General features: G+C 35.5%; 5 protein-coding genes across 6 annotated transcripts; 3 read left to right on the top strand and 2 right to left on the bottom strand.

The window, feature by feature from the left end:
- LOC109227427 lies at window positions 33,113-34,707 on the top strand. Its single transcript, XM_019392589.1, has 3 exons — window positions 33,113-33,255; window positions 33,343-33,402; window positions 34,215-34,707. Exons 1-3 carry the CDS (start codon window positions 33,193-33,195, stop codon window positions 34,479-34,481), a joined length of 390 nt encoding a protein of 129 aa, XP_019248134.1. The 5' UTR covers window positions 33,113-33,192; the 3' UTR covers window positions 34,482-34,707.
- On the bottom strand, window positions 35,915-45,991 carry LOC109227426. Its single transcript, XM_019392588.1, has 10 exons — window positions 45,661-45,991; window positions 44,105-44,230; window positions 43,285-43,372; window positions 41,550-41,635; window positions 41,209-41,421; window positions 40,186-40,352; window positions 37,764-37,922; window positions 37,592-37,672; window positions 37,439-37,493; window positions 35,915-36,323 (listed from the first exon to the last, which is right to left on the bottom strand). Exons 1-10 carry the CDS (start codon window positions 45,769-45,771, stop codon window positions 36,144-36,146), a joined length of 1,266 nt encoding a protein of 421 aa, XP_019248133.1. The 5' UTR covers window positions 45,772-45,991; the 3' UTR covers window positions 35,915-36,143.
- Window positions 49,556-55,029, top strand: LOC109227425 (biotin carboxyl carrier protein of acetyl-CoA carboxylase-like). Its single transcript, XM_019392587.1, has 9 exons — window positions 49,556-49,720; window positions 50,385-50,561; window positions 51,244-51,338; window positions 53,172-53,231; window positions 53,383-53,616; window positions 53,712-53,774; window positions 54,432-54,500; window positions 54,633-54,678; window positions 54,769-55,029. The coding sequence occupies exons 1-9, from the start codon at window positions 49,711-49,713 to the stop codon at window positions 54,837-54,839; spliced, it is 825 nt and encodes a 274-aa protein (XP_019248132.1). The 5' UTR covers window positions 49,556-49,710; the 3' UTR covers window positions 54,840-55,029.
- On the top strand, window positions 56,468-56,827 carry LOC109228092 (uncharacterized protein At1g15400-like). Its single transcript, XM_019393269.1, has one exon. The coding sequence runs from the start codon at window positions 56,468-56,470 to the stop codon at window positions 56,825-56,827; it is 360 nt and encodes a 119-aa protein (XP_019248814.1).
- Window positions 57,419-60,769, bottom strand: LOC109227424 (trafficking protein particle complex subunit 2). Of its 2 annotated transcripts, none has more exons than XM_019392585.1 (6): window positions 60,628-60,769; window positions 60,335-60,447; window positions 59,633-59,718; window positions 59,461-59,522; window positions 58,765-58,850; window positions 57,419-57,919 (listed from the first exon to the last, which is right to left on the bottom strand). In XM_019392585.1, exons 2-6 carry the CDS (start codon window positions 60,413-60,415, stop codon window positions 57,827-57,829), a joined length of 408 nt encoding a protein of 135 aa, XP_019248130.1. In that variant the 5' UTR covers window positions 60,416-60,447; window positions 60,628-60,769; the 3' UTR covers window positions 57,419-57,826. The 2 variants fall into 2 exon arrangements, with proteins under 2 accessions (XP_019248130.1, XP_019248131.1); XM_019392586.1 differs by having other exon boundaries at window positions 60,335-60,439; window positions 60,628-60,750.

Below are 72,089 nucleotides of genomic sequence, written 5' to 3'. Positions count from 1 at the left end.
CTGACCATAACCGTGAATACCGGATGTCCTCAACCATCGGAGTTGCTTTTGCCTTTGTATATCCAGCTTTACATGCATTGAGTTACCTGGCGTGTTTTAAATTAATAAAAATGTTATGGGAAAAACAAAGGAAGAAACTAACTAATATTTTCAGCTTCAGTTGTCAATTATGCATTATTGCTTTCCAAGCCTAAGGCATGCTGAAATTTCTCATATTGAACCAACTTCGATTCATCATCCATACAGTTGAGCGAACTTATATCCGGGCAATCCTTTCTCAGCTTTACTAGCCAAAATGCTAAAGCTTATACCAAACTGTGTGTTTTAATTAATCAATATGTGAGCTTCTGAATTCGGCTATTATACTCCTTGCTTTTGCCATGTACTTGCTTAATTTCAACTTTGCTTTTGAATATTCATCTATATATATCCAAAAGAAGCTGTCAATTCATGCTGATCTTGACCTTATCATCTGATCAACTGCAACATTAAACTGATTATTCTCATTAAATTGTTGAAGTCCTTTTAGGTGCTATATGTGTTATATATGGACTTGTGAGAATCATCAAAACTTAAGACCTCTTAGGGTGGAAATAAGGTGGTGCCTTTAAGCTATTCTTGGCTATGAGATCATCGACTTGTGCTAATTTTATATGCTTATGTTGGGTTGCTTCAACAGTTGTTATTGTATGCATAGCATTCGACAAAGTGGAACGGGTAAGCAACTTGAAGATGTTAGCTATATGAAGTGAATAATTTTCCATTAGGAAAGTTTAATATTGGAAGACATGTGTACAATAGTTGTCTGAATTTAGAGTGCTTCTTTTCTCTAGTCAAGTTTCTCTTCATTGTTGGTTGCATGGAAAATCAGATATGCTTTTAGAGATGAGTCAACCTAAGAACAGTCCGGAGGCAGATCCTTGTCGCCAGAAGAAGGCGAGTGAATGACTAGATTTCCACGTCAGCACTTCAGACGGTGTATCAAGAAGAGTAAGGATTAGAGAGGAAGATCTCTCTTTCTTTCTGTTTACTTGTTTAATATTTGTTCCTTTGAGCAAAGACTGTTTAAAAATCTTTAGGTTAACTATTTTTGTAAACATCATGATCATCTATCTTTCTTTCATACAAGCTGGTACTTTGTTTGAAAATTTCACACCAGAATTTGAATATTGAAACTTGAAAGTTAAAGTTTTTGCTTAGTATTTGGTCAGTTCACCTGATTGAAAAAAGCTACTTTGAGCAAACTGTAAGCAAGGGGGGTTGTCGGCATCATGGATTGCATATCATAGCTGAAAAGATTTTTCAACGAATTTCAACTGAATTCTGGCTCTACTTTGCTGCCTGTAACGTTGACTAGTATTTATGGAGGTATGCTGTTTTTTTTCTTCATGTCATCTCACACATTAATTTTTCATACATACACTGCTGATATAGGACATTACTAAGTTTTAATCCAGTATATCTCTTACCTCAATTTTGCACTCTAAAATTTTGTCTGAGAAGACAACTGTTATAAATACAGTTTCTGTAGATTTTAAAGAATACCTGAAATTCATGACGTACAGGTTGACTTACTGGTTCCATTGGTTATTTAACGAATTCTGGTATCGGTAACCTCTATGAAATGATTGTTAGTTTTATAATTATGCTGAAATAGGATCCTTTAATCATCACTTAATTCCTTTCTTGTGGCTGACTTCTGGACAATCTTAACATGGCATTGTTCGTATCGTACCTACATGTAAATATTCCAATCTACTGGACATGTTTATGATTATTCATTAACATCTTTAATGTGCAATAGTACCAGGGGATGGTGAAAAAGGTGAAGAGATGCAAAATACAGAAGGTACGTCACTGCTGCATATGGGTTGTATGATTTATTTGGTATCCTATTCTAGTTATCGTTATAAAGTTTTGCCGCTTTTCGGAATCGTCAATCATAACTTTGCTACAGTATGGTTGTGTTTATTAGATTTTATCTTGAAACAAAAATTTCTTCAAAACTAACTTCTTGACCTTGCAGGACAAAAGATGTGTATTGTACAAGTGAAGAGAAGTTGGGAAGGGCCAAAAAGAGGAAAAGGAATTAAAAAGCCGATTTTTCTGGAGGTGAAATAGTACTGCTCATGTTAATTTGCCATAGGTACTTATTGATGGGAGGGACAAGAGGAATGTGCTGATAATTGCTAACTACTAATAGACTGCTCAACCAACTGGAGGAATAACCCTTTTTCACTCGTATTGTATGCTATGGTTTTTGATTTCATAGTTCAAATGTTGACATGTTCCTGTTTTAAAAAGGGTGAAGCAGAATGATGATTATCAACAGGAAATCACTCTTTTTCTACGAGAATCTACACACTTTTAATGCTCCCCCCATTATTACCATTTTCTTTTTACTCTATATCTGCTCCAAAGGGAGCAGTTGTCTCCATTTGACGCATACGTTGCGGTTTCGAGCCGTGGAAGCAGCCACGAATGCTTGCATTAGGGTAGGTTAGCTACATCATACCTTTAGGGGTGCACCAAGCTGCCTTTTTATTTAAAAAAAATAAAAAATCTCTACATCAAGGGGAGCCTTGGCGTAACTAGTAAAGTTGTTGTCATGTTACCAGGAGGTCATGGATTCTCGAGCCGTGGAAACAACCTGTTGCAAAAAAAATTACAGGGTATGGCTGCGTACGATAGACCCTTGTGGTTTGACTCTTTCCGATATCTCGCGCATAGCAGTAGCTTAGTGCACGGGGCTGCCTTTTTTTATTTATTTAAAATCTCTACATCTGCCCACTTCACAATAATCTTGATAACATCTGAATTATTATTGAAAGCTAGAATTACATGTACTTCTTTTGGTGTAATTTCCATTGCTTCGAAATGCTTCTTCTGTCTTCTCTTTACACCTTGTTTTATTGGATTTGAGTTATCCTACTAATAGTACTTGGATAGAGTTCCAATAGTTTGTAAACATTCACTAAAAATAGAAATGTTCTACTTGTATATTAGCTTAGTGTAATTTTATACTGATAACCTTGTGGCATAGCATAGAGTTACACGTACTGGTAAGAGGTAGCAGGTCGTGCAATTAGTCGAAGCGTGCGCAAGTTGGCCCGACACTACAGTTATAAAAAAGATTGTGGCATACGATGGAATCTACTCTACGATATGTTCTTCCTTGTGATTCAACCACAGTGGAGATAAATCGTTTAAAATGGAGAGTGGTGGATGTGAATGATATCTTGTTTTTCTTATTTTAGAAGCAGCTTTTCTCCTGTTGCATTCTAATTGGTGTACAACCTCTTTCATAGCGTTACGAATTTCTTTATATAGTTAAGGAGTTGCCTTTCGCACCTAATGTGAAGACTTTTGGCACTGGCCCTCCTTGTGTCTGTTTAAATTATGTAAAAATTTCCATGTGATGACCCTCTTAAACAAATTGTGCCCATGTATTTGAAATGTCTGTACCAAAAGTTTCAGGGCGAAATTAAAAAATAGCCAGATTTGTAAATAGTAATTAGTAAATAATAGCCACAGTTTTAAAAGTAATAGAAATTTAGCCACTTTTCATGCAAAGATAAATCTGAAAACACTGTTAAAAATCCGAAAAATATTCTAGCATAATATACTGGAGTTTGAATTTTTTACATGTGAACTTCCGGCATAATATACTGGAGTTCCAATATAATATACTGTAGTTCCAGCATAATATGCTCGAAGCTCATACGCAGGTGCACCAATCTCCAGTATATTATGCTGGAACTTCTCGTGTTGCAGCAAAATATTGGTTATTTTTCAACGACTTTGCAAATGCTGGCTATTTTTTAATTATCAGTCCGAAAACTGGCTAGCCCGTGCTATTTTCACAAAGTTTCATTCGTTCCGGCGAGACAGTTCAATGACTAAGAGCCCGCAATCAGGATCAGAGCTAGAAGCTTGACTACGTGTTTGGCTATACCCATAATTAGGGACGGAGGTAGAAGCCCAGCTACGTGTTTGGCTGAATCCAATCTTTTGCTTAATATTAAATGTCAAACCCAATTATTAGTATGTGAAATCGCCGTTTTTAAAATCCAGAACCCATAAATTTAAATTTCTAGCCCCACTTCTACCCACAATTAAAAATCGTGATGTCACAAGTCCATTTTTCACCGAGTCAATTATACTAAGATGTTAATTCTATGAAAAACCAAAAAAGAATTCGAAAATATCATCTATGATTTCATAATTAATGTGACAGAGGGTTACGCTTAGACACCCCTAATTATTGTAAGACCAAAAAATGAATACGTAGAGAAGAGGTACACAATGCCTTTCCTCCTCATATCTAATCATATCATAATTGATAATACCAACAGAAAAAAAAAAGAAATTTATAAGAAGAATACAGATGTTGTAACTGTAGAAAAATATCTCAATCACTTTTCTCTCATTGTATCATCAATAATAAATGTGGTCCTAGACAAGCTATCTCATCGTCGTTATTTTGTGGTCCTTACTCCTTAACTTGTTACAAACACAGAGTTAAAGTTATTGATGTTTTTTTCTAGATTATATTATGGTTTGGTCGTCTTAATCTGCTACAGTGAAAAATACACGTTTGAGTAGACTTTTTTTAAAGCATTTGAGTAATGATACCCACTTGAGTTAAACCATTTGAAGGTAAACAGAAACAGCCAACCACAAATATATCTGATTAGACATAATTGGTAGGTTACTGCTGGCACTGACACTAAATTTGTGAATTTTAAATTACACCCTCTATTTCAAACGTCAAGAATTTTATACCATGCCTTTTGGTATGATGGATAAACAAAAATAATCATGAATAAAAGTTTAGTACTTTCTTATCCCTTTGTTTGGTTATTAATATGAAATAAGTTATCCCAGGATTAAACATAGTACTGAGATAACTTATATCTGTCATAAGGTGAAATATAATTGACAATCTCAAGATTAATACAACATACCAAATAGTATATTTGTTAAAACTGAATAACATCACCGGAAAAGGAGGAGAAAACAGTAATTATATTCGAAATCTATGTCGGAATTGGCAAGTACAAAGATACAAATATTGAAAATACTTCTTTAACTTTTTGAAGATTGATGTTTCTGCTTTAACATTTGTACAAGTTGTAATGCAGGTGGTAGTTTTTGGAGAAGAAAATATAAAGTTCAAATTTTCTTAGGAAGCAGTTTTTATGTAATTCAGTACAATTTTACATTAGTAAAATCATTGTCTGCCAATAGAGGAATAAATGATTACTGCCATCAAATCTTTACTTTGGTTATATATGGTTATTATTACGGTTCACTGTAATTATAACCAACCTCTAATTATTACATTATTTTGGTTATATTCCTGTGCTTCTATTATTACATATCTTGTACGGTGAAATAAAGTGACCACATACCTAAAACATATCATTTCTATTACAGTCTAAAAAAGTAACCCATTATCTACCAAATGGTCCATATATCACTTTTTGGGTCCACAATTTTTTATTACTACATACTTTCTACGTCTAGCTTTTGTTTGTAACTGATCCACCATTTTCGCAATCTGTAAATGCTTTGCACCTTTTTCTTTTCTTTTTCCTTCTTTTCTCCTTTTAGTATAGTCTACATATGGAAATAATCAATTTCTTTCTCAATAACAATTTGGGTTAATAATCATTACTCCCTCCTGTCCCAAATATTACTGTGGTTATTTAGCATTCTGAACTTTTTCAAACTATTTGATGTTTTAGAAAAAACATGAAGTTGTTTATTAAGTACTACTTTTTCTCAAATATATAACTTACTCTTCTAATGAATGGAGTGTTAATTTAATGAGGCATTCAAAAATTGAGAAAGGATAGTTTAGAGAGATCTTTTTTATGGTTGAGGTTAGTAGATATTTTATTAATTAGTGTGTAAAACCCTTAGAAATCAGATCATATGGTACAAAAGTTATGCAAACTTGGTACAAACTGTTCATAAATTTCGACCATATAGGTAAAACTTGTTTTATTTACAAGACTGAGGAACTAAAGTGAGAACAGGATGTTCATAAGTTACGCATGTTCAATAATAAAATGGTAGAATACTAGAAATTTATTCGAATAATGATTACTAAATTCACGTTACCTTTTATATTTTATCATTTTTTTCTCTATACTAAAAAATATTCTAGATTCCAGTTAATATCACATTTTTCCAGTTGTATTAAATTGAGCCAAAGATGTTTATTTGGAAAGTCACGAAACTTTGTAACTTATTCTTTATTGTTCCACTGGTTTTAGTTTTGACTTGTTTAAATCTATTTTGGAGAAACAATCCATTAATTAGCGCTGGCAGGTTGGCCGGGCCCGGGCCTAAACGGATCTTGTGGACCGGTCCTAAGTGGGCCCGAGCTTCGTGGGCCGGGCTTTAACGGTCCCCGCCTTCGTGGGCTCTTGGTAGGAACCGGACCGGGACCACAAACTAATGGTCCCGGGCTAAGTGGGCCGGTCCCAGGCCTAAGAGGGCCCAACAGTTCAAATTTTTTTTTTTAAAAAAAATTGTTATCTAAGGCAACTCCTTGTAAAAACTATATTAAAGGAATAGTGAATTCAAATTTAAACACAAAAATATTGTAAAGAGATATTCAAAGCAATACATTATAATTTTATTATAGCATTAACAAAACATGGCAATATCTTTCTTAGTCTTCCTCCCCCATGGAATGAGCACAACAAGGTGCTAATACCACCGTTGAGAAGAAAAAGAAACTAATCAAGATGTGCCAAAATACAAGTTACATATTAATTTTACATGGTATCTCTTACAAATTTCATAAATCCTTCAAGGTTCGGAGGAATTTCTGTTGGTGGTGGCGGAAAAGAAGCTTGTTCATCACCGCTTCTGGGCATCTCCGCAAGTTCAGCTAGCATTTCTTCGTAAGCTTCGTCTACCTCTGGTTGTGATTCAGCAAGTCCAAAATTTCTTCGTTCCGAACGGATCGAATCTCTGAAAAGTATTGATTTTTCCAAGCTCTCCCTCATAGACGCTCTATAATCACCGAGTTGAAGTCTTGCTTGACTGAAAGCGCTCTCTGATGCCACTGTTGAAGCTTGAATGGTTAAAATATCTCGGGTCATCCTTGAAAGAATCGGAAAGTATTTTTCTTTGTCCTTCCACTATTCCAAAAGATTAAATGAGTCGTCAGGATTCACTTCCTCAATGCCCCGTGACAAATAAACTTCAAGCTCATTTAGTTGTGAACAATCACTTGTGCTAGAACCTTGAGAATCCCTGAACCCGGCCTAAGCAGTAAGTGCTCTTACTCCCGTAGTTCTTTTAGATGATTGAGAACTAGAAGAGGAAGGAGTTGGAACATTTGGTCTAGCATTATCTATTGCAATTTGATAAGCACTATAAATAGTTTGAGCATTTCTTTTAATTGAGGCTTGTGCGTCCGAAAGTATAGACAACTCCTCATCTTCAAGTGCTAAACCATTATAAACAGATTGATACCAATATTGAGGACCTCCCAATTTCATAGTAGGATTTAACAAGGCAGCAACACCATAAATATGGGGAATAGGAAAAAAATATTTTTTAAATTTCTTTCTCATAGAATCAATAGCTTGTTCATAAATTTCCCCACCCTCTGAAAAATAAGCAAACAATTTGCAAGTTCTGCAAGATAAACTAAACAGTTAGAAATAGTAGGATAATATTGCCTAGAAAATTCATTTGTAGCAATATGAAATCTTTCTAAAAAATCTACAAGCATTTTAACATTAGCCCAATCCGCATTTGTATGGTGCTCGTCATCATCACTTACATGAGCATTAAACGTTGAGTTTATGGGGTTTCTATATTCATATGCAACAACTAAACTTTTATACACGTAATTCCATCTAGTTGGACAAGGTTTAGTGTCACGACCCCAAACCACCCCGGTCGTGATGCCGCCTATCACAGTACTAAGCAAGCCGATTCAACACTAATAACATAAAGGTCTTTTATAAATTCATTTCCGAATCAGCTAAGAACACAAGTCTTACATTAAATATAACAAAATACGCGGAAGAAAACAAATACGCAAAAACATCCACACTGCCCGATCCTGGTGTCACTAGTCATGAGCCACTAAGATACTGTCCAGTACTGTCTACTCAATACAAGACTGAAATAAATAACACTAAGGATAGGAAGGAGAAAGGCAGGGCTGCGAACGCCGTGCAGCTACCTTGCTATCTCTGGAAATAATCAGAAGCTGCTGGAAGCTCTCACTATGATGCGCGAGCACCTGGATCTGCACACAAGGTGCAGGGAGTAACGTGAGTACGCCAACTCAGTAAGTAACCAGAGTAAATAAAGGCTGAGTGCAGTGACGAGCTTTTAAATCATATACATAATCTAACATAGAATCTCAATAGAAATATCAAAGTCAAATCCGTAGTTAAATTTCCAAACAGCTCGTAAAAATTCCAGTCTCAATGAAAGTTAATTAAAACATTTACTCAATACTTTTTCAATAGAGGCTCAGCATAAAAGAAGGGTGAAAACAGTAAGTTCATAAACAAGCCCCCTCGGGCAAAGTATCACTCATATATATATATATATATATATATATATATATATATATATATATATATATATATATATAGCCTCTCGGGCTAGCCTCTCAGTCACTCGTGACTCAACTCTCATCAATCAGCACTCACACTCAGTACTCCACCTCAATATATATCTCATAATAATAACCGCTGCGGCGTGCAGGCCGATCCGTAAATATATAGTAGACTGCGCTTACTGGGGGTGTGCAGATTCCGGAGGGGCTCCTACAGCCCAAGCGCTATATCGCTATGGCGTGCAGCCCGATCCAACATATCGTTGTGGCATGCAGCCCAATCCATATACATATAAATATCGCTGCGGCGTGCAGCTCGATATATATATATATATATATATATATATATATATATATATATATATATATATATATAATCCTCACCATCAGGTCCTCGACCTCTCTCAGTTCTCAACCTCACAGCCACTCGGGCATCTCAATAAAAATCAGGGAAACTCAGCCCAAACAACTTTCATATATTTAAAACAGAGTGATGAAACTGAATCAAAAGTAAACATGTAAAAATCATGGCTGAGGATATGCTTTCGAATCAAGACAGTGTGAGGAAGGTAGTAAAATACCACTGAGGGTCCAAACAGATCGGCACAAGGCTCCAAACATGGCATTCAACCCAAATTAACAGATTCATTTCTAAAACACATAGATATCATATAGAGTTTATCAAAATAAGTAGCTCTACAATTGCCACGGGACGGACCAAGTCACAATCCCTACGGGTGCACGCCCGTCACCTAGCATGTGCATCACCTCATTTATCCAAATAGTACGAAATTCTGGGGTTTCACACCCTCATGTCTAGATTACAATCGTTACTTACCTTAAACCAGTCAAAACTCTATCCCGCGATGCCCCTGCCTCTCGATTCGGCCTCCAAATGCTCCGAATCTAACCAAAATCAGTATATTATCATCAATACATGCCAAAGGAATGAATTCCATATGAAAATCATCAAATTAGACCAAAAATCCCGAATTTGGCTCAAACCCGGCCCCGGGACCCATGTCTCGAAATCCGATAAAAAATTACAAAACTAGAAAGCCCATTCACTCACGAGTCCACCCATATCAAATTCACCAAAATCCGATATCAAGTGGCCATCCAAATCCCAAAAATCAACTCTCCAAACTTTCTTCTATTTTCCCGAATTTTCACCTCAAATTCCCAAGTTAAATGATAAAAATCAAGACACAATCATGGAATTTAACCAAATTTGAGTGAAGAACACTTACCCCAATCACTCCTCTGAAAACCCCTCCAAGATCGCCTTCTCCCGAGCTCTCTAATTGTGACGACCCGACCGGTCGTCTCATGAGTTACCGCTCCGTTTCCCCCATTTCTGCTTCTTTATATTTTGTTCATCCGTGTTTTGAGGTAATCGGGTTGGTTGGATCGAATCCGGGTTGGTTTGGAGAGGTTTGAGACACTTAGTCTCTTTTAAGAAGGTTTGAGTTGGAAAAGTCAACCGGACGTTGATTTATGTGCTAGAGGGCTCGGATGTGAGTTCCGATGGTTCGGTTAGCTTTGGGAGGTGATTTATGACTTAGGAGTGTGATCGGAATGGGTTTTGGAGGTCCGGAGTAGAATTAGGCTTGAATTGGCGAAGTTGATATTTTGGCGATTTCCGGTTGGTAGGTGAGATTTTGATCCAGGGGTCGGAATGGAATTCCGAGAGTTGCAATAGATTCTTTCTATCATTTGGGATGTGTGTGCAATATTTCAGGTCATTCGGACGTGGTTTGGTTGGGTTTTGATCGAAAGCGTATTTCGGAAGATTTTTAGAAACTCAGGCTTGAATCCGATGTGTTTTGGGTAATTTGATGTTGTTTGAAGTGTTTTGATGATTGGATCAAGTTTGAATAAGGTTTTAGGATGTGTTGGTGCTTTTGGTTGAGGTCCCGGGGGCCTCAGGTGAGTTTCGGGTGGTCAATCGGACCATTTTGGAGTTAGAGGAATTGGAGAAAAATCTGCTCAGGTGTTGCAGGGATTTATCCCTTCGCGTTCGCGAGTGGAGACTCGCATTTGCGTAGAAGGATCTGAGGAAGGCCAGAATTAAGCCTTCGCGTTCGCGGGAGGGCCTTCGCGTTCGCGGAGGGATTGGAACTTGGTCATCGCGTTCGCGAGATGGGCCTCGCGATCGCGTAGAGTAATTTTGGTCTGGGGGGTTCGAGGCCTTTTATTCATCGCGTCCGCGTATGGGATATCGCGTTCCCGAAGGTGTAGGAGGAAGAAGCATCGCGTTCGTGATGGGAGTGTCGCGTTCGTGAAGAGGAAAAAGTGGTCAACTTAAGTTTGTGCTACGCAAACGCGAGGGTTTGACCGCGTTCGCGAAGAAGGAAAGTCAGGCCTGGGCAGAATGTTTTTAAGTCGTCTTGTCCGCGATTTTGGGTCTATTTTCACCCATAGTTGATCATTTTGAGAGCTTTTTGAAGGAGATTAAAGAGGGATTCAAGGGGAAACGACTTGAGGTAAGATTTTTGGACTTAAAACTCGATTCTATTGTGAAATCTACCTAGAAAATCATGGAAACTTAAGCTAAAAATGGAAGAACTAGGGCTTGGAATTTTTGAACTTTGATTTGGGATTTGAAGGGTCATTTGTGGACGAATTTTGATGTTTTTGGTATGTATGAACTCGTGGGGAGATAAGGAACCTATTGGTGTAAAAATTTCTGAGTTTCGAGAAGTGGGCCCGGGGCTCGGGTTTTTGCTAATTTCGGGATTTTTGGTATTTTTTGATTGTTTTCGCTTGGGCTTTGTTCCCCTAGCATATTGTGACATATTCGTTCTGATTTTGGATATATTTGACGCGCGTGGAGGCTGATTCGAGGGGCAAAGGCGTCGCGAGCTAGAGATTTAGCCGGTTCGAGGTGAGTAATGCTTGTAAATGATGTTATGAGGGTTTGAAACCCCGGATTGTGCTCGTAGTACTATATTGAGGTGAGGCACACGCTCGATGACGAGTGTGGGGTCATGTACTATTAGGGATTTGGACTTGGTCCATCCCGATTGATGATTTTACCGCGTATTTGATTGAAAACTATTTGTTATCATCGTTTATTGGGTTGATTGCCATATTTGGGCTTCGTTTCAACTATTTGAACCCCTTTCGGGGCTTTTCTTTGATATTTCCTCACTGTTTTGACTTATTATTTGAACTCAGTCATATTAAATTCCACTGTTTTACTACTCAGCCGTTTTTACTTAGTTTTTGAGATATAAATGATATTTTAAATGATGTTTCGGCTGAGAAACACTGTTTTACTATAGCCCGAAGGGCTTGTGATGATTTTTGACTGAGTAAGGCCGAGGGCCTATATTGTGAGGAGATACTGATACTGATTGGAGGTCGAGAGCCTGAGATATGTACGCCACGAGGTGGCTTGATTGATATGAGGCCGAGGGCCTAGATTTGATGCCACGAGATGGCTTGTTATTGCGCTTGGGCCATAAGGAGCCCCTCCAGGAGTCTGCACACCCCCAGCGAGCGCGGGTACCCATTGAGATGTGAGATTGAGCCCGAGGGGCTGTTACTATTGTGAGATGTTGCCCGAGGGGCGGATGTGGTGTTACTGTGCCCGAGGGGCGAACTTTTATTTGTTTACTTTATCGTAATTACCTGTCAATTACCTGCTTTACTGGTTTAAAGAGCATTTTTCGTTGATTTGTACTGATTTTACTGAAATTAACTGATTTTTACTGCTTCATTATAGACTGTCATATGCTTTACGTGTTTTCTTGCTTTCAGTCATTATTTATGTTCATTACTCACTGAGTTGGAGTACTCACTTTACTCCATGCACCCTGTGTGCAGATTCAGGCGTAGCTGGTTCCGCTCCGGAGTATTGATCTCCTCCAGTTCCAGGCGGGTTTTTTCGGAGATTACTAGGTAGCTGTTGGCGTCCGCAGCCCCGTATCTCTACTCTTCTATCACTTCTGTTTCTTACAAACACTTGTAGTAGTTTATGACTTTAGCAGACTGTACTGTGACTCGTAGATGCTCTTGACTTGTGACACCCCGGTTAGGGTTGTGTGGGTTGGATTTCCGCATTATTCTTGATATTTCCGCTATTTAGAATTATTAAATCATGTTTAGACTATTTTTTGTTGTTTAACTGCTTTAAAAGATCAATTGGATTAAACTGGCTGGCCTTGTCTTCACGAGAGGCGCCATCACGACCGGGTTCGGGGTTAGGGTCGTGACAAGTTGGTATCAGAGCCTAGGTTAAATAGGTCTCACGAGTCATGAGCAGGGTTAGTAGAGTCTCGCGGATCGGTACGGAGACGTCTGTATTTATCCTCGAGAGACTGCAGAACCTTTAGGAAAAACTTCATATTCTTGAAATTCTTATCGTGCGAGTTTGTTGATCCGAGTATTAAACTTCTGTTGATCTATTCTCTCACAGATGGTGAGGACACACGCTACGAGAGAGGGTGGACGACCCCCAGTTCCACCAGCTGCGGCCACCTGAGGCCGAGGACGCGGTCGTGGTCGTGGTAGAGGCAGAGCAGCGAGGGCAGCACCTACAGATCCACCAACTGCCCCAGTTCAGGATCAGGTTCCAGCTTTGGACCCTCCAGCAGCACCAGCTCATGCACCAGCTGTGCCCATTGTGATTTCGGGTCTGCTCAGATCTTATCAGTTTGCACTAGCCTTGTCGATGCCCCCTTTTTCTCGCGAAATCGGGTTTATGACATTTGGGAGGATAATTCGTTCCCTTTTGGGAATTGGGTTTAAGAGAAGTGAAGAGCCGCCACCTAATGATTAAAGTGCATTAGGACACTAAGAAGGGTTTTGTTTGGATAACCAGAAATTGGGTAAGGGCTTGAAATTATTCCAAGGGGAAGGTGTTAGGCACCCCTCAGAATCCACTAGTGTGGTTCCCGGCCAAGCTATTGTTGTGACTTTAGGGTACAAATAATATATAGACAAATAAGGCTTCAAATAAGAGGGGATTTTCACATAAAGGTTGCAAATAGATGGAGTGAAAAGAAACGAAAGAAAAGCTGAATTTTGAGGAAAAATAGTTTGAGAAATTTGAAAATAAACAATGAAATAAACAAGTAAAAGAGAGGGGGGTCGTAGGTTTATAAATAATATGGATCACCCCACACAACACCCGGTAATCACTTATACACGTGGTGTTATCGCGTGGTCATCATATCCATATCTACCCTTTCCCACCCCGTTAAGGTACTAAAGCGCGGAATTGTCTCATTTACTTATTGCATGCTATTACCCGCCCCAAATCTATCAATCCCGGAGGTATTTGGGATTACTAATCCTAAAGGGAGGGGACATTGGCTTATTTGTGGTTTCAAAAGGTTAAAATACTAAGGCGACAATCAAAACACATATAGCAAGTTTGGGGGAGAGCATATAAACAAATAATAAGGCTCAGACAAACCTCCTTAAACCAGAGAAAACACATAGTTTAGCATGTCTTACACGTACTGTTTAAGGTCTAAATAAAACTTAAAAGGAATTGGTGGCAGACTGTTTTATTACATAGTTTAGATAAGAAGCCCAAATCAGGCCTGCCTGCTGGTTGTAGTTAATAAAATCTGGTTCAGTTTATAAGTTTATCCTGAGGCTTTCCTAAGTGATAGATGAAACCTATAGGCATGATATCTACTAATTTCAGAAACAAAAGAAGAAAAACTGATTGCAAATTGATTTAGGTAAAAAGAAAGTTGCTGGTAAAAACGAGCACAGGTTCTGCCATTGGTAATGCCAGTTTTAAACTTATAAACGAATGAGGCGATTTAGATTTGAATTAGAACCCCTATAGGCATGCCTTCTATGTGTTTGCCAACTTAAAACTTTGTTATAGACATAGAAGAATGCAGAAATTCTACAACATGATATCTAAGCATTGCGTATCTGATTACATTTTTGGTTATTAGGGCCTATAGATAAGTTTGCCTAGTGAAAAGCAGGTATGCAAGAATCAGAAAAGACCTATAGGCATATTCTCTACGTGCGTGTGCAGAAGCTATAGGCATAATATCTACATGAAAGTGCAGAATCCCTATAGTCATGGTATCTAAATGAGAATGCAGAGTTTCTTATAGACATGATAGCTAAATGAGATGCAGAAATCTTATAGGCATGATAACTACATGAAAATGCATGTCTTATAGGCATGGTAACTATATAAAGTGCAGAAATCTTATAGCCATGGTAACTACATGAAAGTGCAGAAGTCTTATAGGCATGGTAACTACATGAGAAATACTGAAATTAGAGATTCCTATAGGCAAGTTATCTACCCTTTTCATGCATAGTCACCCCTCCCTTTTCACTAAACATCCCCGAAAGTTTATTACAAATTTTATTACAGCCCGAAGAGAATAAGAAAAAAAACATCAGAAATTGAAAATTACAACCAAGGGGAGCCTGAGTCAGACTTCCTGTCTGAAGTATGAAGTAAACCATCTCCAAAGATCAGATTTTAAAAGTCTTTCTCTCATTTGGGGTGTGTCAGAGTTCCCTAAGAGTCTCAAGGACTCCGGGCAGTGCTTACACCCCAAATACATTACCAAACCAGGAGAATAATGCAGTGTGGAAGGGCCAGCCCTCAGGTGTCCAAGTTCAGAGGGAGCTCAAGGTCCCAAGGCAAGGCTCACAAGAGAGGGGCAGAACTTAGAAACTAGGAGAGAGTGTAAGTGCAGGAATGGAATTCTGAAAGGGGAAAGGGAAAAGGGGAATAACTTAAAATCAGCACATATAAGGGTGTAGGGGAGTGAGAATTTGCAAGAACATAAGGAGAGCAGGCGGATGGGCATACTCAGTAATGGGAGATGCTGGCATACCCTCCAGCCTGTTTGGAGGTTAAGGTTCAGAACTCAGTTCATGGACAACAACTCATATTGCCATGCCCTGAGTCACCACTCACAAACACATAGGGGTAATGGGGTAGGGGAGCAAAGATTCATAAAAGAAACAAGCAGTAGAACATAGGCATTACTAAACTAAATATCAAACTCCACAGAAAATAATAAAGCAGACATGGATACAAAAGAAAACTGTAAGTAAACACATTGGGGTGATACTGAAACTTAAATTAGAACATACCAGTTTCAAAGAAACAAGTAGAAAAGGCAGAAGTCTTGTAAAAGCCAAAGTGCAAACAGGAAGACAGAATACTATGAGTGTGAGTTCAAGAGAGATTGTGAAATTGTGAGGTCTGAAATGTGTTAATCGTGTGTGCTTTGTGAAAAGAGGGGTCGTGTATTTATAGTGTGGAAATCATGAGGAAATAAGGTAAGAAAATAATTGAAGACTGATTGTAAATCAATCACATAAGACTCCCTTTAATTAAGGGATACAAATTCAAACGGGTATAAAACAATTAAGGAAAGAAATTAATCAAACACTTGTGTAAAGCACGCAATTGAGGGTAAATACATAAAGGTTATTTAAGGACAAGGTCTCTGAAATACACGCTTGTACAATTTAAGGAAAGAAAATTAATTAACAGCCAAGAAATCACAAGGTCTGAGATTTGGTATGAATGAACCAAGTCAGAAAGATGGAAAAGGTTTTAACTTAAGGAAAATCAGCAAACAATCAATTAGACCTATTAAAAAGGAATTCTGAGTCAATCACTAGTTTGAAAACCTTTTTGAAGAAGGATTCATCACATATAAATCATACAGACACGTTAAACATGAAAGAAACTTGTCGAGCCATTGTAGAATCAGTAGAAACTCCAGTGTAGGAGAGTTTTAGCAAAAAGTTCAGAATTGTACAAAAGATGTCCAAACTCAGCTCAGAGACTCAAAGTCAGTCTGGAGGAGTTAAGGGTTCTAAAACAAAACCCTAGTTCACATAATCAAACCTCAGCGGATTCCCCAAATGGGTAGAATCAAATACAGGGATGAGGAGACAAGTAGTCGAAACCAGCTCAGGGGTTTCTTTAAGAAACTCATATGAAAACATGTAAACAGTAGAAAGAGTAGAAGAAACGTGCTTAAGAAAGTTTTTTCTCAGAAGAAACCTAAACAAGGATCAGTAGAAGGAAAATATCAAAGAACACAGTAGAAAGGTATAGTATAGCAGGGCATAGTAGAAGAAATACCAGAACATAGTAGAAAGTACATGAGAACATAATATGGAAAATATGGTAGAGGAAAAACAAGCGTGGAGCATATAGAACACAGTAAAGATAATTCAAGAACGGAGTGTAAAACTCAGTAAAAGAACATACAAGAACATGGTAAAAGAAAAAGCACAAGAACACAGTAGAAAGCATGCGAGAACATGATATAGGAAACACAGTAAGAGAACAATACGAATAACAAAGAAAAAAAATCATAAAACACTTAAACACTTTCCAGAAAATCCTAAATTGGAAAAGAAGGGCTTTGAAAGTAATTTTCAAAAGGAAAATTAGGGAAATCATTTGAAAACTCAAGTAGAGCATAGATACACAACAGATCTAAAAAGAATTGGAGAAAACCTCGAAAGGTTAGGGTTTCAGAAGAACCCTAGAATGAGAAGGCTTTGAAAAGTGACCGATCTGAGTCGGAGAAGTTAGAATCAGGCTCAGAAGACCAGGATACGCCGGAGCAAGGACGGAGATGGCCGTGAAACCTCGAGTCGGTGAAGGTCTGAGTGAAGACCTTCGAGGTCTGGCCTCGAATCTTCAAGTATCGAGCACATAGGAGCGATAAGAGGTGAATATAAGACTCCCATGGCCGGAGAAGCCATGGTTTCCGGTTTCGAGGTTGAAGGCGGTGGGAGACGATTAGGGTTCCAGGAATATTCGAGAGAGTTTAAGAGACGAAGGGGTTCAAAGGCGGCTGATTAGGTGAAAGTGATTAGGGTTAGGGAGTTTGAGAAATTAAAAAGGAAAGGGGTAATTATGGCCGTTGATCGAAATGATCAACGACTTGGATCTAAAGGGGAGTCGGGCGAGTTTTATTAACGGGTTAGGGGTTGGGTAATTTAGGAATTGGGCTGGTCCGGTTTGAGATTGAAATAGGGTTAATTAGGGGGGTTAATTTGGGCTAAAATTGAAATGAAATGGGGCTAACTTTTAAATAGCCACTTTTCCCTTTTTATTTTATAAAACAGCCCAGTTCTCGTTGTTCTCTTGGAAACACATATGCATGATCATAGTGTCCTTAAGAATGACTTCAACTTCTCAAATATGTCACAAGTATCCGCACAAGGCCTCTCAGGTGGTCTACTTATCATGTGGCAAGGTGACCTAGTGAAAATTGAGGATGTCCACATGACTGCACAAGAGATACATTGCTTGGTCCAGGTATGACCTAACCCTACTAAGTGGTTATTTTCATCAATTTATGCCTATAACTCTGCTAATTCACGTAGTATTCTTTGGCAAAATTTAAAATCTATCCAAGATACATACAGGGGACCTTGGTTAGTCGGGGTGAATTTTAATAAAGTAATTAGAGCCATTGAAAAATTTGGTGGTAACCCTATCAGTAATAGAAGGGCTGATACTTTCAATCACAGTATAAATTACTGTAACTTACTAGACTTTGGGATTTAAAGGTAGTCGATATATTTGGACAATAATNTACGGGGAATAACTACGTATCAACAAGGGCAGCTGTGAGCACGTGATTTTTGCCTCACACGAATTACTCCTACAAAATTCCAAAAATTAGATTTTTTCTTTTAATTGTTTGTTATATTAGGAATTATTGTAGAATTTTCCTGATTGTTTGCATTTTGTGTGCATGTTTAATTTTACTTAATTCATAAAAATACAAAAATATGATGCATTTGCATTTAGGATTTAATCTCATATTTTTAAGATAGTTAGTAAACTAGTTTGTTTTATAAAAATGGAAAAATCACAAAAAATAACTCATTTTTGCATTTTTAATATTTAGCTTCGAATTTTGCAGTTTTTCTTTTAATTTGGTTTTAATTAATTGTGGTAATTATTATTTAGAGTTTATTAATTTAATTTGGTAGGGTAATTTGATTTAGGAATTAATTTAGGTTTTATTTTTAATTTTAATTTAAAAAAATTAGAAAAGAAATAAAAAAAAGAAAGGGAAAAGAATGAGAAGGATCAGATTTTGGGCCAAATCAGTTAGAAGTCCCAAGCCCAATTTAATTACACCCTGAACCCGTTTAAACCAGGCCCAGATTAGCCAATACCCAGTCCAGCCCCACTTTCCAACCAAACGACGTCGTTTCGGAATCCCTTCATCTCAACCGCTGATCTCTTTCAATCTAACGGACCGGAACTCGACCCCTCCCCCGTATAAAATTGTCCGAAGCAACCCTACCCCCCCTCAGAACCCCCCCCCCCCCAATCCTCATCGTCTCTAGCCCAGTATAGAGACGCCGCCCTCAAATTCCAACTGCCTCCGCCGGCGGCGCCACCACCAAACCACCTCAAAACAACACCATGGAACCCTCACAGCCTCCCCTCTCCCATTCTCCAAGTATTTTCCCTCGAATCCCCCTGGAGCTCCTCGAATCTTAAATCAAAGATTCAACCCTAAATTCCCAAAAACCTAAATCAGTGTGCCTTTTGAAGATTTGAAGTCGAAATTGATTTTATTCATGTGTTTTCATTTCAGAACACATGATTAAAGCCTATTTCGGTCAAAATCGAAAGCTCGAGGTTTGAATTCAAGTTTAGGCCCGTCCAGTTTCTTTAGGTATTTTTCAGTCTCTTTTCATTTTTCTTGCATGTTTCTTCTTTCTTTTTTTAAGATCATTTTCATCTCTTTTTTCTGTTTTCTCTTTTCTTTTCTTCGTTATGTGTTCATCTTTCCGTTTGTTCTGTCTGCATAATTAGCTTAATATTAAGTTTAGCTTATTTGTTTTATTAATTAGTTCATTTCTCTTTTCTTTTGTTTCACATTAAAGGGTTACTGGTTTTTCTTTTGGGAGATTCTGGTTAGCCCGTTAAATTATGATGGCTAATTAGGGCTCGATTTGATTTCTGAAATCAGAAAGCCCAAAAGGGATTTGACCTGGGTTATACAGACCCACGGAAATTTGATTTGGGTTTAGCTTGACCCATATTGGTCTGGTCTTTGAAGTAAAAACAGGTCTCCTAAAGGGTTATCTAGGAATTGTAAGTAGGGAATCTCTCTATAACTGAAATAGGAAGCTTCCCAGAAGCTCTCATTGGGGCTTATGTGAAAACTGAGTTTTTAAGTTAAGGACATTTAAGCAAAAATGAAAATTTCAAAAGGATTTAGGTGCAAAACTTAGCTTATTTCTGCAGCCCTAAAACCTTGCCTATAAAGGCACCTTTTCTTCAAGCTCAAGTCAGATTTTAGAAGAAAATTAGAGATAAAATTCTGCAAAACTAAAACGGCTAAAAAACTCTGAAGCAACACTGATTTCCCGGCATTTTCTTTGTTGAAAATTGCTCAAAATTCTGCTTAGTTTGATTTTCTGATCCTCTTCATTAGTTAAAACCTCTGAAAACCTCAAATTCTGCACCTGGGGTGAAGATGGGTTGATTTTTGGGGTTTTAAAAGTTGGTTTTGAGCTGCTGTGGGGTTTACTGTTTCATTGCTGTTGTTGGGCTCTGTTCTGCTGCTGTCTACTGATTCATTACTTCCCCTTGTTTTCTCTTTTAATTCCCAGGTACATACTCTTGGGCTCTATTGATTGTGAAGTTAGATCTGAAGAATGAAATGAAAAGCAGAAGTTTAAAGCATAACATCAGATTTATTTGTGATTCATTCGTATCTTTTGTTTTAATATTATGTTTCTTTTTAGTAGCTTGAAGTGTTGTATTATCTAGTTGAGTCTTGGTTTGGACAGTGAGTTTTACTATTGTATTTAACTTGGGACCATTATGAAAACCTGGGAAACAATTTGTTTAGCTGAGTCAGTAGTTTAGATTATATATTCGATCGTATTAAATCCTGTAATGTGGACTGCATTGGGTATTTTCTACTATGTAGTTCATTTAAATTGTTGTCAAACGTTTGTGGTGTTTGGATGGTGCATTGTTCATGTAATTGGGTAGCTGAATGTTTCTCTTAAGTTCAGTGTGTATAAAATCATGTTAAGAGAAAATGAAATGGTCTAGGTTGCTTCAAAAGGTAAAAGCATGCATTGATTTACTTTTGGATGGCATGTGAATATGTTCAAACTTAGAATTGGTATTTGAAATTCAGAATGTTCAGCTAGTCGATTTGGTTTAGATGGTTAAAAATGCAGAGGTAAAAATGTTGGTCCAATGGCATGTTTCATTTAGTCTTTTTGGGTTTGCATTCTAATTGGTTTTGTGTAATGGATTGGTTTCTGAAAGTTGGGCTTAAGGTTGGCCCAGCCAATGGATGTTCCGTCTCATGACTCGTTTGTGAGTTCGATTCCTTGGACGTCCATTCTTCATTAAGAATTGGGCTTGTTCAGGCCCAAGCCTGAAGGCACTCTAAATGGGTTTAGATAGTTCCTGTTTGCTAAAACGATTTGTCCTTGAATTGATTGGACTTCTAATACGACGTTTATTAGTTATTAAGTAGGATCGAACTTTTAGTTGGAAATAATTAAGAATCCCTTTTAAGGTTTTCCCTTAATTAATTAGTTCTCTTAAAAATAGATTTGAGGCGTGCCATATTAAGTAAGACATAGTTATGGCCCTCAAAAGCTTAGTTTGAATTCCCTTTAAAATTGGAATTAAGGTGCGCCGTGCCAAATAAAATCTCAAAGTGCATGGCCCTCGCTTAATTAATATTTTAATCCTTAGAAATCGAGGTGCGCTATTTAGTTGAATTATCTATGGCCTTCGCAAAGTTGAAAGTGCGTAGTTGCTTTAGGCGCGCTATTTTTAAAAAAAATTACTTTCCTAAACTCGGGTGTGCATTTCATGTGACCCAAATCCAAATCTCAACAATGTTAAATAAAATGTGTCGTGGACCGCGGGTGCATTTCATGTGGCGTGATCCAAAGACATGTTTTAGATAATGTTGAATCTTCCTAAAATTAATTAAAAGCGGCTAATAAGTTAAAATTATACCATAGGCTAAAACATGTATCAAAATCAGATAATAGGCCAATTATGATAGTTTAAGCGACCGTGCTAGAACTACGAAATCCGGGGGTGCCTAACACCTTCCCTCAGGTTAACAGAATTCCTTATTCAGAATTTCTGGTTCGCAGACTTCAAAAGGAAAGTCGAATTTTTCTCGATTTGGGATTCTAAAATAAACCGGTGACTTAGGACACCAGAAAACAAATCATCCCAAGTGGCGACTCTGAACAAAAAATGAATAAATAATCCCATTTCGAATAATGTCACTTAAATTGGAGAAACTCCCTTATACCACCTTCGGGTGTGTAAAAAAGGAGGTGTGACAATGACGTGTCGTATTTCTCTTTTACATGCCCCTTAAGAAATATTAATTAGAAAACGGATTAGACTATTCTACCCTTATTTATGTCTTAAAATATAATCTCTCTTCATTGAATAATTATTTTATTTATATGTTATCTCCATCTTCAAGAACAAGTATTACTAAAGGTAAAAGAAAAAATCAATTTTGTCTTGAACTTTTAAAATGACAAATAATTTGATACAACTATTTTTAGTAATCAGGACTATCTATACTATATTAAAAGCACGAAGCCCCTTAACGAAATGTCGTTCGTCTTTTTCGCCCCTTCAGAATAGATTTTACACTAGACAAAATTGTCATTTAAATTAATTTCCTAATATTTAGGAGTTTGAAATTAATTAAACTTTTAATTATTAAATCTTTCCTTATTTGAATTATATAAAAAAATCATAACATTAAATTTAATTTCACTTTCACAACATTTGTATTCGGCAATATTTTAGCTGTCGCAAACACGTTCTCTTTCTTCTTTTTTTCCTTATATCCTTAAGAATTAGAATATTCTATTAAAGAAATAATTTTATATTTGATAAATTTGTTAGCAATCAATTTACAAACAATTTCCACTTTTCCAATTGAATCTGGGTACCAACCGCAAATATCTTCTCATATAGAAAAAGTACAAGTCATCAACATTGAAGGCTTTGTCATATAAGATAGATTTATGAGTATAATACTAATCAACCTATCTAGAGAAGATGGTGAAAAAGGAATTATTTAAAAAAGATAAATTAAGAAATTTATCCACTATAAAATAAGTATATTTGACTACTATTATACAAAGTAAGAAACTTATAATAGTCAGTTGATAGAACTAAATGTTAAAAATATGAACGTTCATTTTACTCTTTAATCGAATATTATTCCTACAATATTTTTGTATATAAAAATAATTTTACATTCTAATAAATAGTACTTTTAGATATAATCATAAAGTAACTAACTGGTTGTACAATTTTTACGCTAATATTTAAAAGGGAACATAAAAAACTGCATGGAAAACATAATTTTGATAAAAATAATATGGAAGAATTAACGATAATTCTTATTTGAGGTAACATGTAGGCATGGGTTTAGACTTAGCAATTAGGACGTTCTTTTTTTTGTTGAACATACTCAAATTCTTTGTCCACTTTTATTGTCCAAATATTAAAAAAAATGATCAAATTATAATCTTTTTTAAATATGAAATCTATTTTAAACGGAAAAAGATTGATTAATATTTGTACAAAGGAATATGAATAGAAAAATGACGTCTATATGTAATGGGTCTCGAGTAAAAGAAGTACTTTAGAAATAAATTATAGGTAATATAAAATAATGATCGAGCTTGTTATGAAACAATAAAAGAAGAAGAACAGTATTGCAAAGAAAAGTAGGGAGAAAGAATTCTTATTGATTTGAGATGAATTACAATAGAATAGAACCCTCTATTTATAGGGAGAGGGTGACTTAGCCACCAAGCAATGAACCCTAGAATCTCTCAAAATATAGACATTCACCATAAATAAAATTCTATTTATAACACTCCCCCCTTGAATGTCTATTCAACAGATAATGTGCCTCGTTAAAACCTTAACTAAAATAAAACCCAGTGGGAAAAAAAATTCTAGTAAAGGAAAAAGAGTACACATATCTAACAATACGCCTTTTGGTTGTCTCGTTAAAAACCTTGCAAGGAAAACCCAGTGGGACAAAACCTTGTAAGGAAAAAAGAGTACAACGCGTATTAACTCCCCCTGATGAGAGCATCAATTCACACCCTTAAGCATTTGCATTCCAATCTTGTGCACCATCTTCAAAAGATCGTTGGTATAGATTTGATACACAAATCAGCCATATTGACTTGAATGAATATTTTGCACCTTGAAATCATCATTCTTGATAGAGATGTAATGTCTTCATATAATGTCGTGGAATGACTTTTCAATATCTCCATAGAGGTATTCTCGCTATCACATTATCATGCTTATAGTTATAGCAAGATATATATGTGCACAAATTGCACTTACTTCAAGATCGAGAATTGTATATGCTTCAAGCAATTTAAATCCTTCAAGGATTGTCATATAGTCATATAATAGGCTTTAGTTAGATGCATATCAGGTTTTCATGTCACGCTAGACAAATAAGATATCGAAAACTGATTGCACATACCATTGACTTTATACTTTCAAATGTTTGAACTGCAGGTCCAAATACTTGTCTTTCATATGAAACCAATTCTATTTGAATTGTCTCTCTTCTATTTGGCCAATATTTTTTGTGTCCATATCGACAGACTTAAGATCCTCATCTATACTTAGCGCTATCATAGATATCGTCGACGAACATTTTATATCGGTTTCAACCTCCTTATTTTTCATAAAGACATAACTTGGAGATCTCTTCATTCATATATTCAGGTACCTGAATCTCTCATGAGATTTTATGAAGTGTTATGTCATGTGATCTTCTAGATCACTTGCCTCCTTTATTATGATCATTTTGATCATTTGCTCATCTTCTTTATCAAGAAGTTTATTTGAAACCGATTTGTCTATACGCTTTAAGCGTACCATAGATTTTGTCCTTCTAGGACTTATTCTAATAGGAGCATTTGCAGGAGTGAGAATATAGTTACTTTCTTTGGGCCAGCAAATGCGTCCGGCATGCTTTGCAATATATTGCAAATGAATTATCCTTTTATGAACTTCAAGTTCATATTATCTTATTCGAGGATCTAGATATACAAATGATAATTCATTCCACGTAACTTTTTCTCAACTGTTTATCATGTCTCACCTCATGTTAGAAAAACTAACTTTCTTCCTCAATTTTGGGAACCCATCTTTGTGCATTATAGTGTTAATCAAAATATACACCGCACATCAATAATAATAAGATGGAATAATTTGGTTCCTGACCCCGAACCACTTGTGAGGGGAGAAAATAATATACTTTCGTATATAATGTATATCAAACTGATATACAAAATTTTGTTCTCTTAAGCAATTGTTTAACTATTAAGTGGAGGCACTCAGTAAATCATTTTTCTAAATCAACTGTGATGTAAACCAACTTATGAAGATGAACTATCTTGAATAAAAAATCTGGAAATTATGCTCTAATCAAATTATTGAGCAAGCTACCTCGCAAATACCATGTTGCGGGTTAATAATAATCGCACATGTAACCATCTCATAGATGCATCTTATGTGGTATATACGGCAGGTGAATGGGACCATATTCACCTTTGATATTTCCAGCATTCATGGGATTCAATCCCAATTTTAGTTGATCTATTAATTAATGAGAACAAGCAATATAAGAGAATTCTCTATTATTTTTGCACATCATACTTAAAAGATATGGCTAAACCAATTATGCCAACTGAATAAATTATCAATATTGATAAACTTCAGATTTACTCCATGACGTGTGCAATTTTCAATAAGCTCCAAGTTTATTATGATATGGGTTTTTATATCAATAAATACCCACTTCATTGTGGTATTCTTTTGTTTATGTAGTACAAATTGAAGAATAAAGCGGGTAGCTTTTCACATATATATTACCCCGCTACAAGTTGTAGTAATAGAAGATATTAAATCTTTCCTTTATTTATAGTCTCAATATAATCAACCGCTTTCGCGTATACTTTGGAAACAGAATAAGTTTCTTTGAGACTTACTACAACACAATACCTTATTGGTAATTAATTGTGTTTCTCCAAAATAGTATAATTGGCTCTTGCAGAGTTCTCAATTAATTTTGTAGTACCACATATTCATCAACACCCATATGGTGAATATCTCTTTTAAAGAGAAAGTTATACCATTATGGTTATGGTCAAAATTATATGCAAGATCTGTTTCTTGCATTACCGTTGTCTTTTAACAATCACAATACCAAAATATTTTGGCGTACAATAGGTACGTGACCAATGACCATTCATGCCATAATAATGACATTATTTTCTTATATCATCTCAAACCTCCTTTTAGAGGTGAGTGCGGTATATTCACTACCACTAGCACGTTCATATTCTTTGAAGAATGAATATGTATTCATAAATCAGATGTTGTCACATTCACATCATGAATGGACCATAATCATCTATATGTGCTTTACAAAATCTCATGTCAAATCGATGACAAATATTTTTCACAAAGTGAAAGATTATTTTGAGACTCCTTATTGTTCTCACTACCACAAATGATGACGATTATAATTTCGTCTATTGCCACGTCCATATCCATTGATACATTCATAGTAATAATTTTGTCTTCTTTCAGACTTATCACATACTGCTATCACATTCTCTTAAGGGAATGAGAATGGAACAAATTCAATGGGACGGGTTTTCAATTCTTTGCCCACAATCATACATGAATTTGATCATGGCGAGGCATAGAAATTTTACCACTTCAGGTGGTTATAATTTCTTACAAACTCCATTAGTTATAATCAAACTTTGTTGTCTTTGCTTGTATCTAAAATTAAAGTATAGAATAAAAGAGGAAAATACGGTAAAATACTTACCTTAAATCCAGAATTTAATCATGAAGGAAGTTCATGGAATAATTGACAATCATTATGCTCAATCCCAAAGCTTCTACTCAATTGGTTAGAGTCTCGTGCTGATAACGTGTTATGAAACAATAAAAGAAGAAGAACAGTATTGCAAAGAAAAGTAGGGAGAGAGAATTCTTATTGATTTGAGATGAATTACAATAGAATAGAACCCTCTATTTATAGGGAGAGGGTGACTTAGCCACCAAGCAATGAACCCTAGAATCTCTCAAAATATAGATATTCACCATAAATAAAATTCTATTTATAACAGAGCTAAAATTTTATACGAACGGTTAATAATAATTGAGTTTGGATGCCTATTGGAATTAAGAGGTAGGAATATAATAGAGTGTATTAAACTCCTAAATATGTTTGATATCTATCACTCTGAAGCTAGCAAATTTTTATTAATTTTTATATTAAACGCAACTACATCTTTTGAATATTATTTTTTATATTATTTTTAAAAATTTATCTTCATTAACATGAAGAACACGGGCGTACGCTTAGACTAGTTAATACGAGACAGAGGAAGTAGCAATTAGTTTGACGTTGGGATGTGATCTAGGAAAGAATTCGCTGCATTTAATTTTACGAGTAATGGAATTTCAATATGTTTAATTTAAACTGCGCCTAACTTACTGCTACAAAAACTAGGTAAAAAAATGTAAATATTCTTCATTTTTTAATATTTAAAAGACAATATAAAATCATTATAAACATGTAATGAATGAATAAAATCAGTCAAATTTCAATTATTACAATGCCAGCTAGTAGTTTCTATCCCTTTTTTAAGTCTATAAACCATATAGAATAAGCATGTAAAGAAATAAGAGCATGTTTGGTTAAGCTGTCAAAAACTATTTTTTTTAAAGTATTTTTGTTTAAAAGTATTTTTTGAAAAAGTTTTTTTATAAAATAATAATTTGTGTTTGTTCAATTCATTTAAGTAGTGCTTTTGCAAACTCATCGTGTGTGGCCAATTTCCAAAAAGTACAAGAGTATTAAGTATCAAATTATGAAAAAGGATAGTAAATGTTTAGACAAATAGATCTTTAAAAAAATGAATCTAAATAATTCTGATAAAAATTTAATTGATTTACTTATCCGTTTTTACAAATGGAGGAAGACTTATATTTACAGGACAATCAACACACGGTTCTTTTATCCCCTTTTATCTTTCATAAATTGGCTAAACTCATAACAACAAAAGACAAAAAAAAAATAACATTGAAATCGATTTTTATTGACCAATCAGAATTGCTTTCCAGGATCTATAATTGAGGAGGGACAGGACCCGCGCTGTAAAAAGTTTCCTTTTTATACTATTCATGATATCATTCTTCTGTGCATATCTCGGTTTTAATAACTTTGGGTTTATACCAAATCGAACGTAGAGAAAGTTTATTAATGTCTTGTAGATATATACCATAGTTGCATCATGCTTTATCTTTGCTTCTTGTCTTCTAGCTAGCGAAGATGTTTGATACAAAGCCTTCGAAAGGATTCTTCTTTTTGTCATACAAGTAGCCCTTTAGCGCAAAAATTCTATAACCCAAGTTTTTAGGGTATAAAAAAATTCTTTGCTATAATAGACTATTAATTAAAATATAAAATTAAAAGCTCCATTCAATATAAAATATAGTTATTTCAAAGTAATAATATTTAATATCTACTATTAATTATTATTTACATGATAATTTAAATATATCAAAATATATTATTTAATATAAATTAAAAACCTACTCTTAGGAATAGGAGAAAGATAATAAAAATATAATTAAAATAAAAAAGAGAAGAAATATATGGTAGAAATAAAAGGGAAAAGAAAAAAAATTAAATTAATGAGGAATAATTTGAAAAATATCAATTTATTATAAGGTTATTTTTGCCTTGAAAAAATTAATTTTCTGCTTCTGCTTCTACTTTTTGGAAGAAGCTAAAATTTGTAGCTTCTCACCAAAAGTAGAAAAAACTGCCTCTGTTGTTCAAAAGTACTTTTTTCGTCTTAGTCAAACACCTTAAATTTTTCGAAAAGTACTTTTTTAACCAAAAAAAGTAATTTTTTTTTACCTCCCAAAAGCTTGGCCAAACTGGCTCTAAAATAGATGAAAATTTCCTAGTTCTTCTCTAAGCTTATATTTTTGAAAGAATTACAAGAAAATACACATGACTTTACACCATAACAAAAAATGGCCCATATTTTTAAGTTTTACTCGATCTAACCCATATTGTACATATTTTGAAAACAGTAGCTTTTGCAAATTTGTTCTTACAACCATTATTTCTAAAAGCTATGGAGTTAAATATGTGATCTCACAACCATTTACTTTCACTCTCTCTTCTTCTCATATTTTTTACATATGCTTCAAGGGTTGTCCACCATTACTGCTTCTCCCCCTATGTCACCTGGTTGCAATGTAAAAAAAATTAAAGAGTAGAAGTCCACCATTGAAGGCCATTCAAAGCTTTGCTTTCGAAAATAGAATTTTTTTGAGTTTGTTAGTTGTTTGGATTGTGTGATGTTCCAATTGATTGAAAATATCAAAAGGAGTTCAAAATTTAATTTTAAAGTGATTTGGAGGAGATTTGAGCAAGATTTGAGTTAAATTTCAGAAAAGACGCAAGGAAGAAGACGAAGTCAATTTTTTGTATAATTATGTATAATCTTGTATAATAGTGTTTAAACACATCTTAAACATTATTATATACTTTTATACACCTGTATACAAGCGTCGGTAGACGAACTTCATCCACAATTTTCAGTATCAATTCTTGTTTAAAACCAATCCAAATCTCCATTAATTGACTTCAAATTTTATATACAACCTCCTTATACTATTTCTAACAAGTCTAAATAACACCCACTCCAAATTTCTCACAAAATCAAATTCGGAATTTAAACCCACATATTTAAGCTTGTTAAAAATCTAATTTTCACCAACCAAATACCAACCAAATGGATTTGGTTTGTTGAACTAATATTTGAGTCACAGATTCAAAAATTAACTTAAAAGCTTGAGCAGCCTTTTTTAAAAATTAAATAGTAATTTTAAGAACCTAATGGAGTTGGATGTTGAATCTTAGTCTATTATTTTTGGGTTAGTTGGTTGTAAATTAAATTATGGGCTATAAAATTGAAAAGTAGGGAGCTCACTTGTTCTAATGTGAAATTTTCCCTATATTTTTCTCTCACTAGGTCTTCGACCTATCTCTCTTCTATCTAATCTATTCTCAGCTCTCAGGGGCGGATCTAGCATGTAATCTACGGGTTCCCCTGAACTCAGTAGTTTTTATCCAAACTGTGTAAATGTGTTCTAAAAATTTATTAAATATCTACAAATATTTAAATGTGAACACAGTTACTATTGAAAATTTATTCGAAATCGTTAAAGGAACCCATAAACATTATATCCTGGATCCGCCTCTGTTAGCTCTTCCTTCGATTTTTTTCTTACACTAACTATCAAGTGTTACAACTTACAACACACGTTTGTTAGTTTGCTATAAATTAATTGTTTTACTCTTAACTTTGAGAAAATTATGTGAAGGAAGCATGTTGGCGACTTTAATTACTAGTATCAAGTTAATTCTTTCACTTAATCATTCTTTCATGACCATCTTTTTCTTAACTATGCTTTTGTCATAGAAGCCTTGTCCTTAGCTGCTTGTCTTGCCCTTCATGTTTTCTATTCGTTTGACCTGTTATATGCTTTAGTATGAGACAGTACAACACCAAAAATTCATGCAAATAAACAAATAAAATTAAAAGAACATCAAAATAAGTTTGTAAGTTACACGCTTGAGAGTTTAATTATATTGTAACACTGCATTATAGGAATTAAATTCCGAAACTCTAGCTTTCAAGTAGTTAGAAAAGAAGAAGATTGAGTTTTCTTATCAGGGTAAAAAAAGCTCTAAGCAGGTCTGGTAAGTCTAATTGAAATCATTGCTTTTGTGGCTAAATAATTAACAAGGGCGGTCAGACGAGTTTTGTGGCCTAAATTAAATTTTACGAGGGGCCTTAATATATTTTTTTCCAAAAGAAAAATGTGTATTGTTTTTTAATTAAAGTCTATTTTTTCTTGCTTTTTTAGATGCAAAGTTATTAGTAATTTTCTTATAATTAATTTTTCCAAAAAAGTCTTTCTCAATTGACAATATAACTAATACATTTAACCTCTCTTGCGACATTGTTGATCTTAGGTAAGATTTTATCAATTTTAATTTTAAAAAACTTCTTGCCGCTGAAAAGCAACGGTAACATAAGTTATTAACATTATGCTATAAGCAATATAGGCATTTGGAACATAATTAAATCCTTTTATTTGATTGAGTATATCAATTTAACTATTATCTTCTAATTGTACTATTTTTCTTAACACTTTTAGTTCAGAAAATAAATCTAAACCATCAATATCTGATTGATTATTATACTTTAAGGAACATTCAAGATTAACTCAATATAGGGATTACATTTTTTTTTTGTAAGGAACATTCGAGATTAAGGCAATATTTATTTGAATTGTCATCATCTAGATAAATTAACTTTGGTCAGTCTTTCATTTATAATAAATTAAAATTAATATTAAAAAAAACCGACTGAAATCAGTCGGTTATTTACGTGTGAAAATACAATTAAAGAGTATAAATGAAATAAAAGGTAGTCTTAAAACAAAATTACCAATGGTCTAATGGTAGAATAGTATCCTGCTATAGTACAGACCCTGGTATTCCCACATGGTGTATTTTTAATTACATAATTAAAATACCGACCGACTTTGGTCGGAAAGAACCGACCAACTTTGGTCGGTTTTTTCGGCAATTTTTTTTTAAAATTTAATTGACCGACTAAAGTAGGTCGGTAATTCCGACCACCTTTGGTCGGTATGCCCTTCCGACCTTCAAAATACCGGCCACACGTTAATGGTCGCATTTTGGACGGTTATTGGCCCTTATCGACCTACTTTGATCGGGATTTTTTTTTTACGATTTTTTTCTAATTTTTAGTTGTGATATTTGTGAAAGAAAGAATTCAAATATTTTTACTTGACAAACAGTTTTTTTACAACTTATATGTAGCTTATTAGGTATAATTAAAAATAGAGCTCGCATAAATATGGGCCTAAAGCAATTGATTTACTTGCTTTAGGATCCACTTATATAACTAAATCAAACGCAAATTTTAAATTTTCGCTTATGTTTCGATATAGAAAAAAATTAATACAAGTAAGTATTAAATCATTGTAACTCATTTTGAACTCCCTAATTCTAACCTATGGATGCAGCTGGCAGTTGGGAAGTTGAACCGTAGATCTAAGAAGACGTGGTTGCCTAAACGTAATTTCGATACTATTGTTGTATGATGCAGCCAGGCGTTGACACGTGTCCAGCTATACGACACGTGTAGAGGACAGGGCCACGCAACGGTTATCTTGTTTTGAAAAGCTTGGATTTTCCTTATTGTGGTCGGCACGAAATTTAAGAGAAAGAAAGATGTTTGATTGGAGTATAATATTATTACAAACTTACAGATGTCATAAGGACATATTATTAACTAGGATAAATATCAAAGCAAAAAAAAAAAAAAAAACTAGGATAAATATAAAGTTATGTCATCTTTTTGTAACAAAATGGAAAAAGCGTGTTGGTTTTATACTCCATACGTTAATTTTTATCTACATGAACTTATTTCTTTTTTAATTTGTGCCAAAAAAATATATATTTAAAAATAATTTACCTTTATTGCTTTTATATATATATATAATATATATATTATTTTATGCTATAAACTTATAAGTATTCTTTTTCCTTAAATTTCGTTTTCAGTCAAATAAATTATTTAAATTGTAACGGAAGAAGTATTAGAAGTCGGGGAGGTGAGGGTTAGGACCAAGCACTAGCTACTAGATAACTACTCCTGATGTTTTTATTTAGTTATCACTTTCTCTAGATTTAAATTACGTGAACTTTGATCAGCATTTTAACAAGTATTATTTATTATATAGATATGAGAAAATTTATAAATTAAAGTACTTTTTGTATAATTTTTAAATATTTCAATTTAAAATATTATTATTAACTAAATTGACTCTCAAAACGTAAACAAAGTAAATGAGCACGTAGGGAGTAATTTTCTCATAAAAACGAATTCCAAATTTCACTTCAAAGTTATGGATCCGTCACTCAGATTTTACTCTCTTTTCGTAAAGCGAACTACAAAAAAATGAGCCAAACATTTAAAGAAATTCTTATGAGCTAATCTTTTAATATATATCAAATCATGATATCAATCTAAATCGTTAAATTAGTGACAATATGGAAAATGATTGAGTGATCTGTTATTTTAGTTGATCCTAAACAGGGGCAAAAAGCGTTAATTTTCGTAAAGCAAATGAGGTCCATAAAAAACAGAAAACTTGACAGTTGAGTAATCTGTAGAAGCGTTCTTTAATTAATTACGCTATGCCACGAGTCATGTGTTGAGCAGATGTAGCCTTATATTCTGCCATGTGTTAGAAAATGCATGTAACTGAGGTTGTCACCATTTGAGGAGAAGCTTATAAATTCACACATAATCAAATCCACTCCATCTTTGTATTTTCATCTTCTTTCGTTATTTCACACAACACAAACAAAGCATAAATAGATAACAATATGGCAAGCCACGGTAACGACAACCTTTACAACAGTGGCGCACAAGCCCCTGGCCAAGCTCAGGTATCATTACTCAATATTAGTACTCAGGTATCATTTCTTTTTTAGTAGTTTCATCCATTTAAAATTATGTTCTTTTTCCAATTGCAGATTAGAAGGGATGATTCAAACGCACCTTCTGAGGGCCAAGCCCATAACTTTCTTCAAGAGGTAATTATATTATTTTTAGCCCTTCCTAATTAAATTTTAGGTGCGATCAGTTAGGATTTTCAGATGAAAATAGTAGTCGGAAAAATATATAAAATCTGTATATTTTTTTTGTATATATACATTTTGCATTTTATATATAAAAATTATATATAAATTTTATACGCTTTTTCGGTTACAAGATGTAAATAGTTGACGCTGACGCAGACAAAAAGTGATAATACCCCTTTTTAGATTATATGTACGTCCGAATTGTATCCATTTATATATTTATTGAAATCTTTAATATTTGTGTGTGAAAATATAGTCCAAGTAAAAAGTTGTAGAACCATCCTCCATTTAATATATAACCAGTTTGGTGCACACTAACGCGTGGATATGGTCACATATATTTTCGCCACATATTTGCAAGAGGCGGTTGAGGCGGTTTTCTTGTCATACGTCGATAATTTTTGCGCCCTTGGATCCACTATGTTTAACGTAGTACAGTCAGATCTCTCTATAATAGTATCCTATATAATAAATATTTATTATAAAAGTAAAATTTTTTTTGGAATCGATTATTATATTATATTATAATATATATCTTCGATAACAACACAGTACTGTATCAGTCAAAATATATCGGAACAAACGAGGATCTTACAGAGACGTTCGACTCCAGTCTAGCAATTAGACACCGAATTCATCTGAATTCAGCTTTTTGAAAGCAGAGTATAAATTTAAATAGTAATAAAATTAACTCAAATCCTAAATTAGCCTCTTTCCTCATATTCATATTTCTAATGTTCTTTTTTTTTTTTTTTTTGGTTAAGACTGGGACACAAGTGAAGAACATGGCACAAGGAGCAGCAGACGTCGGAAAAGGAGCAGCACAAGGTGCAGTGAGCATGGCACGTGGAGCTGCTTTAGGTGCTGCTAACATAGCTCAGGGTGCAGCTGATGCAGTCAAGAATACTGTTGGAACCAACAATCCACCCCATGACAACACCGGCACCGCCGCTGCTGGCAGCCACAGCACCAACATCCCAAATTACCTAGATGAATTCCCAAAAACCAACCCCACCAACCCCAAGATTTAATTTATTGCTCTTAGGAAATGCTGTCATATTACTGAAAAATGCTTCAATCTTTTTTGTCTTTCTTTTATGTTGTAGGCTTGTAGCCTATTACGAGGTGTGGTTTGTCGTTTAGCACACACCATAGTTCTGTCATTTCTTTTTTTCTTTACTGAATTCTATTGAGAATTGTTATTCTTGTATTTAAATATTAAATTGACAGCAGCAGCATCCGTACTGTTTTCTTGGATATACAAGAATTTGTCACAGAATTCGTTTATAATTTTCAGATTGAGAAATGAAGTTCTCAGATTTAAAATCGTATAGATGAAAATGATAATAAAAATATGTTTCCTTGCAATTGACTTTGACCAAATGACAGTGGACAACAGACTACGAGGCTGATGATTTTCTCTTGAAAAATGAAAGATATTGTCTTGATAGTCCCCCCGTATTCTTTTCATAGTATTCCCTGAAATATTATTCAATTACAAGTGGTATTATCTAAAATTAAAATGCAAAGACACTAATGAAAACTCTGAAAAGTTTACCGGGGGCCTGGGAGCAGTATACAAAGGATTTTTTTTGTGAAATATACAAGTATTTTGTTTCTTATAAGAGAACATTATAGTATACGTATCTATCATACATAAATGTCTAAATAAGGTTTTAAGTAAAAATATATTGAAATAAAAGGCTCCCCAAAAGTTTTTATCTATTTCATTTTGATATCATAATGCATTTAGAAGAATTTAACTGTTTCTCATGATGTATTTATCCTTACTAATGTTTTCACCTTTTTTTCTTCTACTACGTAAGTCGTAGTGAGAAGAACAATAAGTTCTAGGGAAAAGCTAACATTCGTTCGCCTTAGGACGCACCGAATACTCCTTAACTTTGAGCTCGAACTATTAAGTTATTCTCCAGCATTTAGCAGATATATACGCACTAAATAATAATATTATTCACAAAACTAAGATTACAAAAGGTGTACATTAAGAGCCCGTTTGGACATAAGAAATTTTTCTCGTTTTTCCAAAAAAAAAAAAGAGATCTTTTTTTTTCGAGATCAGCATTTATTCTTAAAATTTTTAATTTTCACTTGAAATGCATTTTGAAAATTTTCGAAAATTTGAAAAACTCGCAAAAGCTGTTTTTCAAAATTTTACTCAAATCACTCGTAAAACTTCAAAAACAACCCTAAATTATATTCATGTCCAAACACTAACTCTAATAAATTTCAAAAACCATTTTTACTTGAAATTTTTTTCCCCCTATTTTGAAATTTTACAGTTCTTATGTCCAAACGCCCACTAAATTCTCTCTCTTTTTTCTCTTCCCCGGTTCACATATGTGATAAAAATTGAAACTATATATTACCAACAAATTCCTAAATTTGCAACCCTGCTGAAGAAAGTTCTGGTTGGTATACCAGAAAATAATTTTGCGAGTTCTAGTTAAAATATGCATAACTGAATTTTCTGAATTCCAGTGAACAATCTAATTGAAATTTGGCTCTAAACCAGAACCATTGCAATAGATTTGCCTTGTGCAAAACCAAAAATAACCAAATATTGGCATCATACTAAGGAGCACAAAAAGAGGCCAGAGTTGGTAACAAGATGGAATAACAAAACAAAACCCCTATTATACACTTCATGTAGGCAAGAATTCGTCTTGCTACTATTAAGACGCTTTTCTGCTCCGGCTACCTGAACCAGAGACGCTTTTCATACTTAACTCGGTTGGACTATACAAGTCTCTTTGACCCAATGAAGCACTAGCCCTACGAGGAGAACTCGTATTTGGTTCCCCTTTTATGATCTCCGTCTCCAAAACCTTGGCTTCTTCACTTAGCATCTTTAGCTGTCTCAGCAAATTAAGATAAGATGTGTTAGCCACCAGTATAAAAGATGCACAATGTGTGTCAAATCAGCAATGTGTGAAAGCAATCCAAAGATGCAGCAAGTAAATATGGAAAGTACAGCAGGAACAGCCTTTAATACAGATTATAAAAGCAATCTTTTCCTTTTCAAAAGACTTCCTATGAATAGCAAGTTTGAGATAAAAAAATCTTTTGAGGATCACTCCGCCATATGTCTACTCGATACTACCTTTTGTGTAATTTTAGACTTCCTTAACAAGCATTGAACAGGTCATGTTCAGTTCAAGAGCTTTCTCAGTTTTCAATCTATTGGAGAAATAGTGAAGACGTTGCTACCCCGTAGAGATATAATGAATTCTCGGATGACTAAGCCAAAACTTAGAGAGTTTTCCATTTATTCGCATTAACTGAGTACATGTACACAATACACATGAGAACTTGCAGTCTAGATTCCTCTATCATAGATTATTAAATTTGTAGTCTAGCACATACTTAGGGAACTTTCTGTTTATTCACATAAACTGAATACACGGATACAATACACATAATAACTCACAATCTGGAATTTTCTATACCAAAAGTAGTTAATAATAATCCCACTTTCTCAGTCGTCCTCTTCCCTCTAGCATCTTACCATCTTCTCAAAATAAAACACACAGGAGACCACTCGCTATTCACAATGGTAAATCCTCCACTACAACAGATTTCTCTCCTCTCTTAACCAGCACAAGCAAACTTTTCACATTTTTTTTTTGGATGAGTTCAAGTACTTGCTCGAAACCAACTGGATACAAACCAAAACAATGGATCACAGAGTTGGTGATTACATAGAAAGGAAATATTTTTCATATCTTTATATAGGGGGCTAGGGGGGCCAGTAAGGGTGGTTAAGAAGATCTGACGGAATAGAAAGATAGTCCATAACACTATTTCATAAAACAAAAGCTGGACAAAAGAAGTGGAAACTTCTCAGAAAATCAAAAACATTTGTACATGACAAGCAGAGTCTAAATATCAACTTCAAAGTCTCTTGATTCAGTATTAGGTAAAACTGAAGAAAGACGCACAATGGATGACAATATATAAGTATTCATACCCGAATTTCATTCTCTCTCAAGTGGTCCTGAAGGGCACTGATGGCAGGACTTAAGCTGCGATACAGAACAAAAGCAGTGACCAACAATAACACCTCCACAAAGAGGGCCGGAACTGAGTTCTAAAACGGAAGTCAAAGAGTGAGTTCATTTACCAATACTCCATTAATTTGCACATAGAAGCCTGATATGTGGATGTATGATGAATGAAAGTGAGTGGGTGCGCTTTTCCTTCCCTGCAGAAGACATCCCAAATAATTGCAACAGTTGAAGAGCAATAACTTCAGTTACGCAAAGCAGTCAATCGGGAAGTGTTAAGTTACCCACCTCATATTTGTTACAACAGCCTGATTATATGCAGTTCTTTCTTCTTCAAATAATACGCGTTGCAGATCTGTGAATGAGTTCAAAGGTGCATCAAGATTGAGAAGAGATGAGGATGGCAGAACCAGAAGAGGGATTTCCTTTCTGACATATTCTGCACCACTGTCACCAACCAAAAACATTTAGACATTAAGCCAAGCATTTATCACAGTTCAGAAGGATGAGTCAATAACTTGATTAACAAGGAAAGACCAAAATATAGAAATTCTTTGAACCAAAAGGAGATGTGAATTAAACAGCATGCCTCTTCAACTTGTCGTTATACAAGCTCTATTGTCGCATATCAGGCATACAACATCTTCTCGACAAGGGAGACTTGTAAACAACAATTTTTTTCTTTTTTCTTTCTCCTTTTTTCTTTTTTTCTTTTTAGATTTTGGGAAAAACGACTTCAGTGAACAAGCAACTACTGCTCTTCGGCCTTATCTCCAAATGTGCTTTAACTATGGACATTATTAGATAAAATAAAACATGCCAAATTTATTATGCAACTTCTTCAAATAAATTCTACAAGCCCAATAAGGTCAAAATGTGAAGCTTAGTACCCAAGGACCTCATCAGCATGTACTATTGTGAATTTCCTGTGTAAACCCTCGAAGTAAGTGCCTGAACAGAAAACCTATAAGATCAATTGTCCTCCAAATTTCTGACTTATTGAATTCCAGGTTATGACATTACAATGGAATGTATCATGATTCAGAAAAGCGTAATTCAAATAAGCAATAAACGCAATTGCCATGTCATGTATCGGCAATCACTTGATTAACTAAGCCTGACAATTTTTGCCAAACATGTCAAATAGAGATTTTTTACAGTATGTTGGGAGTTATTCTTGCTACAGTCAAGAATTGCTACAGTATGTTGATAAAGCAGTCAGGACAGTGGGATACTTCTTGGCCATGGAGGATGATATGGAAGACAAAAGCTCCTGTGAAAGTAGCATGTTTTGGATGGGTCGCCACCTGGGAGGCATGCTTAACTCAAAATAACTTGCAGAAGAGAGGCTTTTCCCTATGTAACAGATGCTACCTGTGTCAAGAGGATCAAGAAACAGTTGAACATTTGTTCCTCCATTGCAGATTTTCTAGAGAATGCTGGGAGTTATTCTTAAATATTTGTGCTATTGCATGGGTGATGCCTCAGAATGTGAAGGGGTTGATGGCAGGTTGGCAGCAGGTGATATTAAAAGAGACGAAGCAAATATGGGGAACTATCCCATTGTGCATCTTATGGCAATATGGCTCGAAGGGAACAAGGCTTGCTTTGAAGGACAGAGAACTCAAATTGTTAGAATTAAGAGTATTTGTTAACAAAATTTGTATTTTCAGTGCAAATCAAGCCCACTAGTTAGTTCAGATCAGTACATGGATTTCTTGGAGTTGCCAGGAAGATGATTGTAGTAGGCTGTTTTTTGTTTCCTAGTTATCTTCTGTACCATCTTGGTACATTTCAATAAAATCTTTCATCTTATCAACAAAAAAAAATATTTTTTCAAAAAAAAAAAGGAGATTTTTTACATCTATATTTAAGTAGTTGCCCACTTGGGCACCATTTCTTCTTCTGCAAGCTTAAGCTAATTTTCCACTTGACACTCCTCCAGCGACGTAACATATAATGTATTAAAAAGGAACACATAAGATACTTAGAGGTTCTAGTTGTTAAAGACCCACAGTGGTTGAGGGTATAGGATGTAGTTTCTTTATATGGTCTTGAACAGTTCTCACCCCACGAGCAAGCTTTTGAGTGAGTCAAACTCAATGTCTATGTCACTAATGTTGGGTTGCCAGTGTTATCCAGAGTCTAGATGTCCAGCTCTAGGTGTGTACAAGCTGTAATGCTCGCCACTTGAGCTAGCTTTAGGATAAATAACAGTAACTTAACACCAGTCAACGATGCAAACAACTAATGAAGAGCTGGTAAAAAGTTCAAAGAATTTTACAATGATGTACTTCTTTTTGAGGGTCTTGATACTCATGTAGTTACATCACAATCTTTTTGATAAGTAAACAATTTATTGCTGTAAACTGCACTAAGAAGGCGCCAATATGCACAATCAAAAACTCAATCCTAATATAAGTGCAGACTGTTGAGAGTTGAGACAATCCATCAACCTGTTGTAAGTGCAGACTGTTGAGGCAGTCCTATCAGTCATATTATAATCTAGATTTTTACACCAAAAAGCTATACAAAAAAGGAGTATTTGCATTTGATCTTGTACGTTGGTTCTGTCTTTCCTTCAAAACACCTCAAATTCCTATCCTTCCAAATAACACGGAGAAAAAAGGCATAGTGGAACCATATACTTCTGGCTTCTTTGTATAGATTCAAAATCATATTAAGTAATCAAGTACGTACTCAAATGTACCTCATCTCCAGATTTGATCGATGCATTGCTTCTTGCATACTTTCTGACATGTCCATTGGATCTACATCAAGGATTGCATTACCAAGACTGTTGGCTTGAAGGTTTTCTCCAACTCTGTTATCGACATTAGCAAAGAAATTGCCCAAGTCCGTAGATCTTGCCCCACCCTAACCAATCAGTTAAAATTAGCATGCACTACCGAAGCAGTCCAAGGCTAAAAATAGAGATAGGGTGAAAATATTTCTGATCATCAATCATAACTTCTGAAAAACAGTTAGCATGATAGTTTTCTCCAAGTCTACTGCCAATATAGCAAATAGATCCACCACGTACATAGATTTTCCCCCATCCTAACCAATCACCAATAATTAGCAGTTGAGCACACACTAAAGAAGCACTCAGATAAAGAAAACATTCAAAGACCAAAAAGAGAAATGAGTGAAAGAAGTTCTAATCCTCAATCATACAAAAATCAACAACCAAAAAGGAGCATTCTTTTTTCCTAATACTTCAATGGCGAAAGTAACAGGGTACAAACAAAAAGATCCATAGGGTTAGAGATCTTGAGATCAGACCAACCCATCAACCACAGTTTAATTAAAAAAAAATATACTGCATCTAACCTCACACCTTGCGCCCAAAAACTTTAAAAGAAAAAGAACAGAAAACAAGCAGAAGAGAAAGAAAGGATAGGCATAAAGCCCAAATTTTGCCCTTCAGACTTTTTTTTTCTAGGGAGACAGGTATGTTCATTTGCAGATCCACAGATAGCTTGGCACCCAAATATAGGCAACTTCAACAAATTCGATATACTCACTACAGAACCATGAACTTGAAGAATTACCAGCTCAGGCCATGCATAATCCATGACAGCTGGAAATGAAGGGTGGTAATCCATAAAAGAAAACCATTGTATATCTTTTAAGCCTTGTACACCACAATCACAATGTAGCAGCCTCTCAAGGTCCAGAAAATCGGAACTACTAACATGCTTTATTTAAATTATGAAATGACTAAACGTACCTTAGAAGCCAAAGCAGCAGCCCTTGAATCACCAGTGTCTTGTTCAAGACTCTCGATTTTTGAACCAGCTCTAGATGTGTCTGCGGAACTTAATGATGATTCAAGGTCTATAACAGAACTTCTATGTACAGGGGAAAGAGAAATAGGCCTCAACATGTGACTCTGCTGCTTTCCATCCAGGGACTGAAATGCAATAACTTGAATTCTTCCGACCTGAACATAAGCAAATAGTTTGTAGACATGCACTGGCCAAGACATTACAATGGTACTGATCTACTCTTGCAGTGGCCAAGACATTATACTGGCTGCTGATCTACTGATACCAAACAATCTTACCCTACCTTCTGTGCATCTTCACTAAAACATGAAAATATCAACCCAATAAACCCAGCATCCAGAAGTTGATACATGGCTTGTGTGCGGACATCTGCATGGTTTTACGTAAGCATGTTATCATTTTCATGGACTGAGAGAAAGAAAACTAGCTTTTGACAACACAAGTATCAAGCTGAGAAGAGAATAACCTATGACCGGACTTAACCACAAATAACCTCCAGATAACATTTAGCTCTTGTCTCTACAAGTTGCTGGAGTCCAAACCATCCAAGGAACAACAGAACTACAAACAGATCAAACATAGGAGAATGCAAAAGGATTAAGAACGGACAGGCCAGTCCTATCCTGCATTTTCGTTTTATATATAACTGCCAATTCTCAGGAAAATTAATCTTTTCTGCCCCCTTTTTTAATAAGATAAAGTTAATTTTTCTTTGTCTAATATAGGTCTTAGTCAATGTTTTGTTAAAATTTAGGTCTCATTAAATGTCCAAAACTTAGAGAAGAACGCTGAAAGCGACTTTTCCCAGAGCAGTCAATTGCCCAATTCCCTTCTTAAGAAACGAACTATAAGACACTATATTAAAAATGCATCACCCATAACAGTCTATCAGCCAGACACATTTGAGAAGCCAAAAAGATAAACCAAAACAAATCAACCACCAAATGAGTTGCTTTGTTTGAACATACATCTACTTAGTTAGCACGTGGATTTTGAATGGTAAATTTTTCTAATCTAAACCTTCCACTTGACTATTAAATATAACCTAATTAAACAGATGGAGACAGCAACATAAAAGAAGAAGATTCATTAATGGAGGGGGGCGGATGGAAAAACAGTCATAGAAACATAAGACTCTAGTTATAGCAGAAAGTAATGGTGGACAATAGGTTAAAATATATGTTGGTCTTGCAAATACTAAAATGGAATCAGTGGACATTTCAGGGATTTCATTTGGTAATCACTTAAAAAATGTACAACTCTTATTATGTATCACATCCAACACCTCAGTCAACCTTTGTGCTGTGACCTGTGGCTAACTCATGTTTCTAGTCTATTTTACTTCATATTCTTCATTGATTTGGCTTTGTAAGTGCTAGTCTAGCTTTATTTATGTTGCATTTGCCTCCACCGAGATTATTCTTACTATGTTGTATTCAAACCAAAGATCTTGTTTTATTCTTGAGATGTTCTTAGTCCTAACAGGAACCAACAATTGAGTTTCTGGAGATTTTGGAATCAAGTTTAGGATGCAATAGATATGGGAATCTGAGCACATATCTTACTACAAAAAATAGAGCAATCCATTTTTGGAAACTACTTCTACGGACATCTAGGGATGGTGAAGGGATTCATCTTTTGACTTTTTTTGCCAAATGGAAAATGCAGTGGATAATAAACATAGATAAGAACGAATTATGTGCTATCCAAGCCTTATCAGAAACTATACACAAATTCATAAAACTACAGATGCTGGACTACACCACCAACAGCAGCAGCACAAGAACAAAGGTCAAGAGAGTCGAGATAAAATTTCAATGTTACAAAGAGCACCGCTTAAAGACCAACAAAGGATTATACTGGAGCATGTTTGAGAAACACAACCTTCCGTTGAACAATCACCAAAATAAAAATGATCGCAAATTTGATTAATGTTGGATATCGAGGACCACTTGATTTTGACACCATCATACTCGGTGGTATCAACTAGAATGTGCTCAGAGGCACTAAATACCTACCTACATGGGAAGGAAGCACTGTAATGTGGGGATGTGAATGGTACCAGCCAATCACTCTTGTTGTTCTTCCTGTTGCCAAGGTCATTCTGTGCTAAGAAAGTTAAAGCAACAAATCCAGAATATAATTTTTCGGATGAAACTGCATAATCACAACCACAACCCAATCATATACATTTGATATATCAAGCAACAAACTCAACCAACAAACTTAAGATGTATGAGACCATCGATCAAACGAGAGCACAGATCTTTTTTAAGCCAACTGTTATCCAGGCCCACAAAGCCGATGCATGTCATAAGGGAATATGGTTACAAAGTCAAGCTCTACATATACTAGAAACATGGCATGCACTCTGCATCAAGAAAAAAGTTTGCGCAGATAATCCTAAGAAGACATGATGCCAGATTATTATTTGACATGTTCCCCAGTTCATTACAAGGAAAACAAAAATCACGATTTACTAATAGATTAGGCATGTTAATAAATAACACATTTGCAAAAACAATGGAACAGCCCATTGCATGAGATATCATTCAAATAGTTTCATGTTGTGAAGAAAATAAATCTATGTTCATGACCGTTCAAATTGTTTCTTATTTGGCAGCAAATTTACCAAAAGCGATCTTTCAAGTAATTACAAGAAAAGCTATACAAAGAAATTATTCTACCGCAGTCACTAAATGATATTGATCTTCGTTACTGTACTACAACTTCTAGAAGCGCAAGGAAAATGAAAAATATTCGTTTTTTCTAGTACAAAAAATTAAATGAAACACATTGAAAAATATTCATTAACTGTGCACGGAGCAGGAAGGATATCTCAGCCTTGACTGATGCAGCAGTCAGCTGCTCAGGATTGGTCTCAACACGGTCCTTCCGCCTGTCGCAACGTGGCTGCGGCAGCGCTGCCCATATAAGTGCAGTAACACTACCATTTTTTGAGTGCTGAAAATTGCAACAGAACAAATATTACTTTTGCACATGGAGAATATTGTTTAGCAGGAAAGTCATAATCAATAGCATGTAAATCAAGGAATGAAATCATAAGAAAACTGCATGCTGAACGATTAGCAAGCAAATGTCTAAAACTACAACATGACAAACCAAAATCAGAGTCTATTAGCTATTGGGAAAGATCATGAACGATGAGGTTAAATATGGACCATCGAAGATACACCAGCTATCTACCAACACAGCCATTAAGTTTGAATTTGACTTTGACTTACTAAGATTTATATCTTTCCTGATTAGTAAGGAAAGCCAATATACATACTGAATGTATTGCAAGTAAATGTCTAAACTTTAACATGACAAAAAAAATTCAGAGTTTAAACACTACTGCATAAGGTCGCAGAAAGACAAAATTGCTAACTTTATGCAACAATATTAATTTCTCCAGGAGAAAGATAGGGTTTTCTCAAAAACTCTTTTACCAATTGCAGACACTGCATCCAATATTTCAAGAATTCCAAAAAACTTACCCAAAAAAAATAAATACAAACCTATTAGCAAATGTCAATAGTAGTTGGAAATTAATGAACTGTATATCCAACAATGGCATAAAGTTACTGCCTTTAAGCAATAATATCAATTTCTCTGCGGAAAAAAATAGCTTTGAAGGTAATCTTTTACAAATTGCAAACACAGCATCCAATAATTCAAGAATTCCAGAAAAGTTCAACAGAACATACAAAATCCATTTAGCAAACACCACTAATAGCTAAAAATTTTAAAACTTTAAATCCAACGATGACGTAAAGTTACTGCCTTCAAGCAATAACATCAATTTCGCCGGGGAAAGACAGTATTTAAGAAACTTTTTCGCCATTTGCAAACATGGCATCCACTATTTCACGAATTTTTGAAAATAAATGCAACAATAATACAAAACCAATTTAGCAACACCAAAAAAAAAAAAAAGAAGAAATTAACGAACTATCAATCCAACACTCACTAAAGTTACTAACTTTATGCAATAACATTCATTTCTCAGGGAGAAATAGATGTTTTTGACCAACATTTGCAAAAACCAATCCAATATTAACAAACTTTAATATCCAATATTGACAGAAAGATACTGACTTTATGCAATAACATTAATTTCTCAGGGAGAAACAGAGGTGTTTGACCACCATTTGCAAAAATTGCATCCAATTATTCAAAAATTCGATAATTTTCAGCAAAAATAAACACAAAGTAACACCAGCAAACATTGGAATTTAACAAACTTTGATATCCAATATTTGAAGTTACTAACTTTATGCAACAATACTAGTTTATGGAAGACATATGGGGTTTTTGACAATCCAAAACCCTAAAAAAACAATTTTTGATTTCCTTCAAATAGATCAATTAAAAATTAAAATAAAAAAAACCTGAGTATCACCGAGGAGAAGGCCCATAATTTCTTCAGTTTCAGTAGACAATGCATGACTAAGGCATGTTAACCACACTTCCTCTGTCATCTTCACACTCGTTAGCGACATTATTCCCCTTTTCTCTCTCTTTCTAAATCTGTATCAGTATATTGTAATTTGTATATGCAAATGAATTGCCACGTTTTGAACTTTTTTGTATTTATCCTTTTTGTTTTGGACAAAGAGGGGAGTGGCTTCCAAGTCTGCTACGTGTGTGAAATGAGAACTGAACGTCGGAAGAAAAAGAGAGAGATGAAAGTACAGATCGGAGTGTCGCACTGTGTGGAGAGTAAATTGTGTTTTTCGTCCTTATAGTTTTATTTATGTTCAGGTTTGTCCTTGTTGTTTTTATGTGTTTTAGAACGGTCCTCAATCTTTTAAAGTGGTTCTTATATCTATCCGTATAATTAGGTTTATATACTCATGTACTATCAGAAAAGGTTTAAATGTACCCAAAATATAACGAATGATATATTAAACCTTTTTTCATAGTACATGGGTATATTTGGACCTTTGCCGTTAGGTTAAATTTTCTCTATTTTCAATTCGGAAAAGGGTCAAAACTACCCCTATCGTTTGCTAAATGGTTTATAAATACCCTCCGTCCATCTATCCGTCCAAAAAAACATACGACGTTATTTCTATATCTAAAAGTACCCCTCTTTTTAACGGCGCATAGCACGTGGGCTCCACGTCTAATGTGTTGTCATTTTTTCATTGGGCCACATGGCTCTCGTTCATAATCCAAATATTCGCCCCATTAACCAAACCCGCCCAATTATTTGCCCGCCCATTACTTTCTCTTTTTCTTAATCTCTCCCCACCTTCTCATCATTCTCACTCCAACACCCCCACTCCCACCCCCAACAAAAAAAACAAAACACAACCAATTCAAAGGTCCAAAAATTTTCCAACAAATCAAACAATCTAAAACCAACCCATCATCTTCCTCAAAAACCCCACCTTAAACTCCTCCTCTTCCGATCACAAATCCAAAAACTCAAAATCAAAGCAAATATTATGCACATGACCTTTTACTGGGGTAACAAAGTGGCCCTTTTATTTGATTTTTGGAGAACTGATTCTTGGTCAAGCTATGCCCTCGCTTTACTCGCTTGTTTCATCGTCTCCGTTTTTTATCAGTATATGGAAGATCGTCGTCAGCGATTCAAGATTCTCTCTTCAAATTCCAAGAAAAACTACCCTCCGTCGTCGTCCAACGCCGCCGTGAATACCCCTGTTCTTTACTCTTTTCCGACTATCGGCAGTGTGTGAAATTCGGCGAGATTTGCGACGGCGATTCTATTTGGGATTAATTCGGCGATTGGGTATATGCTTATGTTGGCTATTATGTCGTTTAACTGCGGCATTTTTGTTGCCGTCGTTTTGGGTCTGTCGATCGGATATTTGCGTTTTAGGACCGGTGAAGAGGATGTTGTGGTCGTTGATAATCCATGTGCCAGTGCTTGAAATTTTCTGAATATTAATGTTACTTGTAATGGGTTTGGTACTTGTTTACCCATAGAAATTATATGAAAAAATGATAATGAAGATATTTTTTTTTGGAAGATGGGGCGGGTCAAACAAATAGGATGGGTATATATACCCATATGTATGAAGTGAAATTAGGAGCCACGTGGCCCAACAAAATGTTGCCAACGCATTAAAAGTGGGGCCCACGTCTGTTGCTGTTAAAAAAAGGGGTAATTTTAGGTATATAAATAACGTTGTGTGCTTTTTCGGACGAATAGATGGACGGAAGGTATTTGTAAACCATTTAATAAACAATAGGGATAGTTTAGGCCCTTTTCCGTTTTCAATTTATTACATGGCTTTCATGTGATTAATTTTTAAACATATGGAGTACTTCTTATCACATGTGCAAGTAAAACAATTAGTTACTAACTATCGAGTAGTTATGTTATTTGTGTTAAAAATAACTTTTGACATGACACTTAGAATGACAACAAACAAACAAAAATTAGTAGGATAAGATACAGAGTAAGACGGATTAGAATAGACTTTAGAGTAAGAATAATAAAGGATAAACTAAAAAAATGATCAAATACAAGACTACGAGGAATCTAAGGCCCCGTTTGGCCATATATTTTGGCATCATTTTTTCAAATCTTTTTTGAAAACATTGTTTGTTCATAGATTAATGATCTATTTTTGAAAAATTTCTGAAATTATTTTTCAATTTCCCAAAATCTAGTTTAGGGTAGATTTTGGGTGAAACTTGTTCTCCCACTCACAAAACTTCAAATTTTTTTCAAATAAAATGCATGTCCAAACATAATTTCAACTTCCAAAAATTATTTTTCAAAACTACTTCAAAAATTATTTTTTCAAGTTTCAACTAAATATATATCCAATAGCTAGCTAAATCTACTTATGTTTGACTAATATATAACTTTAGTCATAATATTTTTACAAATAAATGATAAAGTTTTCAGCTATATACTTTTTCGCATACTGACACAACTTGAAAAAATAAATACTTATCTTTTATTACATATCAAATAGAAGGATTACCTTTAATTGTGATTATAAATTTAAAGTGGTTTTAGATTTTACGAAGGTCTGTTACGATTAATTCTTATGTTGGAGTCTGTTGGTTCATGTCCTAACAAAGCACAACAACAAAAGAGCTAATGTATCAATTTGTCAAAATAGTATAAACTATAGTCGATACAAAAGGATAAGCTAATATTATTAGGGTATAAAGACATTCATTAGCAAGTTCCTGACAACAAAAAATCCACCATGATTAATCGTATCACAGGCAATCAAAACTTTGCTGAAGGAATGGATTTTAGGCCTTAGAGGTTTGTGAGGCGTGGATCTTGACTAGTAAGCTAATAAATATAGTTACGAGTCATAATCAGTAAACTGTTAATTTTATTTATAATATTTGAAAGTTAAAAATATAAACGAATCCAAAGAGAATATTTCACACTTTTTTTTAAATTGAAAAAAAGATAATTGCTCTTATTTGGTTTGCACAATTCTACATTGACATTTTATGTAGACATAATTGGATAGGAAGATATTTAAAAATGAATACGAAGACTTTTACAATAATTGGTTGTTATATTTCTTTACTCTTCAAGATAAATAAAGATTAGTTGTATGATTATCCGATGCTACAAGGGACTGGATGAGCTTAAATAAATAAATGAAAATGATTGATAGATTACCGCAATGAGTTAACAAGTACTTTACGAAGTTTAAGAAAGGAAAAAAACTTTCAAAATTTGTAGTTTAAAATAAATTATAAATATTTATATGGTTACAAATCAATTTATTAGAAATAAAGTAATAATAATAATAATTATTATTTTAAAATAAAAAAATAATAATCTTTTTAAATTATTTAATAAGAAAAGAGTGTCATGTCATGAATTAAGAGCATGTTTGGCCATAAACTTTTTTTCATTTTTTTTGAAAAAAATGTTACTTTTTTTTAGAAATCAGTATTTGATAAAGTTTCATTTTTCACTTGAAGATGATTTTTGAAATTTTTTGAAAATTTAAAAAATTTCAAAAATCTATTTTTCAAAATTTCCACTCAGATCACTCATAAAAATTAAAAAACAACCCAAAATTATATTCATTTCAAATACAACTTTAATTTTCAAATACCATTTTCGCTTGAAAATTCTTTTACTTTTTTCGAAATTTTACAATTCTCATGTCCAAACGCCAACTAAGACGGATGGAGGAAGTAGGCAATAAAATTGATTTACAGAGAACCAGTGTACTTGTACACCAGACAGTTGCCAAGATATATGGCGGACCTTATCCACAATTACGGGCCTATATAGAAAACGGGCCTTTGATTAATGGGCCTTGTTAAAACTAATAAATTTTAATTAAATTAAGCTAAAACCAATCAGAGTGTCGTTCTCGTTTTTGCTTGCTAACTTCTTCGTTCGCATCGCCAAGGAGCAATCCTTCAAGCAAAACTCTCTGCTCTGTTCTTCCCATAGGGTTTTACCCCTTCTTATGGCTGCATGTTAAGTACCGAATTACCCCTTCTTTCTCATATCAATTGTGTTTGTCGATACATGCATGCACTTTTTGTTCAACTATTAGATTGCTTAGTCTTTAAGTTACTAATTTCCTTAAATTCAATTAAACAGGGTTGGAGCTGCAATAATATCAGTCCTAGACTAATTAGGGTGGCTAATTTAATAAAATGCACCTTTTTCTTCTTATTGACTATGTTAATTTGAAAAAAATGCGAACTTTTCTTACTTCATTGACTCTTTTTTCCGTTGCTGGCATTGATGATTGATTTTTATAATATGCCTCAATCCCAAACTAATTGGAGTCGGCTAGTTTAATAGAATGGGCGTTTTTCTTACTTATTCAACATGTTAATTTAATAAAAATATGAGCTTTTCTTACAGCTTGATTTTTTTGCATCACTGGTATTTGTATCCATTGGAAACTAATCAATGGTTTATAATTTTAAAATCGAGTTTTTTTTTTCCCGATTGACCCTGTTAATGTAATAAAAATGCGAGATTTTCTTACTTCTGGACTCTTTTACATTGTTGGTATCGTTAATTGTTCTCTTTTCGGTTGGGATTGTAATTACTTAATAAAAATATATGCAAAGTGAATTACCATTAATATTTACATTTGTTTGATTGGAGTGTGTTTGTTTGATCCAGGTGGTTTTGGGGCTGCTGGCTTTAAGTTAACAAATTTGAATTTGGGCTCCACTAAGCCCAAATTTTTATTGCACAATTTGAGAACTAAGAAATTGATTCAGAATGATGGGTTGCTATTAACCACGAAATCAAGGAAAACGTTGTTTGGTTGCCGGTGTTCGACTGCTGAAGCTGAATGTGAGTGATTTTCCTCACTGATTCTGTGTGTTTCCTCCATCACACTAATGAGCAATCAAATGCTTGTCTACTGCATTTTTTTTTGTTTTTCTGGAATTTTGTGTTTTCATCAGTAAAAAGTGCAATTTTTCTGCCTACTCAGTGTCTGCAATTCACTTGTTTATTGATTTGACTATCATGTCGGCGATGCTAGTGTTTTATACTTAATTTGAATTATTTGAAATGCTAAGTTGCCATGTTTTTCTGTGATATGAAGAATGACTTGTTTTCCTTGATCATCTTTTTTAGTTCTCAAGAGTTGGAAAATCTATTAATCATTTTGAAGAATGTTGTTGTACCTCTGTTTTTGGAGTTTCCATTGTATTTTGTTGGTTCTCGTGTTTGACTTTAACTTTAGACGAGTTTAAAGATGATCAAATATTTTCCCTTGCTCACCTTTCGAGGGCGTATCTATGACATTCTTATTCAGGAAATTTTTCAGTTGCTGATTGAATTACATTTTCTAAGAGGTTTCTGTTTTCTCCATTCTACTAGGTTGATAAATAGTGAACTCTTCGTTTCTGACATCAATGATTCCTTTTGCCAGTTAGCATAACTTCTTGCTCTATGACTCCACCCTACAGCTTGAACATGATTTATGTTAAGTGTAAATGAAGTTCTTTTTGTTTCTCTCATCTCGTAGCTGCAGCAGCTGCAGTTAGTCATAATTCAGATGATAGTTCGAGAAAGATCGTTTCTTCAGAAACTGCAAGTCCGTTGATTCCAAACTCATATGAGGTTAGCACTTCCTATTTGCATTATGTACCCTGTCAAAAGACAGTAATGTGATGATTATGTTGCTGGTATTTGCCTATTTGGTGATAAAGAGTATCGAAAGTTCATTGCTGGTGGAGAATGTTCTCATACTGCATAGTTCTAAAAAATATAGATCTTTCAGGAACTTGGGGAACAGCTAGGGACCATTCAATAACACAACATAACTAGAGTAGTACCAAGATAAAATGTGAAGTGCTACATACTCATCTTTCTTTTGGTTTACAGCCGTGTTGGGGTTAAAGGTGAGTGTTGGAAACAAGCTCACCCTTGTGTGGAGTTCTCAAATCAACTTCCTCTGTGGTCTGGTTAGCTGTAGCATAGCAGCTTGTGGGCTAAATGCTTGAGCTTCTTGCTGAATCTTCCTAGAAAAGTCTGAATATTTTGATTCTAGTCGTCTATAAACTTTGGATGAGACTTGCAGATGGATAATTAGTAGAGTACCTCCTTGATACTGTTCATTAATAAAATTACCTTGCTTATCCAAAAAAAAAACTGCAAGATGGATAAGAATAGTCTACCAAGGGGGGTAAGCTAACATCAATTACAATAAAAATATCTCTGGTTCTGACAAAGAGGAAATGTAGAGAATGTCATCCAGATTCCGCTTAGTTCCTCTCTGAATATAGGGAGGCTGTTAGTATTAAGCATCACATTATTGTACAGTAGCTGTGTAGATTCTGTAAGGAAGATAATGAGGTCGCGGTGAAGGTTGCAGTGCAAACTTGGCTTCGAGCTTCCAACTACTGTTTGCAGTTGACAGAAATATTTGATTCCTGGTAGTGTTCTTTTATGGAAAGATTTAGTGGTAGGTGGGAGGAACTTGTAAAGCAGGTGACTGTATGAAACATTATATTTGGTTGAACAAGTGGGTGTTATATGGCAATAGATGGAGTGGCCTCATAATTAACAATTCAACCCTGATGCAGTATCGAACCACGTGTTTCCATAGGCAGGTTGCAAGATTGGTACTAGAAGATTTAATGCCCCTCCCTCCTTAAAAAAAGTTTTCATGCCCCTCCCTTCTTTACAACTTCAATTCTGTAACCCTTTAGGTTTAAATATTTAAGTTGGCTGATGTAATACTTTAGTTGCATTTAACTTCGTCAACTTCTTTCTAATGTGTTAACTCGGAAGCTCCTACTGCGATCTTCTCTTATAGTGGAGGAAAACGAAATTTCAGGAAGTCTACTCTAAGTTTTATATGGTGCCGTGATTGAAGGGAGGTCAATGTCACGTTCAGAAAACTGGCTTGTATCTATTTTAATACTAACTCTATATTACTTAGTTTCCTTTTGTGTGATGCATAGAGTATCATCCCTATACTTGCATTGTCTTTGCAAGCTTTTCAGCCAGCTAAGAATTGCATAAAGCTGGGTTTTGGCTGTGATTCTGCCCAACCTTGTATAGTGCCATTTCATCTATTGCGAAAGTGCAAGTGCGAGCAAGTACAGAATAATGTACGGTATGCCTAATACCTCCAGAGCTACATCACCTTGTTTTAACAGAAATCTGACTCTGAAAAGGAAATTAAAAATGAGTTGTTATTTCCAACTTCTTGATGAGAATCTGTTGTTCTTCGGTAAACAGGTCTTACTACTCATACTATCATGGTACTTTTGTAGCTTCATTGCATTCATGTGGAAGATCTGTTGTGATCTGCTAAAATTAATGTTGTGAAAAGGCACTGTCAATATTGATGAGTGGTATAAAAATTGTCTTCCTATTAATATGTTACTTCCTGCATGCAATGACATTTTGTATTAATACATGAAACATACCTACTTCATTTAACAGGTGGAATCTTTCCTTACAGAAATATGTGATACAACCTCCATTGCTGAAGTTGACCTAAAAGTAAGCTGGTTTTGTAATTTTTTTTTAATTTTATTTCCCAGGACCTTCAGAGAAGCTGTTTATGATCTGACCCTCATGCATTCTTTCATCTTCTTCATATCTCTTTCTTAATCCTTCTGCTGCTTACGACGCTTTCTCATGTTATTGTTAGCTTGGTGGGTTTCATTTATATGTGAAGAGAGACTTGACGGGGCAAAGTACAACTTCATTGCCTGCGTTATCTAATCCTGTCAATATTCACTCATCTGTTGAAGTGGCTGATTCAAATGGCTCGGCCTCGTCACCATCATTAGCCATCACCAAGTCTTCACCTCCCTCAGATGGCATTCAGATGATGATTGATAAAGCTGCAGATGAAGGCTTGGTGATAATTCAATCTCCTAGGGTGAGATTTGCCTCTCACTCTCTCTCTCTCTCTACGTGTGTGTGTGTGTGTGTGTATGTGTGTGTATATATAATGACATTCCGTGCATCATGCAGGTTGGCTATTTCAGAAGATCTCGTACCATTAAGGGAAAACGTGCACCTCCATCATGTAAAGAAGTAGGTGTTTCACCATTTTTTATCCTTTAAATCAAGATGAGATGTTTCTGTTTGATCTAACAAAGAGATTTTCTACTCTCATTCTTTGTGATAACTGATAATTATTCAAATTCAGGAAAGCTTACTATAATCTCATTTTTATATAGCTCCTTCCCCTTCAAAAGGAGGTCTCTGTTTAAAGAGGAGGTCGAAGAAAAATTTAGGAAGATTTAGTTTAAAAGGAGCCCTTAAACTAGTTGCTTTGTTCTACAAAAAAGAATTTCTGTTGCTTTATTTGCGAGTCCACACCCAGTTTTTTATATTCAGATTTTTGCATTGAAACTTACCTTTTAAGCTGGGCCTTCTTTTCTATTTGCTTAGAAATTTTTATGGTAACATGCTAAATTTAAGGGTTCCCCCCGTGATTCTTCTATCCAGAGAAAAGCCCTATCTAAACTTTCTACTAGACCCATTTGGAACTGTCACGTAACTTCATGAACCGAGGTCAATGTTACTCTCTTCCTGAAACCACCCTCCTCCAAATCTGGATCTCCTCCTCTCTTCTTTTTTCTCTGTCATGTCTCTCTCAGGGCGCACTGGCAGCGTCATCTGTGCTTCAGTAATACACTCTAGCTATTCTTAGTATATGACCAGTTTTTTGTTAATTCTACTCTGTAGAAGCAGCAAGTGAAGGAGGGGCAAGTAGTTTGCTTCATTGAGCAGCTAGGTGGCGAGCTCCCTGTTGAGGTTCGGACCCTGATATTGCATGATTTCTTGTTGATTGTAAAAGCTGTTCTGTTTGTTCTCACTTATTTTAAGTAAATTCTCATGCATGTTTGCTGATTCTCCTTTTGTCTTTTCTTTTCTATCCTCTTTTAGTCTGATGTATCTGGAGAGGTTATCAAGATACTCCGAAAAGACGGAGGTATGCATCTTACTTCTTATGAGTTAAAAATCATTTTGAATATCCTACTGTGACTACTTCAATATCTCACTTTACTTGTTTATGGAACAGATCCTGTTGGATATGGTGACCCTCTAATCTCAGTCCTTCCTTCTTTCCCTGGTATAAAGAAGCTTCAATAGATGGTTCTTCTAGCATATGCCTTCTGGCCCGAGTTCATTTTTTTTTCGAGAAAATTCAAGTTGAAAATTGTTGATTGGCTTGTCGAACCTGCGGATTTTTATTAACTTTGTTTATTTGTTTTAAATATTTATCTGGAATTTGCACCAACAATTATGAAGAAATGAGATGTTTATGTTTTTGCATTTCTTATCCTTGTTCTTCCTAATCTCCCTAACGACACATGCTTTCTTTTGCAAATTGAATCTGAGGGCTATTAGTCTCTTGATGTTTTTGAGGCCATCATTTGGTATTAGTCAATAACCAATCAAAATACATCTCAGTTTCAAACCCAGTTGAGGTTGGTTATGTGTATATTTTATATTTATAGTATATGCTTTACTCTGTTCTGGTTCACTTCATTCTGATGCTCAGTATATTGTGTACGCTTAAAAATGGTGGCATTTGAAATATGGAGGATGCTTTGTGACTGCAAATATTTTTGGATTACTAGTGACGATATTCTGAAGTCTGAACACCACGGGAACCGAATCCTATATTTTTAAATAATCAAAAGGACCTTAAAGGCTGACTTAAATGAATTAATAAAAGATGATTTATGTAAAGTAAAATGAGAAAAAAATTGATTTTATTCCTGAAATTATCCTAGGATTAGGGACCAGTTTTGGTTGTTTCGATAGAATCACTAAGGGTGGTTGGAAATTTTTTATACTTAATTAGATGTTTAAGATTCGAACCTAGGAGATGGAGAATTTTTATGTTTAAGATTGAAAATTTCAAAGCAGTTAGTTAAAGTGTAGATGTCAAGAACGGCAATATCTTGTCTTGTGTTCAAATGTTGTAATTAGCTAATTCATTAAATTTACTTTTTTAATTAAAAAAATTGTTTAGTATTAGTTCTCTTTCTTCTCTGTTAACTATGCGAAGAAAATATAGAAAGAAAATGATGAATGAAACAGACCGGAGCATACCATTTTAGATTTCCTCCGTCAAAGGCAAATATAAAATCACAGAACTTGGACTTTTGATTTATCAGTTAAAACAGGTGTTTCGTCAACTGATCGAATCTGTTTTTGTTAGATGACGAGTATTAAGAAAACGTAAATAAAACAGATTTAACTTCTACAATTTACATTAGTCGTCTAAATATCTTTTTACACTATTGATGTAATTTAACTTAGTTGCACAACTTACTTGTAGTTGGGGTTTCAAGTATGTCCAAAAAATATATATTGTAAATACATGAAGTTAAAACGAAATACATGTCAAGAGTCTCAAGACTGACTGATAAGTTACCAGTCAAATGCCAATTAAATGTAAAAATCACTATAAATCAAGCTGATAATTTTATGCAATAAATAAATAAATAGCTGAAATATGCAAACAAGCAATTGACCGAATTGTCAAGCAAGAGGACGACCATCCCGTATGCCAATTTTGATTTTCTTTTACCTCTCTTAAATATTAATTCTTCTCCTGTCTTCCTATAAATCTGTCTTCCCTTGATGCATGTGAAAAAAAGTTTAGAGATAGAGAAGAGTATAAAAACAAGAAGAACAAAGAAGAATTCAAGCTTTATATAAAAAAAGATTGAGAAGGCCAAAAGGGTGGCAGTATTTATCAATTATTTATGGCTGGGTTGCAAAGATCGGCTGTTTCATTCCGTAGACAAGGCTCTTCTGGACTTATATGGGACGACAAATTCTTGTCAGGTGAATTGAATCAGCATATTAACCATATATACGAAACTACTAAATGTAACAAAGCTTCTCATTCCAAGGGACAACCCAAAGAGGAGATGATGTTGGTAAAGGCTTCATCAAGAACCGTTGGATCAATGGAGAGGAGCCGATCCAACGGCAATGGCAGGGTGCCTCCAGCTATAGAACCGTCGTCTCCTAAGGTATATGCATGTGGATTGTGTAGATGTATTGGCAAAAAAAATAATAAGTCCCGCCGTGGAATTCCATACGATAAGCGTGCTCTGTGATCATATAGGAATTCAGAATCTAGAGTCGATGTGTTCATAATGTAGTGCATGTATTTTTAACACTTCTTGCATATCTATACATGGTTCGAAATGATGAAATGAGTTCAGCTAAACGCATTCGCCTCTGTATGTTACATGAATATACTTTGATGAGCTGGTGGCTCTAGTGGCTATCAGGGGAATTTCCCGTGAACGAGCTGGTTATAATAATAAATATAGGTGGGAATATCTTCATCCTAAAAAAAATTGTGGTGCTTAAGGACTTGTACCATTTTTTTCTTGCCTTTTGTCAGTCAGATTTTCTTATTGTATGCTCTGCAGAGTGCAAAGACAATTGTGTAAGGTTTCTATTTTCTAACCTTTCTTGGATTGGCTCAGAAATCTCTGAGAATAATCAAGTGCAAAGACAATTAGCCCTGTCACTAATTTAATCACGTTAGTTACTAAATGTGCATTAATTCTTGCCTGTGGAATTCGACACTTGACCCAATGGATCGCCTCAGTAGGTTATAAGTAGCAAATTACACTTCATAACAATCCCTTTTTGATAATACCACCTCCAAAGAGACAGGAAAACAAGAAGATCATACAGACCAATATGAAAAAAATAATAGGATTGCAAGAGAATACACACAAAGTCACACTTCTTCAATCTATGAGTTTCTGTTTGTCTGAGCTAAACGACCACTAAATGACAAGTTCTCGAAAGCCTTGAGCTAGTTGCATCACATGCATGAATAGTATGACATCCAGATGCATACTAGGATATAGCAAAACAAGTAACTAAGCTCAGTATTTCATCTATTCTAGCAGTTATATAATAACAATGAAACATCAACTTGATGAAAAGAAGGTCTACTAGTGAACTTTTATCTTTTACATTGAGAAATATGATCATTCCAAACACACAACCAGTCATCAATAGCAAATGAATACTGGGAGGAATGAGCTTTGGATTTCATGTAATTCTTGTTTAGCACTGGTCCGTAGTGGAAGTCTTCATAGATACTTCCTGGCAAGGGCTCTAACTTTGGTATCGAAGTGAGATGATGTGATGCGTGATCCTGGCAAATAGAGAGGATTCAGAAGGATCTGCAATTTTTGCAGTAACACATCAGTGAACTTCCATAAAAAAAAAATAGTTAAAGCACAAATCATTCTCTTCAAAATTGTGGCGGTAAGGAATTCTAGTGAAAAACTTTTGTGTTTTACAAATTATGAATCTCATACGGTTTCCAGCTAATTCATGGCTTCATTACCTACAGAACAATTTCCCAAGCTGCAACATATACCTTTAAAGCTAACGTGACAAAAACCCATAGATTCATCCAATACCAAGTAATTAGTTACAGGAATCACGCTAGATCATTTGTGTCATATAGCAAAAAGATCAAAAAGGTGTCTTAGAAACAAGGAGTGCTTTGTAGCAAAATCAATATTCTTAGTGATGTGTGTTTAACTGTTTATCTGTAACCCCAAAATAACAAGGTAGAGACTAGAGAGAAACAAAAAGGCAAAGAATCCAATCATATCTAAGGAACTCCAAAAGCTGACAAAATTAGAAGCCCTAGTGAAGTTCATAGGTTCAAAGATATATTATCACTGCTGACATGAATTCTAGAAGATTTAACAAGAATTCAACAATCAAATAGCATTAGAAGTACTCCAAGCATCTTTTCAGTAGCGATGCCTACATAATTTTGCAACGATGTCCACAAGGATTATAATGAAAATTTAAGATGAAAAGGGGAGCACCCCCCCCCCCCCCAACACCCCACCTCTTCCGAGAAAAATAATAAGCAACAACGGAAAAAGACTACGCTCAGCGTGATATATGCCTTTAGCAGGTTGAACACCAAGATTATATAGCAAATATATTACATGTACGACCTGTGTGCTTTTATTTCCTATTGGAAAGCTTTCAGAAAAGGAGCTACCTTTATATATAGTTCATGGACCTCCTGGAAGAAGCTTTTGATCCCATCATCATTACGAGAGTCATGAAGCAGCATCAGTCGCGTATGTATGCTTGCTTGGTTAAAGGAACAAAAAACAGGATGTGCACATTTGTAAACTCAAACTGGTGATGTTAAGTTTATGATAGTTCCATTGACCTTTATATATTAACTTGTGCACAATGAGAAATTCTAAAGCATGTTTCTTCCTCTTTTTTTCTTTTTCTTCTTTTGATAGGTAAAGAGAAGTCTGTCTTGATATGCAACTTGTATTAAGTGAGGGGGAGGACAAGATGGTGTGGATGGGGGAAGGGTCTCCCCTTCAAGATCATAAAATGTTAAGAAAGATGGGTGCGCTCTTCCTCTTAATTCTGCCATGTCTTATCATTTTATCAATCCATGTGCTCTAAGAAGTAATCTTCTACAAGAGGAGTCGACCAGAGAAAAACTAATGAAACAGATTCATTTTAGACACATCCAGCATGACGACTACTTCTATAAGTGATCACTGACAACTGTAAATCAAATAATTACTGTAGAAGAAGAAGCAAGCTGTTGTACTGACTGTTAAAGAGAAATGCAGATATAAAACAACCTAGCACCAATCACCATCATCTAGCTTCTAAAATCAGAACAGTACTATAACCAAATATTGAATTTATAACATACGGAGGATATGACCAGCAGTAACATAAACAGACACCACCAAATCATTAAATCTGTCAATTGACTTCAAGAACCTGCATCAAGAAAGAAAGAAGGAGAATCACTATAACAATGACGAAAGCAAGCATATTTATAAAGGACAATTTTAATTAGTGCTTTGATGACTAGGAACTGAAATCCTTACATAGCACTGGTAGTCCATGCAAGGTCCTGGACAATATCCAATGCTGCATGTAAAATAAACTGGTGCTGATGAGCAGCATCTTCTTTCTAGCATGCAAGTACAGTTTACAATATCACCAAGAAACTCAGCCAATTCAATGACAGAAACACGGTAAAGTAGAAAGATGTGCATACATTTTGTAAACAATAGCAAAAGTGCTACAGTACATACTACTAGTTCAAATGCATATACACTAGATTAAAAACTAAAGCGCACACACTTTAAAATCCAAACGCTGTGAAACCGTTAAGGATAATTATAATATTGCTTATTTTGTGATTTAAGAGGTATAAACAGATTTTACCGGCCACTGAAAAAAAAAGAAGAATAACTGATAAGCACTGTAGTTTATCTAATTAAGCTTGTTTTCGGCAATGTGATGCCCAGATATATTAAGGTTTTCCTTGCACAAAATCCGATATTGATCTTCCATTAAATCAAAGTGGGAAAAGAACGAAAACCTAAAAACCAGTGCTTTATACCAGCTGACCAGACCATTTCAATGAGTTCTTTTCACATTTCCTATCAACCAGATTCGAATTGATCACTTCATTATAAGAATCAAATAGTTTATGCCATTGATTAACAAAAGTAAATATGCTACTTCAGTTGTATTGAGCAAAGACTAGAAATCTATAGTAACATGCTGCAGAGTTAATTTACCTTGGGCGCAGTGCCAACTTCAGCTTCATAGATAGGAATATCATTTCTGCTTACAATCATAAAACACGCTGTGCTTGCCATTTAATCCTCTAACTTTTTGGATCCCTAAATTACTTCAAACAGAAAAATGAATCAAATTCACATGCTAATTTTACACTTAAAAGATTTCACTCTTGAATAATTAATAGAGAAGTGATTTTAGACAAAAATAATTAGTGATCTTAGAATAAATTAAAGACAAAATTTTGAATCTAAGGAAATCTAGAGGAGAGGGAGAAATAAAGAATACGTACAGGTTACAACTCGATTTCGATGAAGAAAGAGATCGCGAGCTCGACTCTGAGGAAGACGAGCAGATTCGCAGTGAACAGTCAACTGGGCCGAAGAAGAAACTCTGGAGTAGTAAACGTTGGGCCTGGAATCAATCTGGACTTTGGATCATAATGTCTAGTCCTGTCCGTTTTAATCGGTGAAGCAATGGGCTGATTTACACAAAAGTCCCCTTTTTAGGCAACCTTTTAAATTTTGTCCCTATTTTTAGATGTTGCACAGATATAGCCCCTAGGATCCTTTGGTTAGACTCGGGTCTAATATTTTGCTCATATATTACTCAACCTTACATACAAAATATTAGTTTGTGGTCTAACATGTGCGATAACTTATAAAATTTTAAATTGTGATCCTTTTTCACAAGATTTTCAATTTGCTTAAAAAGAATATTTAAATTGTGGTTGTAAGCATTTAAATTTCATTAGGTTTAATCCATAAAATAATCTAGACTATATTAAATTCAAGACATTAGTCCAAACAAATATTATGGCTAGTAAATTGGGCTAGTTATTTAAATTCAATATATGTGTTGGGCTAATCCATTTAATTGGACTACAGATTAAATGATAACCCCACTTCATTAGCCCAAGGTCCAAATGGCTATTAGCCCATCTTAAAGCCCAGGCTCATGCCACATGTCAAGTGATGTGGCAATCCAAGCCAAATAAGTGAGCCAATGAAATCATGCCATGTATCAAGTGATGTGGCAATCCAAGCCAAATAAATGAGCCAATGAAATCATGCCATATGTCAAGTGATGTGGCAATCCAAGCCAAATAAATGAGCCAATTAACTCATGCCAAGTGTCTGGATTATATTGGTCAGTTCAAACGGACCATCAAATCGCAGAGCCACATCACTCTCTACAACTATAAATAGAGGTCTTCATAGCCAGAGGACACCAGAAGTGATATCAAGAAGCAAGCAAAGAGCTCGTGGATCAAACACCGCAGATTTCTCTACAAGTTACAAGTTCAAGCACTCAAGTACTCAAGCTACAAGTTCAAGTTCAAGTTCAAGATCAAGAACGAAGCCAAATCAAATACCAAGGCGTTCAAGATCAAATTACTTGTTCGTGATCAAACCCAAATTCAAGTCCAAGGAGGAGATTCAAGATCAAGCTTTACAAGCCCTTGAATCAAATCAAAGTCAAACTCATTAAGATACTTTACATTCTTGAATAATCAGAGGAATACCATAGAGATTGTAATACTTTCATTTATTGAAATCAAATACTACATTTGTTACGCAATTTTTTAGTCTTGATTATTTATTTTTCTCGACGCGAAAATTTGTTGTTACAAATTTCTGGCATGCATAGTGGGACAATCTCTACCTCTTTGATCTTTCAAATTACCAAATTTCAAGAACACAGAAATGGCTCCTAAGAAGATCAACTTCAAACTCACTACTGCTAAGGCTACGGATTCCAAGTTTTCATTTGATGTGGAAAACTTGCTGGATGCTACTATGGAAAGTGTAGGACCTGTCACTAGGAAGAAAGCAAACTTCCTGGGACAAAAAGCATTTCAAATGTCGTATGCATCGGTTCCTATCTTTGATTTTCAATCCTCAAAGGGGGCAAGATCATTTCCAACTGAATTGGAAGAAGGAGCAAACATCGCTGAGATTGTTGAAAAGACATTGACTTTACTTAGCCATTCTAGATCTAAGAATCTCATCACACAGGGCGATGATGATGTCTTGATCACTGGATCTGCTCCAAGCACTCCACGTGAGTTGTTCCACTCAAAGTATGGTGTAAGAGAAAATCTGTGCTTTGCTCCACCATCCACGACGGTTATCCAAGCAATGGTGACTAATACCTCAACTGTTGAAGAACAACTCGCAAATTTAATAAAGGTAATTGAAGGGTTAACGAAGCATATGCAAGATCAAGATAATCAAATTGTCAAGCTAACAGATAGATTTGAAAGCATGATGGTGGAAGATTCAAGTCATGCACCTGGAAAGCTCCCAATGATGCAAGATAAAGGAGACTCATCTGCAAGGCAGACAACGACTCCTAAAGAATTTCAGATTTCATCTGACGGGGTTATTCCCATTGACCAATTGAAAGGCTTCATTATGGTAACCATCAAAGATAAGTACGATGTTGCTGCCAAGTCTTCTCTCGCATATGCAAAGCCATACGCTGCGAGAATTGATAGTTTGAAGATGCCTGCATGTTATCAACCCCCAAAGTTTCAACAATTTGATGGTAAAGGAAATCGGAAGCAACAAATTGCACACTTCGTCGAAACTTGTAATAATGCTGGAACCTATAGAGATTATGTTGTCAAGCAGTTCGTCCGTTCCTTAAAAGGAAATGCTTTTGATTGGTACACTGATCTCGAGGCCGGTTTCATCGATAGCTGGGAGCAACTTGAACATGAATTTCTCAATCGTTTCTATAGCACAAGGCGCACTGTAAGTATGATTGAACTCACAAATACGCGTCAATGGAAGGATGAACCAGTTGTCGATTTCATCAATCGATGGAGGAATACGAGCCTCAATTGTAAAGACAGACTTAGTGAAGCTTCTGGAATAGAAATGTGTATCCAAGGAATGTATTGGGGACTTCGCTACATCCTGCAGGGTATCAAGCCTAAGTCTTTTGAAGAATTGGCTACACGTGCTCATGATATGGATCTAAGTATGTCTTCAAGTGGAAATCAAGGGCCACCTGTTTATGAACCTCGCAAAGTGAAGGATAAACAAACAATAAAGGAAAGAGGCAAGTTTTTGCCGAAGTCTGAGAGCAAGAAATCAATTAATGTTAATGCCTCGCCATTAAAGGTCACTACAAAAGTGAGTAAGAAGCAAAGTGTGAAGACAACGTCCTTACAAGTAAGAAGCAAAGTGTGAAGACAGTGTCCTTACAGGATAAAGTTGGCCGAAAGTTAACTTTGAAGGAAATGCAAGCGAAAGAATATCCATTCTTGGACTCCGATGTCCTAGCAACTTTTGAAGAACTCCTTTGAGTTGAAACTCATTGAGTTACCCGAAATGAAGCGGCCAGATGAAGCTGGAAATACTAATAATCCAAATTATTGCAAGTACCATCGGTTGATTGGCCACCCTATTGAAAACTGCTTTGTCTTCAAGGAGAAAGTCATGGACTTAGCCGATGAAGGAAAAATCTTGCTTGAGGATGAGAAAGACAGTTCGAATCAAGTCTCTTTCATTTTTGGTTCACTTGATCCCATTGTCCTTTGCAATTTTGTTGAAGTACATCAATGTGATGGCATCCAAACTGCATCATCACCAAATATGATTAATTTTGGTAACTTTGAACCTATTGATGTGAGCAAACCATTACTTCTCCCTATGGCATATAAGCTAATAGTGGATGAAAGATCTCAAGAGAAAGGTGAATCACGTGATGATCAAACTGATGATGAAGGTTGGATTCTTGTGACTCGGCGGAGACACTGCAAGACAAATTACAAAGGGAGTCAAATAAGCAGTTGACTAGGGTAAAAATGGTGAAAAGACCCAAGAAGAAAATGATAAAGAAGAACTGGAAGAAAGCAACAATGACGGAGAATCACTATCAAAGGCTACGTCGTCCAGTGACATTGGAGGAATTCCTGCCAAGCTGGTTACACCCACGAGCTTCCTATGAATATATCAAAGCCTCATATTGTAAGATAGATGAAGAAGAGATAAAGAAGGAGGATCCATCATTGTTGCCACCTCCCTTACTTGAAAAACTCACTGGGAATTCTGAAGAAGTGGACGTTTGTGATGCAAAAATCACATTTACTAATAATGATCTTTCGCTTGGTGAAACACACCATAATCGCCCCCTATTTATGGTTGGTTTTGTGCGAGAACAGAGAATAAGTAGAATCTTGATCGATGATGGGTCTGTTGTCAATATTCTCCCAATTCGTACTGTCAAAGAGCATGGCATACCGATGAATGAACTATGTGAGAGTCGTTTGATGATTCAAGGGTTCAATCAAGGGGGCCAAAGAGCTATAGGGGCTATCAAATTAGAAATAAATATGGGAGATTTGCATTCGAGTGCATGAATGCACGTGATCGATGCAAACACCTCATATAATATCTTGTTATGAAGGCCATGGATATACGAGAACAAAGTAGTTTCATCCACCTACCATCAGTGCTTGAATACTGTAAAGGTGGGGTCGAAAAGAATAGTTGCTGATGATAAGCCCTTTACTGAGGCTGAATCATACTTTGTCGATGCAAAATTCTACTTAAAGAATTACGTCTCAGAGGAGGTTAAGGTTGATGATGTGATGTTGACCAAAAGTGTTGTAAAGAAGGTTGATGTCACAACTAGCAAGGAAAATATTACAGTTGAAAAAGATCAGGTGTTTCATGATAGGAACAAGTTGAATGAGGCATCTTCAAGTAAGAAAGTGACTCATGTTCTTCGTTATGTCCCAAAGGCAAGGAAGGTCGAAGATCCATCTTCTGAGCTAACAAGGTAAGGTGTTAGGAGACTTGACCCTTCTTATCAAGCGAATGGATGCAATTAAGTCATCAACAAAGTTTCTTAAAGGGTTTGTCAAATCATCAAGCCACAATTCGCTTCTAAATCTAGCACTTCCCGCAAAGCGCACAGATGAGGGCTTTGACCCAAACGCCTACAAGTTGTTAGCAAAAGCTGGATATGATCCCAACGAACCATCCAAGTTGGGAAAGCTCCCGCCTGAAGCTTCAAACCCTACTCAAAAGATGATGATGATGGAGAAAGGGTACCCACTGAAGCAATCACGTGAAGGATTGGGTAACAAACAACACCCGCCAATCCGTATCTCTATTAAAAGGTCAAGTTGTAACTACATTACTGCTAAAGAAGTGTCTACGATGCTTAATTACAATCCTTCTGTGTTTGACCGACTTGCGAAACCAAGGACCTTAGTCTTTGATAGGTTGGGACTGATGAAGAAGGAAAACAAGCGCCATGGAAGTAATGGAAGGATTGGAGCACCTATCTCCCTTAAAAAGGAGATTTTGACCACAGACTACCCAAGTCTGATTCCTTCTAGAATGAGGCGAGAGACAAAAATTGTAGTTTCGTGTGGAGAGGGCCTCAAAGCAACGGCTCATACTATAGTACACACTAAAGAACAGGAGGAAGATAAAGAAAGTGTGGGGTCATCATATCATATCACCATTCATGATGAACAAAATGCTTCATCTTATAGGAAGTCAAGGAAAAGTGCCTTGATATTCATGTATGTCATCACATATCTTTCAATGATGGTGATCCTCGTGAGGATGAAGACGCTAAAGATGCACCACAAGAGCTTGAAGAAGGGGTGAAGACAACGGCTGATACACTAAAAGAAGTCAGTCTCGGAGTAGTTGAAGATCCAAAGCCCACATATATAAGTGCCTCTCTAACTGGTGATGAAGAGAGCAAATATATTGAGCTACTTAAGGAGTTCAAAGATGTATTTGCTTGGAGCTACAAAGAAATTCCATGTTTGTACCCCAAGGTGGATATTCATCATCTTGCTGTCAAACGAGGTGCTCGTCCTGTAAAGCAAGCACAACGTCGCTTCAGACCTGAACTAGTTCCCTTGATTGAAACTGAAGTTAACAAGCTTATTGAGGCTGGTTTTGTTCGTGAAGTTAAATATCCTACATGGATTTCAAGCATCGTCCCTGTAAGAAAGAAGAATGGCCAAATCCGAGTTTGTGTTGACTTTAGAGACCTAATAACGCTTGTCCTAAGGATGAATTTCCTCATCCTATCCCTGAGCTCATGATTGATGCAACAAATGGATACGAGGCGATGTCTTTCATGGATGGTTCATCTGGATATAATCAAATTCACATGGCATCGAAGGACGAAGAACTTACTACCTTTCGCACCCCTAAAGGTATATACTGCTACAAGGTAATGCCTTTTGGTTTGAAGAATGCTGGTGCTACATATCAACGTGCCATGAAAAATATTTTTGATGACATGCTTCATAAAAATGTGGAGTGTTATGTTGACGACTTGGTGGTAAAGTCAAGGAAGAAAGATGGTCAATTACAAGATTTGAGGATAGTATTTGAACGGCTTCGGAGATACCAACTCAGAATGAATCCGTTGAAGTGCGCTTTTGGAGTTACTTCCGGGAAGTTCCTCGGTTTTATTATTCGTCATCGAGGTATCAAAATTGATCAAGCTAAGTGGATGCTATCTTGAAAATGCCCCTAAAGAAATTCATGAATTAAAAAGCTTGCAGGGTAAGTTGGCATATCTTAGAAGATTTATTTCGAATCTGGCTGGAAGATGCCAACCATTTAGTCGCCTCTTGAAGAAAGGGATTCCTTTTGAATGGGACCCAGCTTGCAGAAATGCTTTTGAAAGAATTAAGTCTTATCTGATGAAACCTCCAGTACTGGCAGCCCCCATACCTAGAAAGCCATTAATATTATACATTTCAGCATAGGAAAGGTCAGTAGGAGCGCTTCTCGCTCAAGGAAACAATGAAGGCAAAGAAAATGCGCTTTATTACTTGAGTAGGATGATGACGCCAAATGAGCTCAAGTATTCGCCTATTGAGAAGTTATGTTTGGCACTTGTCTTCTCTATTCAAAAGCTGAAGCATTACTTCCAAGCTCACGTTGTGTGACTCGTCTCAAGAGCGAACCATATCAAGTTTGTCATGTCTAAACCAGTCCTAAGTGATCGATTAGCGAGGTGGTACTCCGGTTTCAACAATTTGAAATTGTGTATGTCCCTCAAAAGGCAGTAAAAGGACAAGCATTAGCAGACTTCCCAGCTAACCATCCGATTCCAGATGATTGGGAGTTGTCTAATGAATTGCCTGATGAAGATGCAATGGTCATAGAAATTCAGCCTCCTTGGAAGATGTATTTTGATAGCGCTGCACATCGTGAAGGAGCTAGCGCTGGAATAGTGTTTATCACTTCTCAAGGATAATTTTTACCGTATTCTTTCACTCTGACACAACGGTGCTCCAATAATGTTGCTGAATATCAAGCGCTCATACTTGGGCTTGAAAAGGCTGCGGATATCAAACAATTGCAACTACAAGTTTTTGGAGATTCCAAGTTAGTAATCAATCAGATTTTGGGTAGCTATGAGGTCAAGAAGCCAGAGTTGGTGCCATATCACAAATATGCTCAAAGATTGGTAAGTTGGCTTGGAGAGGTAACTATTCAACACGTGCCAAGAAAGGAAAATAAGAGAGCTGATGCATTAGCAGCCTTAGCTTCTACATTATCTTTGCCTGATCAGACACAAGTCGTTGTTTGCCAAAGATGGGTAGTTCCTCCACCAAATGACTATGAGGAAGAAGAAAGCGAAGTTGAGCATATTGCTTCCGTTCTTGAGGTTGAAATTGAAGACTGGCCACAACCATTAATCGATTATCTTTGTTACAGTATATTGCCAGAAAATCCTCGAAGGAAAACGGAAATTCGAAGGAGAGTCCCTCATTTTCTTTATTACAAGAATACACTCTACAGACGATCATTTGATGGTGTGCTCCTACGTTGTTTGGGGACTGACGAATCCCTTCAAGCCTTGCAAGAAGCACACTCTGGAGCATGTGGTGCGCATCAATCTGGGCCAAAACTTCATTTCCACATAAAAAGAATGGGGTATAATTGGTCAACCATGGTGAAAGATTGTTTGGATTACGCTCGGAGGTGTAAAACTTTCCAATTCCATGCTAACTTCATACATCAACCACCTGAAGTATTACACCCAACTGTTGCTTCTTGTCCATTTGATGCTTGGGGTTTGGATGTTGTTGGTCCATTGCCAAAGTCTTCTGGAGGACATCTATACATTTTGGCAGCAACTGATTACTTTTCGAAGTGGGCCGATGCTGTTTCTCTTAAAGAAGTAAAGAAGGAAAATGTGGCTAACTTCATCCGAGTCAATATTATCTATCGTTTTGGCATTCCTCGATATATATTGACAGACAATGGTAAGCCATTTGATAACAAGTTGATGAATAAAATATGTGATCTTTTTTACTTCAAGCAACGCAATTCCTCCATGTATTATGCTGCTGCCAATGGACTTGTTGAAGCATTTAATACGACGCTCTGCAACTTGTTGGAAAAGGTTGTCTCTAAGTCTAAGAGTGATTGGCATGAAAGGATGGAAGAAGCTCTTTGGACATAAAGGACCACATATCGCACACCAACGCAAGCGACTCCTTATTCACTTGTTTATGGAGTTGAAGCGGTCCTTCCACTTGAGCGTCAAATCCCATCGTTGCGGCTTGCCATTCGAGAAGGACTCACTGATGAAGAAAATGCTCGGTTACGCCTTGAAGAATTGGAAGCTCTTGATGAAAAGAGGCTAGAATCTCAATAAAGCCTTGAATGTTATCAAGCTCGCTTGTCTCAATCTTTTAACAAAAGGGTACGCCTTAGATCTTTCCAAGTGGGTGACCAAGTTCTTGTAGTCAAAATACCTATTATTACCTCTAGTCGATCTGGGGGCAAATTCTCTGCTAAGTGGGATGGACCATATATCGTACAAGAGGTATACTCAAGTGATGCTTACAAGATAGTTGACTCGGAAGGTTTGCGGATTGGCCCCATCAACGGGAAATTCATGAAGAGATACTATCCTTGAAGAAAACAAATATGCTCCTTAACGCATGAGCATAAACTGCATGTTACTCCTGGCCCGCAAGAGTATAAACTGTGCACGGTCCAATAAAAAAGTCCGCTAGGTTGAAAACCTTGAAAGAAGCGGCTTAGGCAAAAGTTAGGACATCCAAAAAAAACTTAAGTCCGCTAGATTGAAAACCTCGAAAGAGGCGGCCTAGGTAAAAGTTAGGATGCAAAAAAAAACTCACCCAATTCGAACTACGGAATGACTTGATCCTCTTCACCGAGGTACGTAGGCAGCTTAGAGTTTCATTCTAAGTTCAGTCATATGAGTTCAAAAATATATATTACCCAAGGCATTATTCAAATGAGGTACGATGGAATATAACTCACTTGATTGACACTTGAAAATTAAGTGTACATGTATTCTTTCATTGAACATCTGTCTCATCTTGATGGGTCCTGGAGGAAAGCCCTCCATGTCAAATTGAGGATTGTAGTTTCTTTAATAAGAGGCTAAAATATTCAAGTTGAAGGCTCCAATTCTAAGTCAAGTTGATTTTGTCAAGTCTGTTACATCATCAATTTGAAGTATCCAAGCCTGCTAGGTCTTAAAGTTGCAGTATTCAAGTGCGCCAAGTTATCAAATCCATAAAATGTTAAAAACAAAGAAGCTCACTCGCTATAAACTGCAGAATGACTTGATCCTCTTCACTGAGATTGGTATCTTCAAGACAATTATAGTCTTTAGCATGCTGCAAAGTGTTCAAGACCGTCATGTCTTTTAGCTGAATTCTTCAAGTTTGCCAAGTCGCCAAGTTGAATTCTTCATATTTTCTATATCATTGATTTGGAGTCTTTGCATGCTAAATATTCAAGTTGAAGTTGAGTTAAATTCTTCTAGTCCGCTAAGTCTTCAACTATCCAAGTCTGCCACATCTTCAAGTTTAATTCTTCAAAGTGGCTACATCTTCAAGTTTAACTCTTATACTTTAACCTTCAAGTTGAATCATTAAGTTAAAGTCTTCAAATCCACTAAGTCTAAATTGTTCAAATCTGCCAAGTCTTCAAGTAGAAGCCTTCAAGTCTGCCATGTCTTCAAGTTGAAATGTAAAAAAGGATTCTTCGACTGTGAGGTTATCTTTACTAAAGTAGTATCTTTGGAATTGATTTCTTCTTCTACCTGCAAAAAAAAAAGGAGAAACATATCTATATAAAGGAGATCATAAAATTACCTGTGAAGATTGAAGTTGAAGAGATATTCTTGGTGGTCAGCTTTTTGAAAAAAATAAATCATGCTTCATACATTCTCTGATTCATGAACCTCGAAATGAGGACGAGTTTTCATTCCTTTGCGCCAAAAGGTCAAATCTTCTGGTGGTGAAGTAAAATCTTCAAGTTAGACTGTATAATGGACTTTGCTGGTCTTCGTCTTGGACAAAATATAGTCTTCAGCTTAGACGGTATAATGGTATTATCCTCGGACAAAGTAAAGTCTTCAGCCTAGAGGGTTGTCTTCGCCTTGGACGAAGTATAGTCTTCAGCTTAGACGGTGTAATGGTCTTAGCCTCGGACAAAGTAAAGTCTTCAGCTTGGATGGTTGTCTTCGCCTTTGCAAAATAAATCTTTGGCTCAGACGGTGTAATGGTCTTTGCCTTAGATAAAAGTAAAGTCTTTGGCGTAGATGATGTAATGGTCTTTGCCATAGATGAAGAAAGTCAATTTTTTAAATAAAATGAAGTCTTTGGCTTAGACGGTGTAATGGTCTATGCCTCAGATAAAATGAAGTGAAATCTTCAAACAAGATGAAGTCATTAGCTTAGACGGTGTAATGGTCTTCGCTTCAAATAAAATGAAGTCTTTAGCTCAGACGATGTAATGGTCTTCGCTTCAGACAATAAATCTTTGGCTTAGACGGTGTAATGACTTTTCCATAGATAAAGAAAGTCAAGTTTTCAAATAAAATAAAGTCTTTAGCTCAGACACTGTAATGGTCTTCGCTTCAAACATTAAATCTTTGGCTCAGACGGTGTAATGATCTTCACCTCAGATAAAGTAAAATCTTTGGCTCAGATGGTGTAATGGACTTTGCCTCATATAAAAGTAAAATCTTTGGCTTAGACGGTATAATGGTGTTTGCCACAGATAAAGAAAATCAAATTTTCAAATAAAATGAAGTCTTTAGCTCGGACGGTGTAATGGTCTTTCCAAAACAAACAAACAAAAAAAAATTACGTGTTACCTCAGAGAAGTCACAACGGAAAGCATGAAATGTAAAGCTCATAAGATGATTCATTCCTTTTGCTCAGAGAAAAATAATATGTGCCCATACATGAAGATAAAAAGCACGGACTAATGGTGAAGATTGCAACACTAGATAGAGTAAAAGAAGAAGAAGAAAGAAAGCAAAAAGTTTGAAATGTACAGTGAATTGTTGATGTGCGTACGTCTTATATAGATGCCCAAAGGAGTCCTCTTAATGTGTTTAGATATCTGTGAATAACTACCTTCCCCAAAAAATGGGACTTGATATCCCTTTAAAATAGGAGAGGGATAAAGTAATTATTATCCATATTTCTATAAAAGAGGAACCACCTGATAAAGCATAAAGGAATTTGATTAACTCAAATCATCTCAGATTTCTATATGAATTATACGTGGACATGAGTTGATTATCAGATTTTTGTTCTCTAAAAAAAAAAAAGAAGAGGAAAAGAAAAAATTCGTTTGAGCCTGAAGTAAAAGAGTGCAGCGAAATACTGTAACCATCACAAATCAAGTCCACTTTGCTATGTTCTCTGTTAGTCATGATACAAAATAATAATTGAGTCACCAATCTGTTACGCTC

Source organism: Nicotiana attenuata, chromosome 6 (genome assembly GCF_001879085.1).
Source record: "Nicotiana attenuata strain UT chromosome 6, NIATTr2, whole genome shotgun sequence".
Classification (NCBI taxonomy): Eukaryota; Viridiplantae; Streptophyta; class Magnoliopsida; order Solanales; family Solanaceae; genus Nicotiana; species Nicotiana attenuata.
This window is presented reverse-complemented; position numbering and strand designations above follow the sequence as displayed.

What these genes read in the sequence shown, in the direction of transcription:
- LOC109227427 (XM_019392589.1), top strand. Translation starts at nt 33,193, where the DNA reads ATGGCAAGCCACGGTAACGACAACCTTTACAACAGTGGCGCACAAGCC. An exon ending in AAGCCCCTGGCCAAGCTCAG is followed by an intron (nt 33,256 to 33,342) that starts GTATCATTACTC and finishes TTCCAATTGCAG; the next exon opens with ATTAGAAGGGATGATTCAAA. An exon ending in CCCATAACTTTCTTCAAGAG is followed by an intron (nt 33,403 to 34,214) that starts GTAATTATATTA and finishes TTTTTGGTTAAG; the next exon opens with ACTGGGACACAAGTGAAGAA.
- LOC109227426 (XM_019392588.1), bottom strand. Translation starts at nt 45,771, where the DNA reads ATGTCGCTAACGAGTGTGAAGATGACAGAGGAAGTGTGGTTAACATGC. An exon ending in TTCTCCTCGGTGATACTCAG is followed by an intron (nt 44,231 to 45,660) that starts GTTTTTTTTATT and finishes TGCAATTTTCAG; the next exon opens with CACTCAAAAAATGGTAGTGT. An exon ending in AGTGCTTCCTTCCCATGTAG is followed by an intron (nt 41,636 to 43,284) that starts GTAGGTATTTAG and finishes AAAACCATGCAG; the next exon opens with ATGTCCGCACACAAGCCATG.
- LOC109227425 (XM_019392587.1), top strand. An exon ending in GTGGCGAGCTCCCTGTTGAG is followed by an intron (nt 54,501 to 54,632) that starts GTTCGGACCCTG and finishes ATCCTCTTTTAG; the next exon opens with TCTGATGTATCTGGAGAGGT. An exon ending in GATACTCCGAAAAGACGGAG is followed by an intron (nt 54,679 to 54,768) that starts GTATGCATCTTA and finishes TTTATGGAACAG; the next exon opens with ATCCTGTTGGATATGGTGAC.
- LOC109228092 (XM_019393269.1), top strand. Translation starts at nt 56,468, where the DNA reads ATGGCTGGGTTGCAAAGATCGGCTGTTTCATTCCGTAGACAAGGCTCT.
- LOC109227424 (XM_019392585.1), bottom strand. Translation starts at nt 60,415, where the DNA reads ATGGCAAGCACAGCGTGTTTTATGATTGTAAGCAGAAATGATATTCCT. An exon ending in GCATGGACTACCAGTGCTAT is followed by an intron (nt 59,523 to 59,632) that starts GTAAGGATTTCA and finishes TTCTTGATGCAG; the next exon opens with GTTCTTGAAGTCAATTGACA. An exon ending in TGTTTATGTTACTGCTGGTC is followed by an intron (nt 58,851 to 59,460) that starts ATATCCTCCGTA and finishes AAGCAAGCATAC; the next exon opens with ATACGCGACTGATGCTGCTT.